The sequence below is a fragment of the Rutidosis leptorrhynchoides genome, chromosome 2, assembly GCF_046630445.1.
Source record: "Rutidosis leptorrhynchoides isolate AG116_Rl617_1_P2 chromosome 2, CSIRO_AGI_Rlap_v1, whole genome shotgun sequence".
NCBI lineage: Eukaryota > Viridiplantae > Streptophyta > Magnoliopsida > Asterales > Asteraceae > Rutidosis > Rutidosis leptorrhynchoides.
This window is the reverse complement of record NC_092334.1, coordinates 694,996,406-695,068,494: the sequence shown is the minus strand read 5'-3', so window position 1 is coordinate 695,068,494 and position 72,089 is coordinate 694,996,406. Positions and strand designations below refer to the sequence as shown.

At 34.4% G+C, this 72,089-nt stretch overlaps 2 protein-coding genes and 1 non-coding gene across 5 annotated transcripts; 1 reads left to right on the top strand and 2 right to left on the bottom strand.

The window, feature by feature from the left end:
• Window positions 1-1,433: 1,433 nt before the first annotated feature.
• LOC139894082 (mediator of RNA polymerase II transcription subunit 25-like) lies at window positions 1,434-5,960 on the bottom strand. Of its 3 annotated transcripts, none has more exons than XM_071877282.1 (14): window positions 5,659-5,960; window positions 5,057-5,184; window positions 4,622-4,649; window positions 4,458-4,527; window positions 4,200-4,336; window positions 3,968-4,090; window positions 3,790-3,855; window positions 3,565-3,681; window positions 3,280-3,333; window positions 3,138-3,166; window positions 2,962-3,030; window positions 2,753-2,837; window positions 1,784-1,892; window positions 1,434-1,681 (listed from the first exon to the last, which is right to left on the bottom strand). In XM_071877282.1, the coding sequence occupies exons 2-14, from the start codon at window positions 5,161-5,163 to the stop codon at window positions 1,653-1,655; spliced, it is 1,023 nt and encodes a 340-aa protein (XP_071733383.1). In that variant the 5' UTR covers window positions 5,164-5,184; window positions 5,659-5,960; the 3' UTR covers window positions 1,434-1,652. The 3 variants fall into 3 exon arrangements, with proteins under 3 accessions (XP_071733383.1, XP_071733382.1, XP_071733381.1); XM_071877281.1 differs by having other exon boundaries at window positions 1,806-1,892; window positions 5,057-5,300; window positions 5,659-5,959; XM_071877280.1 differs by having other exon boundaries at window positions 1,806-1,892; window positions 5,659-5,959.
• Window positions 5,961-20,751: 14,791 nt separating this feature from the next.
• LOC139890396 (uncharacterized) lies at window positions 20,752-26,768 on the top strand. The gene is made up of 2 exons (XM_071873282.1): window positions 20,752-22,842; window positions 25,574-26,768. Exon 1 carries the CDS (start codon window positions 20,752-20,754, stop codon window positions 22,816-22,818), a length of 2,067 nt encoding a protein of 688 aa, XP_071729383.1. The 3' UTR covers window positions 22,819-22,842; window positions 25,574-26,768.
• A 2,009-nt stretch (window positions 26,769-28,777) lies between these two features.
• TRNAS-UGA (transfer RNA serine (anticodon UGA)) lies at window positions 28,778-28,859 on the bottom strand. The gene has a single exon. It is a non-coding gene; the product is annotated as a tRNA-Ser (tRNA).
• Window positions 28,860-72,089: the final 43,230 nt, after the last annotated feature.

Below are 72,089 nucleotides of genomic sequence, written 5' to 3'. Positions count from 1 at the left end.
AACAGATTTCATACTCTCGCGATATTTTTGAAAAGATTTCTGATATTTTTTAGGCATGGTCGGGTTGATGGTTGTGTTGAGAATTCTAAACGCTCGATTCATTTGTTTCATTAATGACGCTTGACTTTTTTTGTTGAGTTAGAACATTTTCTTGTTAGGCTATCATGATTTGAGAACAAACGTCATCAGATGAGCAAAGCGAGGAAGCGGCGTCAGACGAATCGAAATTTTATGATTATTCCTACTAGCTTGTCGACTGGGTGAACGACGGACCGGATAACTCTCGAATAAATCTGCATGGTTCGAGTTCAGATCAACCCTTAAAGGTTCGTCGTCACGTAGAATGATCGATCAGTCAAGAAGTACTTTCCATGTGTTTTCGTGCGTAAAAGCGACACCCTAACATTCTTAATATTGTTGACGCGCTGCTTCCATGATATTCAAGTTATTAGCTCCACTTCAAAAATCTTTCTCGAATTGATTGTAAATAGAAATAAAAAGTTTGATATCGTGTGACATTCTCCCCAATTTTCGAGTTATTTGTTGTTTCTCCTTTTTGCGATCAGTGGCAAGATTATAGTTGGCTACAATCTTATTCCAAAACGAATCGTACGTTTGCGAATTTCCGATTTTGGGATTTTCCGAGCATCGAGCCAACCTTCCGTTAATATTTATTCTTCTTCCCGAGTCCAATTCATAATTTGACGTTTCGGGGTTCACTTGTTTTGCCTACTTTTTCTTCCTTTTTTTTAGTGTTTTGTTGGTCGATTTCGGGTTGTCTTTCGGGTACTCAAGAGTCGATTGTGTTAAAGATTGTGGTATGTATGAAGTTGTTGTGAAAGGAATTGCTACTGGCTAAAAGGGAATTGTTGCTGTGAATAGTATGGGTTGTTGTGACATTGTATTTGTTGTGGATTTGGTAGATGTTGTGGTGGGTAAATAAATTTTTATTGATAGAATGCGTTTTGATTTGGTGTGAATTGTGAAAAAATCTAGTTTGACTTGAAGAAGAAGAATGTTAGCTTGATTTGATGACGTATTATTTGGTAAAGGGATTAGATTGTCGAACATATGGTTGAAAAAAAAAAAATTTGTTTGGTTGAGACATTTTTTTGGATGAAATGGTAGAGAGATTGTATGAAATGATAGTAAAAATGTATGAAATGGTACTGAAATTGTATTAAATGGTCGTATAAAATGGCTTTGTAATGGTTTCTATTTATAATTGGTTAAATATATTGGTTTTAAAAGAAACACATCATTAAATTTGTTACCGTTTCAATTCAAAAGAGAAGGCAAAAAAAAAAAAAAAAAAATCAGATGCGGGTCCCACAAATGTTTCGCTGATCAGACTCGCAACCTGGTGCATATCTTCGTTACCCACTCACAATCGTTAACGGGTCTGGTTGTTTCTTGATATGAAGTGGCTTAAAGGTAATAACAATTTATACATAAAATATTTTTACACATTTTTAATTAATAGAGTAATAATTTAGACATGCCGTTAGAAAAATCATTCAAAATAATTTAATAAATTGTACTTTCTAAGGAGATACTCTGTATATAATATACTAGATGACAAATATGCTAAATACCATTAACCCGATAAACTAATTTTACTCCGTATTTTGTAACCATGTTCCTTCCATTTCTTAAACAGGATCTCTTGCTGCTGGGGAGCCTGGTTCAAAAAATACGAAACGATATATTATACAAAAAATTTGTAAAGACTAAATAAACAGAACAGTAACGATAACATAAAAATAAAAATGTTAAATAATACCTAATAAATAAACACAACTTACTACAGGATAAAAATATCCGAGAAAGCGAGATGGGTTGTCTGTGACGATGAAAAACATGAGTTGTGACGGTAACTTTACGACTCCACACTGCACAAATTAGGGAGAATTTACTACAAGTTGTGAGCCTCATATAAATTAAAGTGCAAGTGCAGAAATATTATACTTGTCCATCTTGGGTACACCTGGCAATTGAGACCCATATCCTCAAATTTGGGTCAATTGGGTTAAACTTTCAGGTCAATTGGTTCTTGAGAAAAATTAGGTCCAACAATGTAAACTAAAACCCAAAAAAAAAAAGTTCCAATGAGTTTCTCTTCAACCTATTGAGTCATATACTAAATATAAAGAAACGGGTCAAATGGGTATCAAATCCTAAAGCTCAATAGTGACATGTCAAATGGGTTTTGTGAATGGGTCAATTGGATCGACCATAACAAGTTTTATTTATAAAAGTATTCATGTTTACATCATTTATTACGTATATTTATATGTTTTTATGTATAAAATATATATAAATAATAAATAATAAATAATACATAATAATAACTAAAATAATATAATAAATGTAAAAAAATCCAATATAAAAGTATATGACCCGTTTTACCCGTTTTACCCATTTGACCCATGACCTGTTTCGACCCATTACCCAAACCAACCCAACCTGACCCAATTTGACCCGTTTAAATTTTTTACCCATTTGACCCATGACCCATTTCAACCCAAACCCGTTTTGACCCGTTACCCAAATCAACCCAACCTGACCCGTTTGCCAGGTATAGCATTACATGCACACCACCCACTAATGGATAAGGATATTATTATTAATTAATTATTTATTATTTATTATTACGGAGTATTAATTAATTAAATTAATTAATAATAATAATAATAAATAATTAATACTAATAATAATTCAAGCAAGTGCGTGGGAAAATGTTTTGTCTTACAAGATTATGCCTCTGCATTTTACTAAGTATTGGATGAGAATCCATCGGATAGAAAACAACAAGATGTGGGTTTCCAACAAGTTTCCTGCAAAATAATAATAATAATAACAAATAAAATAAAATGACAAATGAGATAAGTTGGTATATCTTGTGGAGACAAGACATCAATAAACAAGACAAAGTGCATGTAGAGATCTGATTGATCATACTTTAGCAAGCTTTCGGTGTTGATACGACAAAGATAAGCGATTTCAATTGACGATGGCCAATCTTCAACACTGAAAGAGAGTATTGAAATATACATTAGTAAAAATAAAGACAAGTATTTTATTATTAGTGGTTTCTATTTAGCTGTTATTTTGAAAAGTAAATAAAAAGCACTTACAACTTAGAGGATGCCAGACGCATGTAAGCCTGTCAAGGAGAAAAAATAAATCATTAATATTAATATATGAGTTGAGTGGAGGATGATATATGTGTTGCAAATAATAATTATATATATATATATGAGAAGATGTGAGGCATACATGTACTCTGGTAAGTAAGAAACGGTTGACTGGCGGCACAGCATATAAGTCTCCCTGCATTATCATCCACACTACTTTATTACAGTAATACAATATTTGATATCACTTAATAATCGCGAGATATCATGAAAACAGAAAGAAAGTATGAAATAGCCAGTGTGCGTTTTGCAAGGGAAATTCCCTCATTATCCACACAACCAAACAATTAATCCAATGAATATATTCATATTTTACAGAATATATATAAAAAAAATAATAATAATAAAATGCCATTTCACTAATTACCTCCCATACTTTCACATAACGTGTATCATCTTTTGATTCCCCAGCAGCATTGAGACTCACATGATGCAAACTTTGTGTAACAGTTTCAATGCCAGTATCAGAGGGGTTAACTTCACCCTTTAAGTACGTTGTCATCAAAGCACGATTAATTAACAAACACAGAACAACAAATACGGTTATTGAAGGTGATATTTTCTAATATATTTATATTGATTGCTTAGTTACCACGTTCCAAATTGCTCTTTGTTTTGGAAGCTTTGATTCGTATATTGAGGATAGAGAAACATTCGACTGTTGAAAAGAAAAGGATTAGAAACTTGGTGTTTGGAATATAACCTTTTTAATATAACATTAAACTTACATACAACTAAAACAAATCCTCCATTGTTGATAAATTAAATACCTGTTGAAAAAGCTTGACCACATCAAGAAAATGAGGAGAAGAATCTGGATTACATGTAGCGATAAGGATGCAATGCTTTTGGAGATGGCCATTTGGGCTTCTTTCATTTGAAGAATGAAACATCTGATTTTGTGTCATTCATTATAAAACCAGAAATTGTTAGTTAGTTAGTTAGTCTGAAAGGGGTATAAAAAAACATAGTAGGACAAAGTCACAAGATGACATCACATACCATTAGAGCTTGATAAAGTCCATGAGCAGTTGCAGTATCAGAAAAGACGGCATCAGAATTGAAATTGATAGTGCATAGCCACTTCATTGCACAATTCGCATCGTTTGTCCACTTTGAATTATGTAACGACAAAGTAGCTACAACAAAGAAGACGAGATTGATGAAATAACATATGTTATATTTACAATGAACCCATAATATTAGGATAGGTGGAAATAAAGAAAGAAAAGTGAATGAATAAGTAAGTAAACACACAACCAGAAGATCCACCAGCAGCCTTGAATACGACAACAGCAAAATCAGCATTATTAAGACTCTCTTCATCCTCCTGAGTACACACACACACCGAATTAAAATATAAATATAAATAAATAGTAACAGCAAAACAAAACAAAACAAAATAATGAGTTAAATGCACTTGCAGAAGAAGATCCATTATCACGAAAAATTCTGAAAATAAAGGCAAACAAACATTGCAAGTCAACACACGAGCTCAAGGCCTTGAGTTTACATATGTAAATATATATTATATATTCTGCTTACATCTAATAACATACATACACCCACACCCACAACTATCTCATATAATTTTCTCACATCAACAACATATTTGGTCACAAAATTTAGGTATAAACAATACATCGCTTTTAATTATTCAAACAAAAAATCAAGACCTTCATTTCAACAGATTCAATTGAAAAATCACAAAAATTAGAGTAATAAACCTGATAGAGATTGTGTGCAAAACAGTAATACAGAATCAATCAATCAATCCAGAACTTAATTTCAACGAATTCACATTAAATATCACAAAATAAATAAATAAATAATAGAGAGCGCGAGCGAGCGTAATATACCTGATAATATTGCAAACATAATTGTTGAGAATGCTATGCCAATAACGACCTAAGGCTGCAGTGCCTTCGACCACAAACACCACTTGTTTCTTCTCCCAATCAGCCATACTTAACTGCTTTCCCTTTTGCTTCAAATCCAAAACTAAACGATTACTTTTCTGTATGCAAATTTAATAATCGGTGACAAAAGCCTAACTTTATTTGTTTCCCAATTTAAAATCTAATTACAGAATAAAAATCGCACCTGAAGAGAAATTGAGACAACCAGATTATTTATTATTATGAATTATGATTCCGAACCCTCAATTTGACATGTATTTAAAGTATGTAGGCATAAAGTACGTATACCGTCCCCCCCCCAACCCCACCCACAAATCCCCCATCCCCCGTCCCTCTCTCTCCCCAATTTAATAATTAATTTTGAGATTTATAAATTCTAACTAAATTTATAAATTCCAACTAAATGGTGACAGTACCCCAATTTTATTCATGTAATTTTTATGATTTTGTAAACAACGAAAACCCTAACAATAATACGATATAGGTACCGAAATCAAAACTAACAATAAATTCCTAAATGAAAGTGAAACAAAGAATCTTACTTTATCAATTTCAGAGAAACAGGAGCCGGTTAAAAAAAGAGTGGCGGATGACGGGGAATGGTATCGGTGGTAACATCAGCGGCGACGGTGGAGGAGGAGACAGTAGCAGCGTGTGGCGGATTGAGCAATAATCGTATAAGACAGAGGGCATTAAATGATTTTGTTGGAGATGAATAGGAATCGGAGAGATGCAGAGCCATGAGCGTATAATTTTTGGTTAACCCTAATTTGAAAAAGTAGTATAAGCCCTAATTTCAGAACGTCTGCAGAGTGTTAGGCGATCCTGGATTATGACAGGTGTAATTTTTATGTAATTTGTGTTAATTAATCAACTTTTAATCGCAAATTAGTATGTCATTAGCAGGGGATAATTAGGAGACACGTGGAGAAGGATTCTGATATACTCCGTAGAAGATTTATAGATTGATGACGTCCGTACATGTTAAGAAACCAATTATAAAACGGATTTCATTTACATGAAGAGAGCCTGAGAATTTCGGGCAGGAAGCTGTAAAACTAGCAGGTTAATGTCAATTTTTTTTATAATTGTATAGTGGTGACATGTGACTCCTCAATGTTGCCGCTAAAATATAAATAAAATTGATATTACTTTTTTAAATATAATTAATTTGTTTAGTTGTAATGACGGTGCCGCAAAATGTCGTAGCTTTATGCAATATATATTTACTAGTGTAACCCGCAACCTTGCGGGTTTGGACCAGAAGATACTATTTGAAATCATTATTATGAAAACATATACATTGACAAGTAATTTGCTTATTATGATGTTTTGAATAACCAGTTTCTTTTAACAAATACTTTGGTTTGGTGACGACCTTATCATTGTACTAATAGTTACTAAGAAAAATTTAATGCAACAAAACATTCTAATCTAACAAAAAATAGTCAAACATCAACAAAAGTAATACTATGTTCAACGGGAACATAGAAAAATAATTTTATCTTAAAAAAATCACATGAAGCATTAAATAAAGATACAAAATTTAATACATATAAGCAAGAAATAAACATACGAAAGACATTTAGAATGTGTAAACGGTTAAACCCCTCAAAGTAGATAATGACCAACTTCAATTCCTCCTTCTAGACTCCATACTGTCAGCAAAAACAACATTCAATTCAAGAAAAATCAATCAGGTAACTCGTAAATAGAAATACACAAACATAAAATGATCACATTTCATTTTACATGTAATGCATATATTGCATAAGGTTAAAATGAAGATACAATTGATTCATTAATTCATCAATATGAAAAGGATGCAAACATACAGATGATGCACATCACCTCAACAAACTTCTTGTTAGCAACACTATGATCATCCATTCTTCAAGTATACTAACAATCTTTAAGAAGTTACTAAAAACTTTAAGTGACGTATTAAAATGTGTCATGACCACAAAGTACCAACGTACATTAATGAGCATTATATCACTCTAAATAATAATGAGAAAGTAAAAATACTATCTTTATCATTTTGGCAAACAAAAAATGAGTTTATATTACACCAAGGATGTATCATATTTCTTCTGCTAATCTAGAATTGTTTTGATAAGGTTTCAGCTGTTCTTTTTACAAAAAATGAGTTTACATTAGACATTTAGACACCTCTACACCATCACCTCAATGATAATCCTTCAAGGTTTCAGTTGTTCTTTTATCGCAATATTATAAACTAAACTGTTAGAAAAAAAAAAACTTATAAAATGAAAGTAAACCCTGCAAAATGATAGGAGGTGCTAATTTATTCAGATGATTTTGCATTTTTCAAATTGGTGTTTTAGGTACTTTTTAAAATACCTTATCGAAAACGAAATCTTTACGCTGGTTTCTAAAAGGAGAACTGGTTTTGTAGGCTGCCCGAAATATCATATCGTTCGGGCGGACCATTTATACATATGCTTTCATTACCTGATCATGAACCACGTGGGCTCGAGCATCATCATCATCGTCATCTCTGAGACACCCTATAACCGCAAGGATCAAAGGATCATTGTTAGGATCTGGTAGTTTTGCATAGGGCAGTCTAAACCTAAAACCACAAACAGAATATCCACGCCATATATGCAGCAAATAAAAAAAAAATAGATGTCTACCTTCAGGTTGAAGGCGCGAATAAACCGTTCAGATGACGAACAATGATTTCAATATGTACGAGAACAGTCATATACTTGCTGTCAATGCTAATATACAGGCTGCAAATGATGTTATCTTCTTCAGAAAAATCCTCCATGCTTTATATTGGGTCCTAGATAATTCAACCATCTTTATCTGCAACTTTTTCCGCACCTATTTATGTTAAGTTAAAACTCCAAAAGTGATATTTCTCGGACAAAAAAAACATAAATCATATATCACAGACAATTAACTAAGAAACATGACAATATTAGCTAACGGAACAGGAAATGGGAAAATGCAAAACACAAAATAGCTCGTTGGTAAACATTAACATACCATCTACTAAAGAAGAGGCATAACAGTAAAGGAAGTTTGATTTCATCACGACCTCATTTAAATAAATCTTGAGTTTACACAGTTGAAACTTAATTACAGTTCTAATCCTTTAATCATATATTTGCGACAATCACGATAAGCATATAGTCTGTAAAGGACATAGTTAAGCGAACAAAAACGAATTATTTTACATCACATTGCAGAATTTTATCCAGTTTAGAGATAAAGCTACTGAAACAATGAAACTCAACAAAAAGTATAAGATGAATTACTCTGATCCATTTCCACTGAATTGAAGTTGAAATGTCCAGCAGGCTTCTCCCAGGCTCCTCCTTGCTATCACTTCCTAAAGTACCTGTGTTTTTATGTTCACATAAAATTCAATATACTATGATAAACTCAGCCAGTTCATATCAATACACATGTCGTTCTGATACTGGATTGAGCATCTTCATATCACAGTTTCAATGAAAATGTTGCTAATAAACTTCTACAATGCCAAATTAGCTTATACTCGAAGTAAAACCAATGATAAAGACCTTAACACAAATTTAACTGTAAAAGAAATATGATATTTAAATCTATGAGTTCACAGGTTTTGGATCACGTAATACCAAATTGATACAAAATCCAGTCAACTTGGTCTACAATTGACGATTAGTTTATAAACTCTAAAATAAAGTTCCTAAAAATTCTTATAAACTGTAATCAGATAAAGGGATTCTAATTAATTATGAAACTACGTTCGAGTATTTAAATTTATGTATATAACTTATATATCAAGTAATCTACACGATGATCAGAAACATTTTATACATAATCAGAAACATTTATGTATATAACATTTTATGATGATTTACAGTCTACAATAACAATCTCCCTTTTAAATGGTCGTACTAAACAAAAGATTAGTTGCTACAATTCAGAATTTGTTGATAGATATAAATGGTTTGGACACATGAAACAGTAAAATATATATTTCTTGATTTAATTGGACATACCACTCCACAAGTCCATGTAAATGTAGCATACAAAGTGTTGTTTAAGTGCACTAACACACGAAGTTAAGATTCTAAAGTAAAGAATATAACATGTTACTCATAGACAAAGTAGATTAAGAAAGTTACTTGACACGCAAAAGGTGCTATTGTATTCATTTAAAGGGCATGTAAATGTTGGGTTTTAGTTTGGGTTTCCAATTATGAGGAAGGCCCAATGCCAACAACTAGGCCCATACAAGGTTTCCTTGGCCTTGTATCTTTAGGGCATTATTTATAAGGATTTTGTGCAGCCATTTGACACACAAGAGAGTGGATAGATTAAGAAAAAGAGAGAAACCCCAATTCCCGTTTTTGAAGACTGCAGCTCACAAATCGGACGATCCCCGGAGATCCGACCGTTGAATATTCACCATTTTTGGACAGCGTGTTCCTTACATCTGGGCCAAGGTTTTCAACCGTTGAATTCGTCTCAAGTGGTCTCTAACTCGAGTTACAGCCGGTCAAACAGTAGCAGTTTTTGGTTGACGAATTTCCTCTTTTGTCTTTAGATTTTCATATACTTGTTGATTGTTGTAGTTCAAGAGTATGATGATGTTGTATGCCTCTAGTGATCTAGAGAAGACTTATTGTATTGCTCTCTTGTTGGTGATAGTGGAATTTAAGTGGCCTACGGGTCCCGTGGTTTTTTTACTCTCGTTTTGAGAGGTTTTTCTACGTAAAAAGCTCGTGTCTTTGTGTTTGCTCGATTATTCTTTATATTGTTGTTTTGGGGCTGATTTGAATTGCATTTGGTATAATTTATTTGTTTGCATCCTCACAGTTTCATACGGGTCGGGAAAGTATTTGTCAAACGGATGTTTGTTTCCGCTTTATAGATTGCCCGTTGTGATTTATTTTCCCATCAGTAAAACCTTAGCACATATATCGATATCTTAAGATCATCTACCGACAAAGATAATTCGGGTTCTATAATTGCAACGGTTGTTTCAACGTTATAAATGTAAACTGAAGTTTCAATACGACCAATAGTATTCATGTATAACATAATTATGAATGTTGAATATTTAGAAATAAACAGAAGAAATGACAAACCTTGAAATTTGCCAATCCTTCTTCACCCTTTATAGCTTCTTCCATGAAACTTATGTGATCTAATACATCATTCTCTGTAACATCTACAATCTGAACACTGGAATGAGCCAAAAGATGCTTGTACAGATAAAATTAGTATCAAAATAGTTTTCATCAAACAATTGATGAGCATAATTTTCAACAAAAGCAGGTGACAGTAAGAAAGAAAAGTGATAATAAAACAAGTGTACCAATTAAATAAATACCTATTATAACTGAAATGCATAAACCCTAGCAGTGTCTTCTTTACTTTCATATAGTCCAGCATCTACCAAAAACTTCAATAAAAAGAACGAATTTAATCATAAAAAATATTATTTAAAGATAAAATCATTAAATAATCAAACCTGATTCAGTTTCTTGGTTCTAAGTAAATTAGCAACAGATGGTTCAACTAATGATAAGGGTTTCGTAACCCCATGTTGCTTTGGTGAAATTAAAACCTCCGAACCCACCATTATTTTTTATTAAACATAATCAGAACCTAAATGAACGAAACAAAATAATTCTTTCTTAGTTAAAAATCCGAAATTGACGGAAACCAAGAAACCCAAATTGACAGAGAATAAACTAAATTAGGGTTTGGATTTAGAATTGATTTAGGTATTGGATTTCAAGAAATACAGAATTATTGATTTAACAATTTTTTTTTTTTTTTTTTTTTTTTTTGTTTTGTTCAATTGATAGATGAAGGGTTTTATGTGTAATCGGTTTTTTCGTTTTTGATGGATGGAAAGAACGGTTTTCTTTGATTAGGCAGATGGGTAGTTTTGGAAATACACTTAAATCTAACATCAGACTTAACTCTAACATAAGAGAGAGTATTCTGATATTAGATAAATGGTGGTCATTAGATCAATCAAGAGTATACTCTTTTAAGGGCCGGGATTTGTTTATTTAATGGATTTTATTAAAATATGACATATATATATGACTTTGTTAGAATATATAGAGTAGATAGATCATTAGTCAAATCTATATTGAAGACGTTGTCACCTACTGAAGGCTGCCAATGTATGTATTTTTTATATCTTTTACTTGCAATCGATAATGATCTTTTCACAACTATCGAACACGCAAGGTTATCTAGGGGGAAGAGTGTGTTTTGAAAGTAATTTTTGTCAAAAAAAGTATAAGATGGGTTGTTCATTATCAAACATGAGTTAATCAAACAGAGCGTACCACTCCATTCATCGTTTAAGATCCTTTGTTCAGCCACACACAGTTTTCATTTCTTCTTAAAACCCTTCAATCAACTAACAGCATTAAATTTCACGGCATGCCGATTTGATGCCGGATCCATCTGTCACAAGGTAGATCTATCATTTTTCGTGGAATCTGCTAGTACCCGAATTACGAAGTACATGTTAAGGTTTAATTTATCACAAGGTTCTAGATGAAGATCTTAAGACCGCAACAACTCTCAGGTTAGATCTGAAATTCGAAACCTCTAGATGAAGATCCAAAGTGTGCCTTTGATTAAAAAAAAAAAATCGATCTTGCATTTCTTGATTATTAGAACGGTTTCTCTTATTGAATTCTGATTAATCTTTTCCTCCTTAGTAATCGGCTTGTTTTTAGATTCAGATCCACCATTACTGTGACATGCGTTTCTATTTCTGTTGTTAGATTTTTTTGCTTTCTCTTTGGTTTGTTCAGGAACCTTATTAATAGCACCTTCTCTGTTTATCTTTTGATTTAAACCGAAATACTCTTTTATCATGTCAAACATACCGACATCCCCTTTTACACCAAAAGCATCGAACAACCAATCCCAGTCGAAACAATCTTTCTTTGCTGATAACAAGCATATCCGATATCAGCCTATCAATCAGGGTATTTGGGTTAAAATTGATCATAATAAGCAAAACTCACCTTCAAAAAACCCTAACCCTAATTACAATAACCAGCAGAATCCAACCCACCTTGTCCGATCCAAATCTGGTCTCAATCATCACTCGACAAGGTTAAACTCATCCTACAATCAATTATACAACAACTTCAAAATACGGGAATCAGCCACCAACCTTATCAATCGTTATGGCAAGCCTTTTCCAGATGCGAATAATTCTAAAACAAATCAATTGCCAAAACCGATCGACAAGTCTAGAATTACTTCATACCTCTTCCACAACTTTCCCGAACACTGGTGTTCAACGGACTTATGGGATGTTTTCAAAAAATATGGCAATATCCACGAGGTTTATGTGACAACCCAAACCAACCACCGACTAAACCTCGTTAAATTTTAGCAAAAAAAAAAAAAAAATTTTGCTGGAAGACTGTTTGCGCGCCGCGCGCCCCAGCTTGCGCGCCGCGCAAAAGCTGGCTGTTGCCGGTTGCCTTTAATGCGAAAAAGATGAGCGACTTCCCGACACATTTAGCCAAAACGCTTTTAACCGTACATTAATATATGTAAAACTAGCACATAACTAAGGTTTGAGCGAGTTTTACAAAGTGGGGCCCACACGTGCCCAAAATACCACTAAGTGTAAAATACAAATAAGAGTTTCGACCACAAAAAGTTTAATTGCCAAACGACACAATGAGCATGGTGTTTGGGGTTAAACTACCCAAGCCTCGGTCAAACTCCAAGCCATAAACCAAAAGCGCTTCCTAATCATCAAAGCGGGAAACTCAATCCAAGGTAATGCCCTTACCCTTATCCACACACGAACCTATAAAAAGGTAAACAACGAGAGGGTAAGCAAAGCTTAGTGAGCAAAATAATTATACATATACATATATAATCTACCTACTTGCATCACTTACACAACATCATACTCGGTTTAACATTTCGACAATCATACAACAATATTATGCATATACCATAACCGCAAATCCACGAGTAGCTAATAATACAATAGCATACGATTCATAATTAAATACATTCAATACATAATTCACGCAACCTTGGTTAACCAATTCGAACAAGGGAAACGGTACTTACAAGACCGTTGGAGTTCATAACATCCACTAGTGTTACTTACACACCGCGTAATCACTAATCCCCCGGGTGATGTCTTGAACACCGCGACTAACTCACCCTTACGACAATGTGGCGTCTTAAACACCGCGACGAATCCACACTTCATTCAATACAATGAGTGGTGTCTTAAACACCGCGACAATTCCACTCCCATGACAATGTGGTGTCTTAAACACCGCGACAATACCACATGTCAATTAAACAATGAGTAGTGTCTTAAACACCGCGACAATACCACTCGTCAAACATACTATGAGTAGTGTCTTAAACACCGCGACAATACTACTCGTCAAACATACTATGAGTAGTGTCTTAAACACCGCGACAATACTACTCGTTACCTAGAATGTGGTGTCTTAAACACCGCGACAATTCCACATTCGTACACACAAATAAATACATTATATACGTACACGCATAATTATTCCACTCACCTTAGCGCCAAGATGATGATTATGCACTTCCGATCTTCAAAGCAATCGTACCTAATACATAAGTACACATTCAATTACGCAACTAGTGGAATTAACCACAATACTTACACTTGAGCATTTAATGACCCAATATGCATTAAATAGCTCGACTATACCGAAACCGCCCATAAATGGCCAAGACTCAACTTTAATCACTAAAACTAGCGAATTATAGTCTACTAACTTCAACTAGAATAAACTTAGGGTATTTCATACCCGTTTCATCCCTTTCGGTCAACCTTGACTCATTTGACCCATTTTCAAGTCTTTCATCATTCATAAGAGTGCTAATGACTAGCAACTCAATTCAACACTTACAAAACCTCAAACACATGAATGAACTCTAGGTTAACACCCTTTGGGTCATCTTTCACCAATTTAACCCAACTAGGTCAACATTACTCATCTTGACCCATTTTAACACTTAACCCTAAAATCGGGTCATCTTTCGCCAAAAACCCTAACATTAACCAAGTTAGGTCCTAAAACAACTTTTAACGCTAGGTTTGTGCATTAATCACAAGCATTACTATCCTAGGTCCATTTTGACCCATTTGACCAATTTAAAGACAATACACCCATTTACTTATATAAATGTGTGCTAGTAATTAACTAACCTATTAGGGTTCATAAACATCAATTAGTACTATGAAACCCTAGGTTAGTTACCATTTAGTCTTCATGACACAATTTACCCAAGAACACCCCAAAATCACTAATAAATGGGTTTGATGTTCATCCTTTACTCCAAACCCTAACCCTTAAACAATTTACAACAAGGAATTAGGTTTAGAACTTACCGCCACAATCACCACGTAGCTAGTGACTAGATGAACAACTTTAGAACTCGCAATTCGACCCGAAATCGCCTCCTTCTTCCTTGATTCAAGCTTTCTCTCACTAAGTATCTCTCTCTCTCTAAAGTTTAGGTGGAAGGAGATAAGGTTGGTGGTAATGAAGCTATAACACTCCATAAACTGATCTTATGGCCTTTAGTTCGGATTCCATGTGATTTTACCAAAATGCCCATGCCATAAATTAAATAAAAAAGAGGTGAGCTGTCAGCTCGATTTCGCGCGGCGCGCGAGTGGGTCGCGCGGCGCGTACCCGCCCAGATCAGCTTCTTTCCTCGTTTTAAATTATGTAACGAAACCCCACCATCCGAATCACTTATAATTACATGTTCACAATAAAATACACGGGTCTTACAACTCTCCCCCACTTAGAATCGATCACGTCCTCGTGATCCACGTCACTTAACCACCCGGAACCACACTCTATGGTATTCAACAACGTTACGATCCGATTTCCATCACAATACGTATTAACCCACCGATTGACCCAAAACTAAATACTCATTTGCATGCGTTTCGAAACGTGCAATACACACAACCTCCGAAGTCTATAACGATAATTCAGAATATGCGAGAACGCCACGTACCCTTTCCACTCTTCTATGCAATCCTCCCCTAAGAGTCAACACTAAAATTGATTCGTCACTCGCGATTTATTAAAATCCCTTTCTTCAGGAAAAACTCAACCGACCTCGTACTGAGATACCAATGCCAAAAACAACCGAACTCAACCGTCACGTACCCTTAGCGTACTCTTACCTAGTACAATGCTAAAAACAACCAAAATCTCAACCCAAGGTCAACGACCCAAACGAATGAAGACCGGACAAAAGAAAATCCTTACGGATAACACTTATTACTCAACATTCTTAGTAGCGCGCAACCACGACTAGTTCACAACTATCGTAAAATCGTAAGCAAGCGACCAAAAACCGCTGATGTCGAAAACGACTATTACTCACCACCATGTGCACAAAACGGCTAAGTGCACAATTTACACGGGCAATTAACATCATAAACCTACGAGTAACGGTTCTTTCCGAAAACCGCTCACCACCAACCACAACCAAGAGTGGTTAACGAATAGCTAATCCTCCCGGATATCACTCATCACCTATTACTAGTCAAACGCGGTCAACCTAGAGATAACCCCAAATAAATACTTACATGTAACCATCTCGTAATACACAATAATGGCTATTGTGTAACTATCACTCAAAGTATACGATAATGAGGCATCGTGCCCTTTCTCAAAGTCCCATTATGCCATTTCCAAGGTAACCAAACGGCTAACACAATCGAGCCAAAAACAACCCATATTGCGCATAGGCGCAACAATAATCCCCTAGAAGAGAATCCGGTACGCACATCCCTTAACCGAGGGACCTTACCTTACTCGTCGAATACATCAATTATCTCCCAAGGAGATTTTCCACATTACCACCTTGGTGGTAATTTGAACCCAAAACCATAAGCACAATTTATTCCAAATTGTACTTTTGCCACCGTCGACCAATGTAGGTGTCAACACTAGCTTCGTATCCATACGAACGTCATCCAAAATAACATTACAATAGAGCACCTTCGTGCGAGAGTATAACTCCCCCACTTAGGACTCTGTTCCGTAACCACATCGTGGAATAATAGCATCCCGTGGGAGGTCCACTTATCCACATACACCATCGATGTCCACATTGGTCATAGTTCTCGAATTCTCGCGAATTCATCCTTAACAATAAATCCCGACGATAAACACATATTCGCGTTCGCAGGAAGAGTGACCACTAACCTAACAACTAATTCGCCAAATCGCATTATCGTAATTCCTATAAGAGAGACGAGGTTCACCCGTCTTGCATCTCTTAATACGCACGTCACCAAAACCTTGCTCCAACCCCGAGCATACGAAGGAATTTAACCTAACCTTAAACTCTTTAAACGTAGAGTTTACCACGATATACACAACCTTGCACTTGCAATAATCCCATTGCTATAGCTCATCAATTTTCCACACGAAGACGAACACGCCCTAACATCCAAAACCAAAGCCCGTCTCCATGGCTTAGTAGAAAACATTTCCCAAACATTAAGGAATGCTTGGTTGCACCAAGTCTTACGCCCTGCGGTCGACGATCCCAACTCCAACGTAGGGTAATTCCGTTAGGAATGCTACCCGTAACAATACCACGTATTTACACTAATGCATTCGCCCCTCAAGTCGCATTCACATGAGTCAATGACTCAAACGCTACCCTAGTGCGCTGTCATCTTATCACTAGCCCCGCGCCCTTAAGGGTACGGTTAAAATATACGTTCGCTTAAAACTTATTAGGTTTGGTAATGAGATTTAGGTCTCAATTTCATAACCGAATACATTGGCACACAACATCAATAATAGTAAGGCATATTTGCATCGAGAAGTGAAGGTACCTGAAACAACATCGCTCGGTGCTTCACCACCCATCGAATACTCACGCTCTAACCTCTTAACCCGATCGGCAAACGCTTCCGAACACTCTGACTTTCGATGTCCCTCCTTCTGGCAAGCAAAGCACTTGATCGTGCTCAAAGGTGTACCCGTACAATCCCGTGCCAAATGGCCTCGTCCTCCACACTTAAAACACGTAAGCACCCAACCTCCAAACCTCCTAGTCTGATTACTAGCTAAATCGGGACACTCAGACCTTTGGTGCCCTTCCTTCCAACAATAAAAACATACAGTTTTACCCGACGGACAATCGCGAGACTTATGCCCCCGTTGCCCACAATTGTAACACTTAGACCCACCGGAGCCTGTTACTACCTTCCTCATGCTACTAGACGCCTCATTTACACTTCTACCTTGATCATTGAGCAACTCGGGACACTCCGACCTTCGGTGTCCCTCTGTATGGCAATGGTAGCACATTCTGTTTTCGTTTCTCGGCAACGTGCACTCCCATATCTTGTGGCCCCTAACACCACAATTGAAACATCTAGATGTGTAACTTCCCTTGTTCTTCTTTTTCACATACTCTACGCCTTCAGGCGTACCTCTTTTCCTTTTACCCGAAGTACCATGTGGCTCTAGCCTTGCATGTACATCTTCGTCACCCCTACCTCGAGGTTTAGGAAACCTCTTCTCAAACTCTTCCCTTACGACCTTCGTCACTTGGTCTCGGACCATTTCGATTACCCGTCCTTCGATTGACTCTTTGACTACTTGGCCAACTCCGTTGGCGACACCCGAGACACATTGTTCAATCTCGGCTTCAACCATTACCGCTAATTCGTTCTTCTTTTCATTAGTAGACCCTTCCGTTCCGTATTCATCTTCCATCTTCATTCTTAAGAAACAAAATAGATTAACCAATGAAACGAAAAGATATAACACGTATGTATATATATATATATATATATATATATATATATATATACATATGCCACACTACCCCATCTTGCTTAACAATCGTCGTACATCGCTTGTTTGACACGATTTGCACCCGTAGTAAGGGTAGCTAATCATTACTACGCGAGCACGTCGCGTTAACTCGCTAGTACAACGTCCATTTCGCTTGATGATCGCTACACAACACAAACAAATAACGCATGATTAGTTCATATAATTCTATGTGCTAACCAAGTCCCGGTCCGACCCAAAGTCCTACACGTCCCGCACAATGCACACACAAAAGTCTAAGTCTAGGCGCCTATCTCAAGTCACCTAAATCCCTTAGACCATGCTCTGATACCACTTGTGACAACCCAAACCAACCACCGACTAAACCTCGTTAAATTTTAGCAAAAAAAAAAAAAATTTTGCTGGAAGACTGTTTGCGCGCCGCGCGCCCCAGCTTGCGCGCCGCGCAAAAGCTGGCTGTTGCCGGTTGCCTTTAATGCGAAAAAGATGAGCGACTTCCCGACACATTTAGCCAAAACGCTTTTAACCGTACATTAATATATGTAAAACTAGCACATAACTAAGGTTTGAGCGAGTTTTACAAAGTGGGGCCCACACGTGCCCAAAATACCACTAAGTGTAAAATACAAATAAGAGTTTCGACCACAAAAAGTTTAATTGCCAAACGACACAATGAGCATGGTGTTTGGGGTTAAACTACCCAAGCCTCGGTCAAACTCCAAGCCATAAACCAAAAGCGCTTCCTAATCATCAAAGCGGGAAACTCAATCCAAGGTAATGCCCTTACCCTTATCCACACACGAACCTATAAAAAGGTAAACAACGAGAGGGTAAGCAAAGCTTAGTGAGCAAAATAATTATACATATACATATATAATCTACCTACTTGCATCACTTACACAACATCATACTCGGTTTAACATTTCGACAATCATACAACAATATTATGCATATACCATAACCGCAAATCCACGAGTAGCTAATAATACAATAGCATACGATTCATAATTAAATACATTCAATACATAATTCACGCAACCTTGGTTAACCAATTCGAACAAGGGAAACGGTACTTACAAGACCGTTGGAGTTCATAACATCCACTAGTGTTACTTACACACCGCGTAATCACTAATCCCCCGGGTGATGTCTTGAACACCGCGACTAACTCACCCTTACGACAATGTGGCGTCTTAAACACCGCGACGAATCCACACTTCATTCAATACAATGAGTGGTGTCTTAAACACCGCGACAATTCCACTCCCATGACAATGTGGTGTCTTAAACACCGCGACAATACCACATGTCAATTAAACAATGAGTAGTGTCTTAAACACCGCGACAATACCACTCGTCAAACATACTATGAGTAGTGTCTTAAACACCGCGACAATACTACTCGTCAAACATACTATGAGTAGTGTCTTAAACACCGCGACAATACTACTCGTTACCTAGAATGTGGTGTCTTAAACACCGCGACAATTCCACATTCGTACACACAAATAAATACATTATATACGTACACGCATAATTATTCCACTCACCTTAGCGCCAAGATGATGATTATGCACTTCCGATCTTCAAAGCAATCGTACCTAATACATAAGTACACATTCAATTACGCAACTAGTGGAATTAACCACAATACTTACACTTGAGCATTTAATGACCCAATATGCATTAAATAGCTCGACTATACCGAAACCGCCCATAAATGGCCAAGACTCAACTTTAATCACTAAAACTAGCGAATTATAGTCTACTAACTTCAACTAGAATAAACTTAGGGTATTTCATACCCGTTTCATCCCTTTCGGTCAACCTTGACTCATTTGACCCATTTTCAAGTCTTTCATCATTCATAAGAGTGCTAATGACTAGCAACTCAATTCAACACTTACAAAACCTCAAACACATGAATGAACTCTAGGTTAACACCCTTTGGGTCATCTTTCACCAATTTAACCCAACTAGGTCAACATTACTCATCTTGACCCATTTTAACACTTAACCCTAAAATCGGGTCATCTTTCGCCAAAAACCCTAACATTAACCAAGTTAGGTCCTAAAACAACTTTTAACGCTAGGTTTGTGCATTAATCACAAGCATTACTATCCTAGGTCCATTTTGACCCATTTGACCAATTTAAAGACAATACACCCATTTACTTATATAAATGTGTGCTAGTAATTAACTAACCTATTAGGGTTCATAAACATCAATTAGTACTATGAAACCCTAGGTTAGTTACCATTTAGTCTTCATGACACAATTTACCCAAGAACACCCCAAAATCACTAATAAATGGGTTTGATGTTCATCCTTTACTCCAAACCCTAACCCTTAAACAATTTACAACAAGGAATTAGGTTTAGAACTTACCGCCACAATCACCACGTAGCTAGTGACTAGATGAACAACTTTAGAACTCGCAATTCGACCCGAAATCGCCTCCTTCTTCCTTGATTCAAGCTTTCTCTCACTAAGTATCTCTCTCTCTCTAAAGTTTAGGTGGAAGGAGATAAGGTTGGTGGTAATGAAGCTATAACACTCCACAAACTGATCTTATGGCCTTTAGTTCGGATTCCATGTGATTTTACCAAAATGCCCATGCCATAAATTAAATAAAAAAGAGGTGAGCTGTCAGCTCGATTTCGCGCGGCGCGCGAGTGGGTCGCGCGGCGCGTACCCGCCCAGATCAGCTTCTTTCCTCGTTTTAAATTATGTAACGAAACCCCACCATCCGAATCACTTATAATTACATGTTCACAATAAAATACACGGGTCTTACAGTTTACATCCCCAGGAAGACCTTAAAAAACGGAAGGAAGTTTGGTTTTGTTAGATTCTTAGACGTTCCAGATTACCACAAAGATTCTCTTGCGAGGAGACTAAGTCTCATTGTTGCGGGTGACAATTTACTCAAAGTATACAAGGCCCGTGATCCCGAAGGAAAGAAACAAGCTCCACAGCCTAACAATGCAAAATCGGGTTCTAGGAACAATGTTAAGGTTGCATTTAACTCACCTGTAGACGAAAGGAATTTCAAAGAAGTGGTCCTAAACAAGCAGGCTACAAACTACGGCATCCCCTCGATTAAGGTAAATTCTAATGATGATCTTATCCAAATACTTGGTCAAGCGGTTATTGCCAAAGTTAAAGATCTTGAATTCCTTGAATATTTTAATGAAATATGTGAAAGTGAAAACCTTGGTGGGTTTACTATCAAATACCTGGGCGGGCATGATCTAATGCTTATATTTGAGGAACCCAACCCGGCCCTAGACTTGATTAACAATTCGGAACACCCATTATGGAAATGGCTTGAAGATATAAACCCATGGGATCCCGAAATTTACAAAACCTCTGGTAGACTTGTTTATGTTAACATATTCGGGGTACCTATTACTTGTTGGTTAGAATCCACATTCATTGACATAGCAAAAAATTGGGGCGAGGTAATTGAAACGTTTAATTGCTCTATAACCAATAAGAACAACCAAGATTTATCGCATGGCTCGGTAATTATCAAAACAAACAATTTCTCACCGATAAACGGCCAAGTTATTATCAACCCCGGTGACGTCAATCAATCTAAGGCTTACATCATTGAAGTTCAAAACTTTTCTATGTTTAACACTTATGGTGATATCGATAATTCATCGAATTGGGATGATGAAATTCTTTCGGACGATCACATTTCTGACGAAGAGTCCCACTTGGATTGTGAAAATCGAGTTGAAGGAAACGCTGAAAAGACCACCCGTAACAACAACCACGATCCCACGCCTCCTCACCAAACCTCCTCTAATTCCTCTAAACGAATGGATACTCGTCCCTTTAATAATAATGCCGATAACCAATCTCTCCAATCTCCTAGCATATCGAAACCCATCAACCACTTTGACACCACAAACCCTCACACCCATAATCCTTCCAATCCCGAAACTGTTTTAAATAATACTAGCTCTACAAAAGAAACTAGCCCATCGAATGAAACTGATCCAATTGAACCACCTCCTATTCCTGATTTTAATACAGCAAGGCCATATAATACCACCTCATATCAACCAAAACCAAAAACCATCCCTTTGGAGTCCACTGTAATCACGCAGCCCATTACCACCAATACCCCCCCAAACCCACCAAGAGAGGATACCCTTGCAATCCCGCAGCCCAACACTGTTATTAACGGCCCATCGAATCATGTAAATGATACCCCTGTTACACCTAGCCACATCTCGGGTAAATCTAATATGGACAGCTCACCTCAACACATTCTAACAAATGATTTATGCTCACCAATAATGACACAAGAACATGCAGATTCTGTTCCCGAAACCCTCCCTCACCATACCACAAACGACACCCCCTGTACTACCCCTTTAAACCCTCAATCCAACTCTCCATTAAATTTTATGCCTGCCCCTAACGCTACACAACAAACAAATTCCGATCCTTTCAACCTCGAACCTTTACTCTATACGGGTAAAGAAATTTCTAAAAAGAGAAAAATTTCTAGCACCATCGCCAAACCTATCATTAAGTCAAAAAACACCTCTCAAAACCCAGATTTTAAAAGACCTAGATCCAATATGCTTTACATCAAACATCTAGCTAGAAGTGGCCAAAAGCTTAGAATCTCTCAACTGGCTAAACGTTGTAAGTCCTCGTCTAACGGTGGTGGTAGCACATCCTACTTCTCGAAGGGATCTCATATGGACATGGTACATAAAAAAAAGACTAAAAAGACAGGTTCTACCTCTAGCAAAAGCTTGGATACGTTCGAATTCGGGAAAAGCATCGGGATTCGTCGCAACAACCCATGAATCCACCTCCGTCACATCGATTCTGTAAGTTTTTTCTCATGTGTACGATTTCTCTTAATATTCGGGGTATTGGACAAACGGGTAAAATAAGCTGGCTTAAACGTATTTGCTATAAAGAAAAACCATCAATTCTAGGCCTCCAGGAAACCAAATGCGGCCAAACACGTGACAACACCATTGAATCTTTCTGGGGTAATTCTGATTTTAAATTCGTCCAAAAGGATTCGGATGGTGCTTCCGGAGGTATCCTAACTATTTGGGATACTAATATCTTTTCGTTCAACTATGCTATTGAGGGTGAATTCTTTCTTGCAATTTGTGGCACGTGGGCGGGTCATGACTCTGAAATTGCCTTCATTAATGTTTATGGCCCCCATTCCCATTCAAAAAAACTTAGACTTTGGAGCGAACTCTCATCCCTTACTAACTCCCTTAATATCCCACACATTGTTTTTGGTGACTTCAACGAAGTAAGAAACAAAACAGAACGCATGAACACAGAGTATAATCAAAATTGGGCAGATAATTTTAATAACTTTATAAATAACTCTGGATTAATTGATCTTCCTTTAGGCGGTAAAAGGTTCACAAGGATTTGTGAAAAAACAATGAAGTTTAGTAAACTTGACCGATTCCTCATTTCCGATGGCATCTTCACTATCTGGCCCAACACATCCTCCAAAACTCTTGATCGGGACCTTTCTGACCACTGTCCCATTATCCTAAGAAATAACCTCCTCGATTCTGGCCCTAAGCCAATACGTGTCTTTGACACATGGCTAGATTTAAAAGATGCCGACACCATCATAGAAAAGGCTTGGTTGATCCCAATTAGTGGGAATAGGCCTGACTGCATTTTCCGTAACAAACTAAAAAACGTTAAATTAGAACTTAAAAAACATAGTAATCAACTTGATAACTTAGACTCCCAAATACGTGATCATCTTACTGAATGTAATAATTGGGAACAAACCGCCGAAACTAGACCTTTATCCGAAACTGAAAAACAAAAATGGATCGATGAAAAAATGCATCACATCGTCAAAGAAAAAAAGAAAACAAACATGCTTAAACAAAAATCTAGAATCAAATGGGCGCTTGAGGGTGATGAAAATTCGAAATACTTTCATAACTATATCAAAAGAAGAACAAGTAAAAACAACATCCACGGGCTTTCAATTAATGGTACATGGACTGAAGATCCTAATCTAATAAAACAAGAAGCATATTCCTATTTTAACAACATCTTCCGATCCAAACACTTACGTGACGAATGCCCTTTCGATCATGTTTCACATCTTGAATACATTTCTTCCTTGGACAATCAACTCCTAGAAGCTAAATTTAACGAAAAAGAAATATGGGAAGCCATATGTAATTGCGATAGCTCTAAAGCTCCTGGGCCGGACGGTTTCAACATGAGATTCTTTAAAAAACATTGGGAACTGATTAAAACCGACCTCATTAAATCTCTAGATTGGTTCTGGGAAAACTCAGAAATCTCTAAAGGATGTAATGCATCTTTTTTCACATTAGTCCCGAAAAAACCCAACCCAATCGGATTAAATGAATATCGCCCAATCTGTCTAATAGGTAGCTACTATAAAATTCTCACCAAAATACTCTCCAATCGCCTTGCCATGGTCATTCATAAAATCATTGGTAGTGAACAATCAGCTTTCCTCAAAGGTCGAAATATCCTAGATAGTGTCCTAATTGCAAACGAAATAATTGATGAATTAAAACGTAAAAAACAAAAAGGTTTAATCTTTAAAGTTGACTTCGAAAAGGCATTTGACTGCATTGAGTGGGACTTTCTATTTAAAACCATGCACTTCATGGGTTTTGGTCCAAAATGGATTGGTTTCATTCGGGCATGCCTTTGGTCATCATCTATTTCTGTACTAATCAATGGCTCTCCCACCAAAGAATTTTCCCCTGAAAGGGGAATTCGACAAGGTGACCCCATTTCGCCATTCCTGTTCATCATTGTTGCTGAAGGTCTTAACATACTTGTCAAAAGAGCATTAGCCAATGGTCATTTGCAAGGATTAAAGATCGGACATGACAATCTCAATATTACACACCTCCAATATGCTGATGATACAATCTTCTTCGGCGAATGGAATAAAAGAAACGCCAAATATATCTCCAAACTACTAAAATGTTTTGAAAATATTTCAGGCCTCAAAGTTAACTTCCGTAAAAGCAAACTTTACGGTATAGGTACATCTACGACCGAAACCGAACAAATGGCTTGCTACATGAACTGCTCTGCGGGTCATACCCCGTTCTCCTATCTTGGACTTCCTATTGGTGTACCCACATCTCACGCCTCCTCGTGGCAGCCGATCGTTGAGAAATTCGACAAAAGGCTTTCAGATTGGGCTGCTAAATCTATTTCTTTCGGAGGTCGACTTACGACCATCAAATCAATTCTTAGTAGTATCCCATTATACTACTTCTCCTTATTTCATGCACCATCCGCTATCCTTAAGGTACTTGAATCTAAAAGACGGAAATTCTTTTGGGGAGGATCTTCAAACGATAATAAAATTAATTGGATCAAATGGGACCAAATAATTTTGCCATACGATTGTGGGGGTTTAAACGTGGGGTCCCTCTTTGCTAAAAACATATCATTACTTTGTAAATGGTGGTGGCGTTTTAAAAACGAAGATAATGCATTATGGGTAAAAATAATCAAAAGCATTTATGGGCCGGGGGGAGGGTTGGATACTAACTTTTTATGCAGGAACATTTCAGGTCGCACCATTTGGAAAGAGATTATTAAAGCTGGAAAAGTTGCTGACAATATAGGCACAACCTTCACATCCTCGATTTCAAAGCGCATAGGAAATGGCACATCAATAAGCTTCTGGCATGATATATGGATCGGATCTGAGTGCTTAAAAGATACATTTCATAGACTATTCATGTTGGAATCCCGCAAAGAAGCAACTGTTGCTGATAGAATAATCAACGTTAACTCTACCTCGATCGGTAATTGGGATTGGTCCCGCCCTCCTAGTGGTCGTGCAAAGGATTATCTCACGGAGCTCAACAACCTAATAACATCTGTTATTATTTCAGATCGCCCCGACTCATGGAAATGTTCCCTTGACACATCCGGCATCTACACTTCAGCAGCACTGTCAAATCTGATCAATAAGCTTAAATACGGCACAAACTCTAGAAACCTTTCACTACCTCAAAACAAATTCGTTCCACAAAAGATATTCATTTTCTCATGGAGGGCCGTTCAACAAAAAATCCCGGTTAGAAGCGAACTCGATAAAAAAGGAATTGACCTTCACACCATCTTATGTCCCTTATGTGAGCACCAAATTGAAACCATTGATCACGCGTTGTTAAATTGTCAAAAAGTATCTTCAATATGGATACAATTTCTCGATTGGTGGAATCAAAACAACATAAGTATCTCTAACATCAATGATGCCATCATCTCGGATCAAGGCATATCACATAATTCCATTGGTTCTTCAATATGGCAAGCTGCTAAATGGATTGCGTGCTACATTATTTGGAAACATAGGAACTTAAAGATTTTTTCCGGAAAAATATGGAACCCCGCTGTGATAATCTCCGAGATCCAATCTCAAAGCTTTAGCTGGATCTCAAATCGTTCACGGAAGAAAACACCTATCGATTGGCATCAATGGCTACTCAACCCGCCATTTTACGTGTCACCTCCTTCAAACCGCATAGGCGTCGGTTAACATAACTTAATTCAAATCGGGATGGTTTCGTTATTCTATATAGCCTATGTGGGTTAGATTAAATGGGTTGGTTGTGTGTCAACTTTGTAGTCGCTTGATCGGCACGGTTGTCCCCTCCTTCCCCGCTTGTTGTTCTTTTACGCAAGTTCGTCCCTCGTAGTGTTATCTAGTCTACGTCTCCCCCGATCATAAGTCCAGATAATTATTCCATATTTTCTCAGCTGATCCGTTTCGTTTATAGCATTGTATAAAAGCATATAGGGACTTGTATTGTAATATTCCATATAATAATAATAATATTTTTGCTTTTCAAAAAAAAAAAAAAATAAATAGCAAAAAAGGAAATGTGCAAAAAGTCTTCCAAGCTGTATTCGAATAAGTGAGGATTAGGAAAAAGAATTTTGACCGAAAAGTATTTTGGGTCAACCGAAAAGTATTTTGGGTCAACCCAACTATAATAAAGTTGCCCTTTTCATCCAAATCGATTTTGACCTGTTTTTCGTGTTACTAAATCTACTGCCCATTTTATTACCTCTAATGAAAGGGGATCATCGGACTAAAGATATCTTCTGAATGATGATAAGATGCAGGGTTTAAAATTACATCTACATTATTTTGGAACACCTGGACGTCGAATAGGCTTATCTACAGACATAACAAGTTTGGATTTCGTTCAATGAGATGCATGGACCACCGCATACAGTTCACTTGCAGCCGGAGCCGCTTTAATAGGTGGTTTAGGCTTGATAGCTTTCTTAAGAAGAGCTAGCAACCGAAACTTATTTTAAGTAAAAGTCATAAAGAGAACTGTTTCAAAGCCATATTAGTTGTGTAAAAGTCTATAGTGTTTAATAAATCTCTATAATAATGATGTCATAAAATAATTAAGGATTATTCATGTTTAGAAAATTTTTAAAAGTAAAAAGAAAAATTTTAAGCCTCTCATGATGATGTCACCAAAATAATTCATTGTATTTAATAAGAATATTAACATGTTAATTGTAAAAAAAAAAAATTATATAGTATATGAAACATTATGTACAAACTTATGATAAAATATCTCCACGATAATATGTACAATGTTTGAAGCATTATGTACAACTTTATGACACCCCAATGATTATATGTACAATATTTGAATCATTATGTAAAACATTATGATAAAACACTTCATGACCATATGTACAATCTTGTAATAAACACCACATGAACACATGTACAAGCTTTAAAGTATATTGTACTATCTTCATACAAAAATTGCATTTTAATTTTTAAAAAAATTCAAGAGGCATTTGTTATTACTAATAATTATTATTCAAAATATAATACTCAATTTTTAAGCAAATTTTATCATTATTATAATTATAATTATTATTATTTAAGTATGAGTTTTTTTAGATGATTAATTACGTTACATATATGCGTAATACATGTCTCAATAAAAAGGTTGTAGTGTATGCTATTATGAAAATGAAAATAGTAATTGTGATGAAAATTGTAATAGGTTGTTGGAAGAATAAATGTAGTTCATCTATTCTAACCAAGTTAATTACATCAATATGTTTGTAAAATCCGTGGTTCAAGGATCATTAAATTAAATGGCTTTAGTATATACTAGTGAAATGACCCGTGAAAACACGGGTTTATTTAAACGAAACAGTTTAATGATATGTTTTAGGTATTAAGTGAATGTAATTGTTAAAGTCAATTAGTTTATTGCCCCATGGAACAAGGATTCCGACTAAGAAACTTGTCGTTGATTTTACAGACATAAATGTTAAAGTCCTTTAGTTTATTGCCCCGTGGAATCACGGATATCGATTAAGAAACTTGTCGTTGATTTTACAAACATAAATTCGCTCAAAGTTGACTATTTATATTTATATTTTTAGTAATAATAATAAATGACTTTTAATTTTTTTTAGAAAAATAAAATTACAATTTAGAAGAGATAATATTTTCTTTTATAAAAAAATTTTGTATTATTTTTTTAATTAAATTAATATATAATTATGACATCATTATTATGAAAAGAAAATGGTAAATTAACTTAATGATGATGTCATCATTTTAGAGGTTTATTAGACTATATAGATTTACATTAATTTAATACTTAAAACATATCGTTGTGTTTTTTCGTTTAAACAAACTCGCTCCACCAGTGATTTCACTAGCTTTAGTGATACAAGAATTTAATATTTAGAAATTAAAAAATAAATCGTCAACAGCAGGGTTCGAACCTGCGCGGGCGAAGCCCAACAGATTTCAAGTCTGTCTCCTTAACCACTCGGACATATTGACAGTTGCTTTGTAATTTACATAATATATATTTATATACGATATTTATATATGAGCTTAGGTTATTATTATTGTAAACATACAACTCACAAATGGGGTCAAAATGAAGCAATAACGGTAACCATAAATTTCAATTGAACACAATAACCATAACCACAACAATCAAACAATTAACCCCATTTAAAATTTCACAGTTATCACCTTTAATTTTCACAAGTCCCTAATATAAAAACCTCACATTGTTTTATCAGATCATTTGTTTTGATTAGCCATTGTCATCATTACATTTACTTCACCACAACCCTCACTTTGCAATCCCTTCAATCAATAACCTAATTCCACCTCCCAATTTCCCACCGCAACCAGCCCATTTTCACATATTCAAAAACTTAATCACTGGATTGGATAATGGATATTGTTGATTTTATTAATTTTACATTTTAGTGTTAGAAAAAGGTTAATTTATTGATTGAGCTTTGCAGGAAGATTAGACCTTGTCCACCAAACAATCCTGGGTGCATTTCAGGTAATCCACAATCATCATCTTTTGCCGTTCTGTGGTGGATTTCGGAGAAGGCATTAAATAATGCAGTCCAGGTGTTTGATATAATGTCAATTATTATTATTATTTTTTTAATATTTTTTTTTTGGTTTAGTGAAGTAATGAGTCTGTATGTGAAACTAATGAAACTGTGAATGGTTAGTTATTGCAGCAAATCAGCAATTGCAGGAAGCAATATTAGAAACACAGATCAATCTCAAGAGTCAAGATTGAAATAGTGGAGAACACTCCTGATGGTAACTTGTTAGTCTCATCTCATTCTTAAATATAATGCAATCACTTACAGATATCCACTATCTTAAAAGAGAAAATATTTTACATGTTTTGAAATTAGTAGTTCCTTTTTAATTCATGAGGAAAAGATGCATTGTGTTTATGTGGATGTTTTCACCTAGCGATATCGGAGTAATCTGTCACCTAAAATGTCGTGGTTTAATTTTTATATCTAATTTGAGACTGTGTACTCGATATATGGGTTGTACGTAAGAGGTGGGTTAGTATGTGTTTGTTGTTCTAAAAATAGTGACGTTGGATGCTACGGTATAGAAATAATAGGTACCAGTAAACTTTCGAAACCTATTAGTTCGTTTGAAAAGTATTTTCAAGGTTATTCTTGTTTTGGTATGTCTATCTTCGTCTTTATGTTCAAACAAAGAAATCAAAATTGTGAGTTTGACAAGTGTTGGTGGTTTCTACATAGGTTTGCCCACTCACTATTTCAATGTAACAATGATTTACTTATCTTTGCCAATATTTGCAAGCAACGGTTGATGGAGGGTTTGGGCGTGACCTTCTTGACCCTTTGAATCCACTAAAGCTGTGGTGGGATGCCCCTAGTTTTAGTGCCATGAATTAGTATCACTTTGATTGTATATACAGAATATTATGTTCGTTGTTTCAAGATAATAATGTTAGTTTGCAAGAAATAAAGATTGTATTGATCGGTTTTATTGATTATAAGCTTGAATTGATACAAAATGAATTAGAAAATAAAAACAGCTGGTTTGTGTTTTATACATGAAAACCTATAACAGCTACTTTTACTCAAGGGAAGGCTACAATAAACTTTTGTAACCCCCTTTTGCAAATTAAGAAGTGCAGGCTGCCATTGACCCGTTATCTTGGCTGTTTGTTATGATCTTGTGACTAGTCTCAAATGGGAAATGATGAGATAACTTTCTGATCCCAAAAGTCAAATTACCAAATATGGTAATTTGACTTATTGTTGTTGTTGTACTCTAACACTCCCCCTAAGTTGAATAGTGGGGTTTCCAATGTTCAACTTGCCGAGGACTTCGCTGAAAAGTCTACCGTTGACTGATTTGGTGAGGATGTCTGCTAACTGGTCTTCTGTTCTGATTGATGGGAGTGAGATGATTTCGCCATCTAACTTTTCTCTGATAAAATATCTGTCAATTTCAACATGCTTTGTTCGGTCATGTTAAACAGGGTTCTCTGATATGGCAATGGCTCCTTCGTTGTCGCACAAGATCTGAATAGCTTCCTTTGGTGGGAAACCAATCTCTGTCAGCAACTTTTTGATCCATAGAGCTTCGACTACTCCTTTGGCTATTCCTCTAAATTCTGATTCGGCACTTGAAAGTGAGACAGCTTTTTGTTTCTTACTTTTCCATGCCACAAGATTGCCCCCGACTAATGAGAAGAATCCAGATGTAGATTTTCTATCTCCTTTCTCACCAGCCCAACTTGCATCTGTGTATATTTGAGTTCTTAGATGTCTATTTCTTTTGAAAACAACTCCATGATCCGCTGTTTTCTTCAAATATCTGATGATTCTCATTACAGCTTTCATATGATGAACCTGTGGTTGATGCATGAATTGACTCACAACTCCAACTGCATGTGCTATATCAGGTCGAGTATGAGCAAGATAGATGAGTTTTCCCACCATCCTTTGGTATTGCCCTTTATCAGCAAGATCAGCTTCATCTTTCATATATAGCTTCTGGTTTGGAATCATTGGAGTATCAGCTGGTTTGCAATCATACCTGTTTCTGCAAGAAAATCAAGAACATACTTCTTTTGACAGATAAATATTCCCTGTTGGGATCGTAATACATCAATCCCCAAAAAATATTTAAGTCTGCCCAAGTCTTTCATTTCAAATTCTTTAAATAAGTTCATTTTTAAGTTAGAAATTTCCTCTTTATCATTTCCTGTTATTATCATATCATCAACATAAATGATTAAACATGTAATTAACTTTCCTTTTCGTTTAAAGAAGAGAGTATGATCCGAGTTACTTTGTTTGAAATCGTATTTTTTCATAAATAACGTAAATCTCCCAAACCAAGCCCGTGGGGATTGTTTTAACCCATATAAAGCCTTTTTAAGTCGACAAACTTCCCTGTTTTTGAAGTTGTCAGTGAATCCCGGTGGTGCTTCCATATAGACTTCTTCCTTTAATTCGCCATGTAGAAAAGCATTCTTCACATCAAATTGGTGAAGTGGCCAATCTTCATTTGCAGCGATAGAAAAGAGAACTCTAATGGTATCAATCTTCGCAACTGGTGAGAAGGTTTCAGAGTAATCAATCCCACATGTCTGAGTGTATCCTTTCGCAACCAGTCGAGCTTTATATCTTTCAATAGTTCCATCTGGTTTATATTTTATCGTAAATACCCATCGACATCCCACTGGTTTCTTCCCTTAAGGCATGGCACATTTTTCCCACGTGTTATTTTCATTCAAGGCTTTCATTTCAACTTCCATTGCTTCTTTCCAGATTTTTTTATTTTAGAGCTTGTTCAACAGAAGTTGGAATATGTTTAGAGTAAATTACGGAATTAAACTGATGAGCTTCTTTTGACAGATTTCCCTGTGCTATATTAGCCATAGGATATCTGGATCTTTTTGCTTCTTTTTCAGGTGAGTATCGTTTAGGTGGGATACCTCTATTGACTCTTTGAGGTAAGACATATCGTTGGGTGGTTTCATCGGAATTTGTGTCATTTTGTTCCTCATGGGTTTGATGTTCATTATTCGAGGAGGTTTTAGTGGTCTCATGGTTTGGTGGGATAGTTTCCGTGGGTTCATGGTCTTGTGTTGGTTGTGTTGGCTCGGGGTTTAGTGTTGGAGTTTGTATAGGTTCGGGGTTTTATGTTGGCTCGGGATCTTGTGTTTGAGGTGATTCAGGGTTTTGTGTTTGAGGTATTTGATGTGGAACCCATGTCATCCAACTGAAAGTGTCATTACTTTCATTCTCCCCCTCACTCGTGAGTTGGGTATTATTGTAAAAATATTCAGTTTCAACAAAATCACAGTTTATTATGGTAAAAACATGACGCCTTTTTGGACTATAACACCGATATCATTTTTGGTTTATTCCATAGCCAACCATGACACATTTTTCCACACATGGATCTAGTTTGGTGCGCTCATGTTTTGGAATGTGAACAAAGACTGAGCACCCAAATATTCGAGGTTCGATGCTAAATGAAGTTGGAAGGGTATGAAATTTAGAAATGGTATCTTTAGGGGTTTTTGTGCCCAAAACTTTGGTAGGTAAACGATTGATAAGATAAGTAGCGTAAGCAAGAGCTTCGGGCCAAAAACTCTTCGGAACTTTGGATTCAATTAATAATGCTCTTGTCATTTCTAAAAGTAGTCGATTTTTTCGTTCGGCTACGCCATTTTGCTCGGGGGTATGAGCACACGAGGTTTGATGAATGATCCCATTATTTTCGCAAAAAGATTTCATTGATGAGTTTACAAACTCACCCCCATTATCAGATCTTAACATTTGTATGTTTTTATAAATTGGGTTTGTACCATTTTATAAAAGTGAGAAATTTTTTCAAACACTTCCGATTTGTGAATTAAAAAATAAATCCAGGTCATGCGTGAATGGTCATCAATAAATAGGACAAAATATCGGAAGTTTTTCCCTCCAATGACCGGTGCAGGACCCCAAACATCCGAATGGTTAAAGCAAAAGAAACATCTTTTCTTGTATTACTAGGTTTAAAAGTACTTAGGTGGCTCTTAGCCAAAATACAAGTTTCACAATTGAAAGTAACGTTTGATGGAAAAAGACTCGAAAATAAGGCATGTAAGTATCCGACAGATGGGTGACCCAACCTCCTATGCCATAACCAAGCTTTCCTCGTAGGTGTTCCGTGAGCAAGCATCATGGTACCTTGTTGGGTTACTTCGTTTACATAGTACAACCCGCCCCGTTCGGTACCACGCCCAATAATTACCCCAGTTTTGATATCCTGAAGGATACAAAAAGTGGGGTGTAATAAAACAGAACAATTTAATTATTTTGTAACGTGACTAACGGATAAAAGTTTATGGGACAGAGTAGGAATATATAAACAATTAGATAAGTTCATTGTTGGTGTAATTTCAATGTTTCCACCTCCTTCAACATGTACAACACCTCCGTTAGCCGTTTGAATTTTATTAACCCGGGGTTGTGATTCAGAATAAAAGTCGGATTTTTCAAAAGTCATGGAGTGTGTAACACCGCCATCAAAAATCCATTCGTTATTTTTGGTGTTATTTAAAACAGTATTAGCTTTTCCGGTAATAAAAGAGTTATTTTTGTTTTCAAAAATTGTAGAGTTTTGGACCTTTTCAAAATGTTTTAACTTTTGTGCTTGATTTTGGGAAATAATAGTTTGGACTTTAATAAAACCATTTGAATTAACACATTTGGCCTTTTTAACAAAACATTTAGAATCTTGGGCCTGACCTTCTTGTTTTGGCCCAATATCCTGGTTCAGCCCAATCCTTTCCCTTTTTAGATACCCGTATTTTTGTTTACTCCCAATGTATTTCGGTCAGTATACGCGTGATAGGTTTGGTTCTTCCCAACATGTGATTTGTGAGACTTATCCTCCCAAGACCCTTTCACGTGTTTGTTATCCCCAAAATTATCATCTTTATCTAACTCATCTTTATCATCTAAAGATGAACAGTTCTGGTTTATATCGATTGTCGATTGGAGAGGGAGAAGAAGCTCACCCAACGATTGAAGAGGGAGTTTTAATCCCTCTTCTTCTTTTTTGATCATTTGAAGGCAGTTTAAACGATTTTGATTCCTCCCTCTATTCGATTGATGGTGATTAGGGCTTTCCCTTTTCACTTTAATCAATTGATGTGACTTAGGGTTGGACGATTTTTTTCTTATCACTTTTACCCATCTGGTATGTGATTTTTGTGGATAATTAGGATTTGAGAGTTATTTTCTCACCCATTTGTTGGTTCTGTCCGAATTAGGGTTCGGGCTTGAGGGTTTTTCCCTCACCCAATCATCCCTTTTTAATTGAGGCAAGTATTTAGAATTCGAAGTACCTTTTTTATATTTCTGAGATGATTTGGAGACTCTGCTGCCGGTAACCTCATGGTGGCCACCGGTTGTCTCTATTGTCATCACAACCCTTCTACTTTTCTCCTTGTTCCACCATTTGGGATGAAATGTCCCGTTCATATTGATTATAAACGTTCCATATTAATTTATCATCTCTATTCGAAGTACCTATTTTGATGTCTTTTCCCTTATTATTTTCTTTTGCCTCATTAAATTGGGTCGGGGTAATTTCTATAACATCATCGGAATCCTCATCAGGATCCGATTCATCGAAAAATTGGTAATTTTCCCAATATTTTGCTTCCTTAGCGGAAACACCGTTGACCATTATTAACTTTGGTCCATTGGTTGAGGATTTTCTTTTATTTGAGCGGTTTTCTGTGGTTCCTACTATTCCCCCCTCCGGAACCTCTTCTTCTTCCGGTTTCTCTTCTTCTGTTTCCTCTTCTTCCGGTTCCGTTTCCTCTTCTTCCGGTTCTTCGGGAACTTGTGAATCTTGCCAATATATATTCGACTCTTCGTTATTATTAGGTGAGTCAATGGGATTTGTGCTAGAGGTAGACATCTATCACACAATATCAAACATGTTAAGAGATTAATATATCACATAATATTTACATGTTAATAATATATAGTTTCCAACAAAAATGTTAAGCAATCATTTTTAAAGAAATCACGGTCGAAGTCCAGACTCACTAATGCATCCTAACAAACTCGATAAGACACACTAATGCAAATTTTTCTGGTTCTCTAAGACCAACGCTCGGATACCAACTGAAATGTCCCGTTCATATTGATTATAAACGTTCCATATTAATTGATTTCGTTGCGAGGTTTTGACCTCTATATGAGACGTTTTTCAAAGACTTCATTCATTTTTAAAACAACCATAACCTTTATTTTATCAATAAAGGTTTTAAAAACATTACGTAGATTATCAAATAATGATAATCTAAAATATACTGTTTACACACGACCATTACATAATGGTTTACAATAGAAATATATTACATCGACATATGTTTCTTGAATGCAGTTTTTACACAATATCATACAAACATGGACTCCAAATCTTGTCCTTATTTTAGTATGCAACAGCGAAAGCTCTTAATATTCACCTGAGAATAAACATGCTTTAAACGTCAACAAAAATGTTGGTGAGTTATAGGTTTAACCTATATATATCAAATCGTAACAATAGACCACAAGATTTCATATTTCAATACACATCTCATACATAGAGATAAAAATCATTCATATGGTGAACACCTGGTAACCGACATTAACAAGATGCATATATAAGAATATCCCCATCATTCCGGCACACCCTTCGGATATGATATAAATTTCGAAGTACTAAAGCATCCGGTACTTTGGATGGGGTTTGTTAGGCCCAATAGATCTATCTTTATGATTCGCGTCAATTAGGGTGTATGTTCCCTAATTCTTAGATTACCAGACTTAATAAAAAGGGACATATTCGATTTCGATAATTCAACCATAGAATGTAGTTTCACGTACTTGTGTCTATTTTGTAAATCATTTATAAAACCTGCATGTATTCTCATCCCAAAAATATTAGATTTTAAAAGTGGGACTATAACTCACTTTCACAGATATTTTCTTCCTCGGAAATAAGACTTGGCCACGGATCGATTCACGAACCTATACAAATATGTACATATATATCAAAGTATGATCAAAATATAATTACAACTATTTTTATTATGTTTTAAACATTTGAGTGTATTAAGTCAGCTGTCCTCGTTAGTAACCTACAACTAGTTGTCCACAGTTAGATGTACAGAAATAAATCGATATATATTATCTTGAATCAATCCATTACCCAGTGTATACACGTCTCAGGCTAGATCACAACTCAAAGTATATATATTTTTGGAATCAACCTCAATCCTGTATAGCTAACTCCAACATTACTGCATATAGAGTGGCTATGGTTGTTTCAAATAATATATATACATGGGTCGATATGATATGTCAAAACATTTGCATACGTGTCTATGGTATCCCAAGATTACATAATATATTAGAATACATGTATAATACAATATAAGTTAGCTAGGATATGATTTAACGACCCGTCAAAGTACACTTGACGACCATCGTTATCTTGGTCCCACAGCTTGATCACAACTCTATATGAATTTAATAAATAACCTTGCATTCTTTATTTAAAAATGATTTCCTATAAAGGAAACCTACCAAATATGTAAGTTTAGAAAAACCGTACATTATTACTTAACCAAAAGTTGACCAAAACAAAGTCAACAGCATCCACTATTAAATGTATCAAAATAGAATGCAAGTTAATGTTTAACAAAAGCTGCCATCATAAATATTGATGTGCAGCGGGGTGTATATAAAATAGTTATTAATTTTAGCAGGAAAAACTATTAAATACGATACAATTTTACACAAGATATTTATTTATTTAGAGAATGGATATACTTAAACCTTGCTACAACACTTATAGGCAGTGTACCTAATCGTACAGTAGTGTAGTTTTTAGTAAGTCCGGTTCGTTCCACAGGGAATCTTTTTTAAACAAAGCTCAACGCTATATTAGTTTACTTTTATAAAAATACAAATATATATATAAGTAATATTATTATTATAAAGGGGGGTTTTTACCGTTTAATGACCGGTTTGTCGATTTTAAAACTTTAGTCGCAGTTAAAACCAAATGTAAAATAATAAATAAATACAAGACTTAATTTTAAGCGTAAAGTAAATAACGATAATGAAATTGCGAATAATAAAAGTGCGATAAAATAAACTTGCGATAATTAAAAAGTACGATAATTAAAAGTGCAATTAAATACAATAACAATAAAAATGCGATAATTAGAAGTGCAATTAAATATAAAATAAAGGAAATTAAATATGAAATAAAAGAATTATGCTTATTTAAACTTCCGTAATCATGATGTTTGACGTGTTGATTTTAGTTTTATGCCCATGGGTTAATTGTCCTTTGTCCTGGATTATTTAATATGTCCGTCTGGTTTTTGTCCATAACAGTCCATCAGTCATAAATATAAAGTGCGAGTGTCCTCGTCAAATTATCCTTATACCCGAAGTTAAATATTCCAACTAATTGGGGATTCGAATTGTAAAAGGTTTTAATACTTTGTTTAATGAATACACCAGGTTATCGACTGCGTGTAAACCAAGGTTTTACTACTTTGTTAACAATTACACCAATTACCCTTGAATGTAATTCACCCCTGTTTCAACAAGTTTATTAACTATTAATCCATTTCCGTGTCCGGTTAAATGAACGATTATTCGTACATATAAATACCCCGCCCATCGTGTCTGATTGAGTGTATATGGTAATTTATAGGGACGCCCAATTGTAAATCTTTATATTAACATTAACAAACTATCATTTAGTTAAACAAATATAAAGCCCATTAATAGCCCATAGTCTAATTTCCACAAGTGTCGTTCTTTTGTCCAAACCCCAATTATGGTACAAAGCCCAATTACCCAATTTTAGTAATTAGCCCAACATCATGATTACTTCATTTTAAATAAGCATAATAATAACTTAGCTACGAGACATTAATGTAAAAAGGTTGAACATAACTTACAATGATTAAAAATAGCGTAGCGTTACACGGACAGAATTTCGACTTACACCCTTACAATATTCGCTAACATACCCTTATTATTAGAATTATAATTAAAATTAAAATATAAATTATAAATATATATATATATATTTTACGTATGAGAAGAAGAAGAAAAAGATGGATGAAAATGATCAGATTTCGGTTTGCTTTATAGGGAGTTTCAAAACTGGGGGCTCCGCGACTCGCGGCCATTTTGGCCTTCAAACTCCGCGAGTCGCGGAGTTTGCTTTTACAGCTCAGAGGAGTTTGGCTCTTTGTTTACCGACGGTTTATAATATATATAATATATATATATATATATATATAATTAATATAATTAATTATATATTATATTATATTTATATACATAATTAACTTGTAATTTTTAGTCCGTTGCGTCGAGCGTTGAGAGTTGACTCTGGTCCCGGTTCCGGATTTTCGAACGTCCTTGCGTACAATTTTATATTTTATACTTTGCGTTTTGAATCTTGTACTCTTGTAATTTCGAGACGTTTCTTATCAATAATTGGAACCTCTTTGATTGTCTTTTGTACTTTTGAGCTTTTTGGTCGTTTGCGTCTTCAATTCGTCGAATCTGTCTTTTGTCTTCACCTTTTATTATTTAAACGAATATCACTTGTAAATAGAACAATTGCAACTAAAAGCTTGTCTTTCTTGAGGAATAATGCTATGAAATATATGTTCGTTTTTAGCATTATCAAATATTCCCACACTTGAGCGTTGCTTGTCCTCAAGCAATATCGTCTTGAAATACTAGAATCACTTCTTTATTCTTCACACTTTGTACATCAGTGATTTCTATACGGCGGTATAAACAATGGTAGTAACGATATGGTTTACAGTTCCACATGACTATAAAAATTTAGATCCATTAAGGAAATTGGATCTTTATGAAAACATTTGATCTTTTGAAAATTAAATCTAGTTTTTACCCTAGATAAGTTTTCCGGAATAACCCTTTACCGGTGTTTGCAAAATATTTTTGTGGGTTTGGTGGGTTTCAGATTTGAAAATTTTAGCTCAAAACTTGCGGTTTTGTGTCACCCACTTGCTAACCTTGTATTTGGAAAGCAACACGTCCAGTTTACTTGTCCCGTATATTACCTTTCGGTAAACTACCGTCCGGTTGTAAAGGGAAGCGTTGAACAAGCAACTGTTAAGGCAATGTCCCCTGACATGCTTTTAATTATGGTCTATAACGTGTCGGATGCAATTACTATCCTTGGTAGGAGCAATAGTAAAGCTCACCCTTATAATTTTTCGGCCTGGCACAAGGTCCTGTCTTTGACCATGCTATGCAACCACCGTTCTTACGGTTGACACCCGATTTAGTTCAGGTGACCTAATGAATTCCAGGTGAATTCCTAGGATTTTACGTTCAATGGTAATGAACGCATTGAAAATAGGGTTTTCAGAAAACAAATCGGTTTGTAATTTTGATCAAAATATTTTCTCGTTCAAGCTCGAGTTTAGATATCATTGAATTCCATGAGTTTGTAATTCTCAATCTTTAAGGTCAATCTCTAGGATTGAGTAATATCAGTCTTAAAAGCTGATTTTAATCTTTAAGGAGATTATCCTTTCTGGGGATCTGATTCATTAGTCTTGTCCAGCTAATTTGCATGGTGCCCCCCCATTGTACGAGATAAATCCTTCTCATGGTTAGGATAAATCTGACCACTTGGCGACCCTGTTTAATGCTGAGGTCCGTGGATTTCCTGCTAATTTTAGTGATGACTTTTCTAGATTTTTCGTCAACCTACAGCTGGTCTGGACGACAACTTCATGACCTAAATCAAGAAGCGCGTGTCTTTTTTGGAAGACTTTACTTCCTTTTAATGATGGAATTGATTCATCGTGTTGATCCATCTTTTCTTTTCTTTCAGCAGTTAAAACAGTTTAGTTTAGTCCAAAGCAAAAGTATTTTCAGTTATTTGTTACAGATATATGTGACATATGTTTAAGATAACTTGGTAAATTTTCCCACACTTGGCTTTTATTTTCCTTTTTATCGTCCTCTATTCCATTTTAAATGAATTTTAACATTTTAGTTTGTTTCTCAAATTTATGTCCTTTCCGAGGTAACAATAATTTCGGTGTTAAAACCTAGTTTTATCGTTCATAAATATGTATAAACATGATTTTTAGTTCATTTAATTGAAAATTTTGAAAATTTTTACTAGAATTGAGTAGTCAGTATATAAGACCAGGGCTGTTCTTTATTATCAGAGAGCACTAGATTCTAATACAACTACTGCTTTACTAGTATTTTTAATGGTAACCAAGTGTATAAAGTAAAAAATTTTAAAATCCGAAAGAATTTAACCCTTTCCCACACTTAAGATCTTGCAATGCCCTCATTTGCAAGAAATCAGTAACAATTTAAATTATTGAGGGTGATTTGTGTGAAAATGATTAAATTTTACCAAAGTTTCCAAATATATTGGCGTTTGTTTGCTGAATGATAAATGGTGCACATCATTTGTTCATTCCATCTTGTTGTTATTTCACATATATTTTGCATCTTGTCGTCAAAATTAGTTGCTTTTGCTGAACTTAATGCCAGTCTTTGAAAATGCGTTGTTTTACCCTGTTGTGTACATAAGATAAACTGCAAACATATATACATATTTTTGAAGTTTGGTATATTACCCCACATTCAAAAATTATTAAAATCTAAGAATAAAAGTTAGATAATTATAAAAATGATTACAATATTAACAAAAGTATTAAACGTATCAATAATTACAAATTACAAAATAAATAAAACTAAGTATACTAGGGATGATACTGGTACCAATAGGGGTTCCAGGCATAACCATAGGTGCTATAGAATGCTTCGGCAGGGTTATACGTAGGATATGGTGGCTGCATCTCTATAGACCAGGGAGGGAAGATGGGTTTCGGTGTAGGAATATAGTTTCTACCTATATGTTGGCAATGAGCTATGATTTGGTTCTGATGAACTTGCCAATCTTCAAATGCTCTCTGTCTAGCATTTTCGTATTCCTGAGAAGCTATAAACCTTTGCATTTCTTGCATCTCATTCCCCCCTCCTACATTACCTTGCTGTTGGTTTCTCTCCACCTGTGGATGTCTACTATGGTATTGTACTGCGGCGTTATTTCGCCTCTTCAAAACTTTCGCACCATGGTATACATTTAAACCTATAGTATCGCGGGGTTCCGGTTCTTCTACTAATAATCCCCCCCGACTTATATCCACACCGAGATATTCACCAATCAAAGTAATAAAAATACCACCTCCTATTATGCTATGCGGTCGCATCCCCCGAACCATAGCTGATAAATAATAACCCACACAATACGGTATACTTACAGCGCTTTGTGGGTCTCGAATACACATATGGTAAAACAAATCCTGTTCATTTACTTTTTCCTTGTTCTTACCCCTTTGTGTAATCGAATTAGCTAAAAACCTATGTATCACTCTTAATTCGGCTCTATCTATATCCAAATAAGAGTAATTTCCCCCTTTGAAACGGTGATGGCTTGTCATTTGACTCCACACACCGTGTGTATCAAAATTTTCATCTATCTTTCTACCGTTTAGTATCAACCCTCTACAATCGGCAGATGCTAACTCCTCAGGCGTATATATACGTAAAGCCTGAGCCATGTCTAGTAAAGACATGTGGCGCATCGAACCGCCTAACAAAAATCTAATAAAAGAACGATCGGTTAAACTAGCTACCCGATCATTCAACTCTATACTACATAACAATTCTTCACACCATACTTTATATACAGGTCTACGCATGGTGAATAAACGTACCCAGTCATTAAAAGAAGAATTACCATACCTCTGTACAAGTAATTCCCTAATTGGCCCGGCTAATTCTACAGCTTCTAAGGGTCCCCATTCTATGACCCTTGGTACCTCAACAACCTTAGAATGAAGAGTATGCAAACCCCTTTGATATTTTGGATAATCTATCCAAAGTCTGTCAAATCTCAGGTTCGGGTGCAATTCTTCCAAGTGCATATCAGAAAAGGTCATGACTGGATGAGGTATATCCTGCTTGTAGTAGTTATCCACCTCCTGTTGTTCCACATTCTCAGCAGGAGCATTGCGGGCTTGGGATGAAGATTCACCCCTTTCAGTCTGCAAAACACATCAAACACAATTTTTTTGTGCATCCAAATATGCATTAGTGTCAGCAAAATCATCAATCAAAATAATTACAATTACATGATCAATTTATATCAAACTTAAGCTTATTTTCATATTTTCATCAAATCTACACTTTTTCAAATAAGCATATACTAGAAAATGTTCGCCAAGTTCATAAGCATTCAACTCAAATAACATTTCAAAATAATCATTACTAGCAATTAAACAAGTTTCAAATGGCATTATCTTTCAAAAATCAAGTTCATGAATTTTAGACTTGAAAAAGTCCACTTTAATTCTCAAAATCATGTTTAGGCTCAAAGTTTGGATCATTTAACTACCTAAACATGTTACACTACTTAATTTAGCAACAATTCATGACAAAAATCGGCCATAACCTGTTTATATCAAAAAGCCCCAAATTGCTCAAGAACACAAACCCTAGATTTCTCAAAATTTGAAGTTTAAGGCTTCTAATCATGTTAAACAGCATCAATCTAGGTTATACAAGCATAATACATAAACAATTTAAGCCTAATTACACTAAAAAGCATCAAAATCAAATTGGAAAAAAAATGACTCAAGAACACCAAATTTCGGATTAAATGGTGTTTAGGTGTAGAAATTTACCGTTTTTCTTGAGTAATTCCTAGATAGCATCCTTCTCAACATGATTTTAGTAAAAAATTTGGTGATTAACGGTTAAAAATTGTGATTTTGGGGTGTATTTCGCAGGGTTTTTCGGCAGTTTTTCGCTGTGTTTTTGAGTTGTGGAGTGTACTGATCTGTGTTTTTACGTTTTATTTTTTTCTGGGTTTTGGTCCCTCCGCGACTCGCGGCATTTAACCCTTCAAACTCCGCGAGTCGCGGAGTTTGGTAATTTTTTTTTTTTTTTTATAAACTTTAACTTATAAAACAATTAAGTACTTAATTTTAAAATTTCGTTTCCTTTGTTATTTAGGACGAGGTGGTTTCGGATCGATGTCCTAGTCCGTCCTTCTACAAAATTTTAAAATTTGTCTTTTTGTTGCGATTGTTTTAAAAGCTAAGATTTTTGGGTTTTTTAATGTTTTTGGCATACTTTAATTCAATGAGATTAAAAATAATGATAATAAAAGTTCTCGTCCCTCTCTCGGGTAAAGCAATTTCGGTTCAAAGACCTAGTCTTCAACTTACGACGAATTTTAAAAATCATATTTTTAACTTAATGAGATAAAGTAAATTTTTGTTTTTAAATTCACACAACTTAAATATAAAATTCAAAATTAATATTAAAAATTCACACCAAACTTAAAATTTGAAATGCATAAAATTAAAAATTTATATTTTAAAAATTCATATTATAAATTCACACCAAACTTATATTATGGTTCAAATATTTACAATTTTAAATATATTGTTTTTATAAAGTTTACAATATTTATAAAGGGTTCAAATATTAATTTTAAAAACATGGTAAAAATAAAATTAAAAATCTTTTTGGCTTTTTATCCCACTTTAATCAATCAAATATTATCAAAAATATGCGCCCCTCTTTTCGGTAAAGTAATTTCGGTTCCAAGACCTAATTTAACTCATGACGAATTTTTGAAATATTTTGGGTTGATTGATTAAAGATATTTATACCTTAAGAATAAACGTTAAATTTCGCAGTGATGTAATAAATTTTTGAATGATATCAATAATTTCGGTCGCCAAACCTAATTTTATTCAATACCAATTTAATACTTTTTAGCGAACAAATTAGCGTTTATTATCAAAAGGTTAAAAATAAAAAATAAAAATAAAAACTGTACAAACATACTTGTGAAATAGATTTCTTAGTTATATGATCTATCCCATTCATAAGATAGTCGGTTTAATTGGTTTTCCATGGCTACATAGGCGTAACCTCGAGCATTCAGTGTCTTTTCTTCTAAACATATGAACGGTCCGTCTCTGCATAAAGTAACAAATTCGGTATTTGAATAGGTTTGATTATTTGAACATTTACCTCCATGTGACCATTTTCCGCATTTGTGACATCTTTCTAGGTGTCGTGCTCTTCTTTTCGCTGCGGATTTTGATTTTCCTTTACCAAATTGTAATTTATTATCTTCGCATCTGGATTCTTTTCTAACTCCGTCCATTCTTTCTCTGATTACTGATACTATTTCACTTGGTAGTATGTCATTATTTCTTTTAGTGATCAAAGCGTGTAGCATTAGACCATGGTTTAGTTCACAGGCAGTCTTCATTTTGTAAAAACCTAAAAAAAATAAAAATTCAGAATGGGGGGAGAAGACTAGTTCTTTAGGGTCTGCTAGGGAAAGACCATTCGGGTTCCATTTTCGAGAACTACACGAAAACAGACAATCTAACTCTAACAGAAATACATATTATCCTTTAAAGACTTGATTCTCCCCACACTTAGTTAGCTGTGGTGTCGAAATTGTGATTAACTTCGTTGTCGACTTCCATCGGACCATGTATGTAATGTTTAACTCTGTGACCATTAACTTTAAATTCAATCCCATTTGAATTTATTAATTCTATCGTTCCGTATGGGAAAACTCTTTTGACTATGAATGGTCCAGACCATCTTGATTTCAATTTTCCAGGAAATAGCTTGAATCGTGAATTGAAAAGAAGAACTCTGTCTCCTTCTTTAAATTCTTTTGAACTTCTGATTCTTTTATCATGCCATTTCTTCGTTCTTTCTTTATAGATTAACGAATTTTCGTATGCTTCATGTCTTAATTCTTCTAATTCGTTTAGTTGACTTAATCGTAGACGTCCGGCTTCATGTAAATCAAGATTACATGTCTTCAAAGCCCAAAATGCTTTGTGTTCAATTTCTACTGGAAGATGACATGCTTTTCCATAAACAAGTCTAAAAGGTGTGGTTCCAATTGGAGTTTTGTAGGCTGTTCTAAAAGCCCAGAGTGCATCCTCCAATTTAATAGACCATTCCTTCGGATTTGATCCTACGGTTTTCTCTAGAATACGTTTTAAAGCTCGGTTGGTATTTTCAACTTGTCCACTTGTTTGTGGATGATATGCGGTGGAGATTTTATGAGTTACTCCATATCTTTTAAGAACTTTCTCAAGTTGATTATTACAGAAATGAGTACCCCGATCACTTATTAAAGCTTTCGGTGTTCCAAACCTTGCAAAAAGACGTTTTAAAAAGTTGACTACAACTCGTGCATCGTTAGTTGGGAGAGCTTGTGCTTCCGCCCATTTAGATACATAATCAATGGCTACGAGTATATATAGATTATTATGAGATTTTGGAAATGGACCCATAAAGTCAATACCCCAAATGTCAAATACTTCACATACTTGGATGACATTTTGTGGCATTTCATCACGTTGACTTATTTTTCCGGCCCTTTGACATGCATCACAGGATTTGCAAAGAAGGTGTGCGTCTTTGTAAATTGTAGGCCAATAGAATCCAGCTTCATAAACTTTTCTTGCTGTTAGTTGAGGCCCATAATGCCCTCCTGTTGGTCCTGTGTGACAATGGTTTAATATTTTACTAGCTTCATTTCCAAATACACATCGGCGTATTATTCCATCGGGACAACTTTTAAACAAATGTGGATCTTCCCAGAAATAGTGTTTTATATCACTGAAGAATTTCTTTCGTCTTTGGTACGATAATCCTTTTTCAAGGAATCCACAAACTAAGTAGTTTGTATAGTCTGCAAACCATGGGATTTCATTATAATCTATCTTCAATAGATATTCATCAGGAAAGTTGTCTTGTATGGCCGATTCATTTAGAACTTCTAACTCAGGATTTTCAAGACGAGAAAGATGATCAGCGGCGAGATTTTCTGCTCCTCTTTTATCTCGGATTTCAATATCAAACTCTTGTAAGAGTAAGATCCAACGGATTAATCTTGGTTTAGCATCTTGTTTTGAAAATACGTATCTAAGAGCAGAATGGTCGGTATAGACCACCGTTTTTGCTAGAACGAGATATGATCGAAATTTGTCAAAAGCAAAGACAATAGCAAGGAGTTCTTTTTCAGTAGTTGTATAGTTTGTTTGTGCTCCTTGTAATGTTTTACTAGCATAATATATAGGTTGAAATCGTTTTTCAATCCTTTGTCCTAAAACGGCTCCCATTGCAAAATCACTTGCATCGCACATTAGTTCAAATGGTAGATTCCAATTTGGTGTTATCATGATCGGCGCATTATTGAGTTTCTCTTTAAGAATATTAAAAGATTTGATACACTCATCTGAAAAGATGAATGGCGCATCCTTTTCTAGGAGTTTATTCATAGGAGTGGCAATTTTAGAAAAATCTTTTATGAAACGTCGGTAAAAACCGGCATGCCCTAGAAAACTCCTAACTCCTCTAACATTGGTGGGATGTGGAAGTTTAGCAATTACATCTACTTTAGCTCTATCCACTTCAATTCCTTCTTTTGAAATTTTATGTCCAAGAACGATGCCTTCTTTAACCATGAAATGGCATTTCTCCCAATTAAGAACTAGATTTGATTGTTCACATCTAATTAGCATTCGTTCCAGATTAACTAGACATGATTTAAATGTATCACCGAAGACTGAAAAGTCATCCATGAAAACTTCCATGCATTCTTCTATCATGTCGTGAAAAATCGCCATCATACACCTTTGAAAGGTTGCAGGGGCGTTACAAAGTCCAAATGGCATGCGTTTGTAAGCAAAAGTACCATAAGGGCACGTGAATGTGGTTTTCTCTTGGTCCTCGGGTGCTATTGGAATTTGAAAATATCCGGAAAATCCATCTAGAAAACAATAGTAACTATTTCCGGCTAATGTTTCCAACATTTGATCTATGAAAGGTAAGGGAAAATGATCTTTTCTGGTGGCGTCATTTAATTTTCTATAATCAATACATACACGCTGTCATAACCCGTCCTTAACCATAAGAACGTGTTAGATAACGTATGATTTCATTGCGAGGTATTGACCTCTATATGCGACATTTTTAAAAGAAAAACTGCATATATTATACATTACAAACCATGATTCTTATTTTTGATACAAGCTTTGGACAATAAAAAGATGATTATCGTTTAGCGATAATCTTCGACTTACAAACTTTACAAATAATGATAACAACACGATTTCGAGCATATTTTACAACACAAGTCCTTGGATATGCAGTTTTATTTTTGACACATGTATGCGTACGCAAGATCCTGCTCAAATTCAACATAATGCAGCGGAAGCTTCTAATTATCACCTGAGAATAAACATGTTTAAAACGTCAACATAAAGTTGGTGAGATATAGGTTTAGTGCCGGCAGCAATATATATATATAGACCACAAGATTTCGTATATAAACAGTTTAATAAAAATATTCTCAGTGGTTGAGCACTTGGTAACCATACTTAACAATTAATCACGTCGCATATTCCCTTTAATATGAAATCTTACTACACTGTACCAAGTGTAGTCACGAAACGAAGTACTGTGCAACCGTTGAATACTGGTCGTCCAGTCCGGTTGGGGTTGTCAGGCCCGATAGATCTATCAACAGGATTCGCGTTTACAATACCGCTGTAAATATTAGTTACCAAGCTACAGGGAAGTATGCCAGTGGTACAACTCAACGTAGAATATATTTTTCAGTTACTTGTGTCCATATCGTAAAACATAAAATACATGTATTCTCATCCCGAAATATTTAGAGTTTAAAAGTGGGACTATATACTCACTGTTGTCTCGAAGATATATATATTTTTGACTTGGTCTTCCGGTTGATATCACGAACCTATCCATATATAATATATCAATACCTTTTCTTTTTAAACAAACGTCACGTATATATACTTGTTATACTTTTAATACTTTTTGTAATTCCTTAGTCCGTAGTTAGCAGTTCATTGTTAGTAATTCAATTTTAATGGTTCATATTTAGATGTTTAATATACCCGCAATGAAATAAATAAAACCCCCAACTAAATAAATAAAACCCCATCGTATATGTATTGGTCGAGATTAATCTTGACCCACGGTACCGGTGTTGTCAAATGACGTGTTGCGTACATAAAGTACCGGTGTTGTCAAATGACGTGTTGCGTACAATCATGGGATCTTATGATTAATCTTCTCGTGTTGTTTTACGGGTGATCCTGAACCATATAAAATTTAATTATGAGTACATATGTATAAAATATCATGTTATCTTAGAAAGATGTGATTTATTTAATTTTTCCCAATTAATCCCGAAGTTAAACAAGTCTTGGATAACCAATTTTGTTTCGGTCATAGTTTCTTCGTTACAAATCCGTTTTCGTTGATTCAACTTGCCATCTCCTTGGATCGAGTTCCTCTTTAAGACTATGAACTGTAAATACCTTAGTTTGTATTCAAAATCATACGGCATAGGTGAAACTTTAGTGAAACTTATGAAGTTAAACATTTTTGTTACAAAAATATCATTTAATGACCATTTTTCTAAAAATACTTATACTTTGAATTAAATCATGAAATTTTTATGTGTTATCATATTCATAGTAAAAATCATTTTTCCAGAACATAAACCTTCAATTCAAAGTTTAAGATGGTTTTTAATTATCCAACCCAAAACAGTCCCCGGTTGCACTCCGTCGTCGTAAAAACAGTTTTTAAGGTATTCTTTGAAAAACCAAGTTATACCTTGTTAAATTAGCATATACATAAGTTATATTACAGGTCTTGAAGTATTTTAAAAGTTAAGTTAGAAGGATCTATTTAGTTTGCAAACAAGTTTGAAAACTTTCAAACTATGTTCTTGTTGTTAAATTTTTATACCACAAAATAAGATAGCTATATATATATGAATCGAATAAGGTTATGAACAAAGTTACTACCTCAAGTATGATGAAGAAAGTTACTGAATAAACAAGATATGAACTTGTTCTTGATGAGTTGGAAGATTAAAAAGTGATTCATGAAAAGAAACAAAGGTTGTAAGTAAGTTTATATATAAATTAACTTACATGAATTGAATCAAAGTTTAAACATAGTTTTACCTTGATTATGGAGCTAGAAACTTATGAAGATCTTAAGGAATACTTGAAGATTGAAGATGAAAGAGTTTAGGAGTTAATCTAGCTTGAAAGAAAGTTGATATGGAAGTATGTGTGTGTGTAAAAAAACGTGTGGATATGTATGTATATATAGACTTTTTGTTTTGATTTTTAGCTCATAAGTCTTGATTAATGACAAAGGATTGGCTCCCACAAGTTGCTATCATGTCCCTTAATCATTCATGGCTGATCATTGGTATTTCCTATTGGTATATACCAATAGTAAATACATCTAGAAGGTGGGTATGATACGGGTACATATACCGTAGATATACGTATAGAAATCTTGTGAAAAATGGAATGAGGATTCAAATATAGCTATCTTTTGTGAATACACTTATATGGTTTTATGTAATTAAGTTCTTAAAAGTGATTAAATACATTACTTATACGATATATGTATAAACATTATAGGTTATAAGTATTTATGTCAAATAACGTTACGTATGGTTATCGTTTTGAAAACTTAAGTTAGTAGTTTCAAAATATACTTATAACTTATTGTTATTAATACAAAATGAGATATTAAAACATCCTTAAATCATGTTAAATATGTATATATACATATATATACACAAACGTATAATTATCATATATTGTATAGTTCGTGATATCATCGGTCAAACTAGACGGTCAAACGTTGTGTAAAACTCATTTCAAAAACATAAGTCTCAACAATTTGGATTGCTTATCATGTTGGTAAGGTTTAATTTATGTAAATATTAATCTTATAAGTATAGAATGATCGAAAAAGTGCGGGTCGTTACATTACCTCCCCGTTAAATAAATTTCGTCCCGAAATTTTAAAATTGTACCTATTTTGCGTCATCGAGAAACAAGTGTGGATACTTTTGTTTCATCTGATCCTCTCGTTCCCAAGTAAACTCGGGACCTCTTCTAGCATTCCAACGAACCTTAACAATCGGTATGTTGCTCTGTTTGAGCTGTTTAACTTCACGGTCCATGATTTCGATTGGTTCTTCGACGAATTGTAGTTTCTCGTCGATATGGATTTCTTCAAGAGGAATAGTGAGGTCTTCCTTTGCAAGACACTTCTTAAGGTTTGAGACGTGAAAGGTATTATGTACCCCGGCGAGTTGTTGCGGTAACTCAAGTCGATAAGCTACCGGTCCAATGCGTTCAATAATCTTGAACGGGCCTACATATCTTGGGTTCAGCTTACCCCTTTTGCCGAAACGTATTACACCTTTCCAAGGTGACACCTTTAACATAACCATGTCCCCGACCTGAAACTCTAATGGTTTCCTTCGGACATCGGCGTAGCTCTTTTGGCGACTACGGGCTGTTTTCAATCTCTCCTTGATTTGTACTATCTTCTCAGTCGTTTCGTGTATGATCTCGGGACCAGTTAATTGTCGATCTCCTACTTCATTCCAACAGATAGGAGATCTACACTTCCTTCCATACAATGCTTCGAATGGCGCAGCTCCAATGCTCGCATGATAACTATTATTATACGAGAATTCTGCTAACGGTAAATACTTATCCCATTCGTTTCCAAAATCGATCACACATGCCCTGAGCATATCTTCAAGAGTCTGAATTGTTCTTTCACTCTGCCCGTCCGTTTGCGGATGATATGCGGTACTCATATCTAAACGAGTTCCTAGTGCCTCCTGTAGTGCTTGCCAGAACTTTGAGGTAAATCTACTATCACGATCAGATATAATGGAAATAGGTATTCCATGCCTTGAAACAACTTCCTTTATATACAATCGTAATAGTTTCTCCATTCTATCCGTTTCCTTTATAGGCAAGAAATGTGCAGACTTGGTGAGACGATCAACAATCACCCAAATGGTGTCGTAACCCCAGGCAGTCTTTGGTAACTTCGTGATGAAATCCATGGTAATACCATCCCATTTCCATTCTGGAATTTCTGGTTGTTGAAGTAACCCTGATGGCTTTTGGTGTTCTGCTTTGACCTTGGAACAAGTTAAACACTCCCCAACATATGTTGCTACGTCTGTCTTTAAATTAGGCCACCAATAACGTGTCTTAAGATCTTGATACATCTTTCCAACTCCAGGATGTATCGAGTATCTTGTCTTATGTGCCTCATTCAATATCAACTTCCTTAATCCACCCAACTTCGGTACCCAAATACGATTTGCAAAATATCGAATTCCGTCTTCCCGTATAACGAGTTGCTTCTCATACTTCTTCATTATTTCATTTCTTATGTTTTCTTTATTGAGTGCTTCTTGTTGAACTTCTTTGATTTGTGAGTTGAGATTCATGCGAATTTTTATGTTCATTGCTCGAACTCGGATTGGTTCTCGTTCCTTTCTGCTTAGAGCATCGGCCACTACGTTCGCTTTCCCGGGATGATAACGAATTTCACAATCATAGTCATTTATTAACTCGACCCACCTACATTGCCTCATGTTCAACTGTTTCTGATCAAAAATATGTTGAAGGCTTTTATGATCAGTAAACACAGTGCATTTAACCCCATACAAGTAGTGTCTCCATATCTTCAATGCAAACACGACTGCTCCTAGTTCTAGATCATGCGTCGTATAATTCCGCTCGTGAATCTTTAATTGTCGGGATGCGTATGCAATAACTTTCTTCCGTTGCATAAGAACGCAACCAAAACCTTGTCGCGAAGCGTCACAATATATTTCAAAATCATCGTTCCCTTCTGGTAACGATAAAATAGGCGCCGTAGTTAACTTCTTCTTTAGTAATTGAAATGCACTCTCCTGCTCAGAAGTCCATTCATATTTCTTCCCTTTTTGTGTTAACGCTGTCAACGGCTTAGCTATTCGGGAAAAATCTTGAATAAACCTTCTATAATAACCGGCTAAACCCAAAAATTGGCGTATCTGCATTGCTGTCTTAGGAGTCTCCCATTTTTCAATGGCTTCAATTTTTGCTGGATCAACCTGAATTCCTTTGCTACTAACAACGTGGCCAAGAAATTGCACTTCTTTCAACCAGAAAGCACATTTAGAAAATTTAGCATATAGCTGTTCTTTTCTTAACAACTCTAATATTAAACTTAAATGCTGCTCATGCTCTTGCTCACTCTTGGAATAGATAAGAATGTCATCAATGAAAACAATAACAAACTTATCTAAATATGGACTACAAACTCGATTCATGAGGTCCATGAATACAGCTGGCGCATTCGTCAATCCAAACGGCATGACCAAAAATTCGTAATGACCGTAACGTGTCCGAAAAGCAGTTTTCGGTATATCTTCTTCTTTGACACGTAATTGATGATAACCCGATCTTAGGTCGATTTTCGAATAAACACATGATCCTTGGAGTTGATCAAATAAGTCGTCAATTCTCGGTAGTGGATACCGATTCTTGATAGTTAACTTATTTAATTCACGATAATCTATACACATTCGGAAAGATCCGTCTTTCTTCTTGACGAATAAAATTGGAGCTCCCCACGGTGAAGTACTTGGTCGTATGAATCCACGATCCAGTAATTCTTTTAACTGACTCTGAAGTTCTTTTAACTCGGACGGTGCAAGTCTATATGGAGCACGGGCAACCGGTGCAGCTCCTGGTACAAGATCTATTTGAAATTCTACAGATCTAAATGGAGGTAATCCCGGCAACTCTTCCGAAAATACTTCAGGAAAATCTCTTGCCACAGGCATGTCATTGATGCACTTCTCTTTTTCTTTCTTTTCGACTTTATTAACATGTGCTAAGATAGCATAGCACCCTTTCTTCAAGTACTTTTGAGCTTTCAAATAACTAATGAGTTTTAGCTTTGAGTTACCCTTCTCTCCATAAATCATTACTGGCGTTTTATCCTTACGAGGAATGCGAATTGCCTTCTTGGCGCACACAACTTCAGCTCCTATTTTGGACATCCAGTCCATGCCAATTATTACATCAAAACTTCCTAATTCTACGGGTATCAAATCAATCTTAAATGTTTCTCCGGCTAAATTTATTTTACAATCACGGCAAATTTTATCGGCTTTAATTAGTTTACCATTAGCTAACTCAATCATGTACTTAGCATCTAGAGGTAATGATGAACAATTCAATTTAGCATGAAAGTCTCTACACACGTAACTTCTATCAGCACCAGTATCAAATATAATAGATGCGGATAAGTTATTAATGGTAAACGTACCCGTAACAAGCTCCGGATCTTCGCGTGCCTCTCTAGCATTAATAACAAATGCTCTCCCACGTGCAGGTCTGACATTCTTCTCTGAATTCGGGCACTGACTCTTATAGTGACCTTGTTTTCCACACCCAAAACAAGTAACGGTAGCCAAAGCAGTTCTATTTGCATTGGTGGCAGGAGTCTTGGTACCATTTGTATTTGTAACGAGAGCCCTACAATCTTCAGCAAGATGACCCTGTCGATTACACTTGGTGCATAACACACTACAGTAACCAAAGTGATGTTTGTGACAACGGTTGCATAAAGGATTTTGTCCTTTGTAACCAAAGCTTGAACCACTACCTGCACCTTGCGTGGTTTCTTGTTTCTTAAAAGATTGTTGTTGGTTACCTCGATCATAATTTCCATTCCACTTTCTTTTGTTACCTGATACCTTCACATCAGTATTGGATGCTTTCTTATCCATGATGACTTGATCCATTAGCTCGTTTGCCATGGTTATAGCTTCATGAATTGTCTTAGGTTTTGATGCTGTAACATTTGCCTTGACCTTTTTGGGCAAACCATCTTTGTACATTTCAATCTTCCGTTCTTCGGTTGGAACCAATTCAGGACATAGCAAAACTAATTCCATGAATCGCTGATTGTAGTTGGTGATTTCAGTACCAACAACCTTCAGGCTTCGTAATTCATCTTCCAACTTTCTAACCTCGTTCCTTGGACAATACTCGTTGATTAACATTATTTTGAATTCTTCCCATGGAGTATCATAAGCTACATCTCCTCCTACAGCCTTCACATAATTTTTCCACCACGTGAGTGCACTATCTTGTAAAGTGCACGATGCATACTTGGTCATGTCCTTTTCAACACAACCACTGATTTTAAACACAGTCTCCATCTTTTCTATCCACCGGGTTAAACCGATCGGTCCTTCTGTTCCACTGAATGATGAGGGCTTGCAAGCTTGAAAAGTTTTGTAAGTGCACCCCACACGAGGATTTGGGTTAACTGCAGCACCTCTTGCAGCCTCGACCCATAACATTCTGTCGTTCACTCGCTGATTGATGAGTTCCTGGATTTCTTGTTCCGTCATTCGGTTCAATCGCGCCATATTCTTCTATAAGAATGAAAAGAAAATAATTATTCACATGGAATATTATAGATGTAGTGTATATTTACAGTACATTATAGCTTATTAATAATATGAACCAGGTATTATTATAAAAGCCTTTTCTTCTTATTAGCGTTTTATAATTATATCTAGGGTAGTACCTACCCGTTAATGTCCATACTTAATAGCTTAGTACAGAATCAATTACTACCATCTAAATAATACTTAACCATGGAAAATTATTGCATTTCACACTTCACTATTTTACATATGCTTATCTTACATCGAACATTAAGCAAACCACACTAATAATATTATACAAAACATTATATGATCCCATGGTTTAATACGGCAGCGCATCGTTTGGTCTATTTTCTAGGACGTTTAGGTTCAAAGAATCGCTTAACGCTTATCCTGGCTGTCTGCCTATATTTTGGCTGTGGGACTGAAGAACTGGATGCCGGGATAGAACGAATAGGAATAGCGGGAATAGGGGTGGTAGTGTCTAGTAGAGTTGGTGCCACATCATCCTTATTAAACTCAGGATTTGAATTTTCTAATTCATTAGCCTTTCGTTTCTTTCCTAGTTCGAACTCTTCTTTTGTAATTTCCTGTATTTCTTCCTCGGGTTCACTTTCCTCCTCGGGTTCACTTTCCTCCTCGGGTTCACTTTCCTCCTCGGGTTCACTTTCCTCCTCGGGTTCACTTTCCGGGTTCTCTATAGTCGGTTCATCCGGAATTTGTGAGTCTTCCCCAAAGATATTATTTTCGTCATCGGATAGGTTAATGACTGGAACACCATCTGAAGATTCTGGTTCGGAGTCGCTGAATGTGATAACAAGTTTTGAGCCCGACATCTATCACACAACAACTAACCCATTAGTACTACATAATATTTACATATAAATTTTAACCAACAATGATAAGCAATGGTTTTTAAATCAGACCCGGTCAAAGTCCAGACTTACTAATGTATCCTAACGACTTATCAGTTAGACACACTAATGCAAACCTGGTTCGATAAGACCACCGCTCTGATACCACATGTCATAACCCGTCCTTAACCATAAGAACGTGTTAGATAACGTATGATTTCATTGCGAGGTATTGACCTCTATATGCGACATTTTTAAAAGAAAAACTGCATATATTATACATTACAAACCATGATTCTTATTTTTGATACAAGCTTTGGACAATAAAAAGATGATTATCGTTTAGCGATAATCTTCGACTTACAAACTTTACAAATAATGATAACAACACGATTTCGAGCATATTTTACAACACAAGTCCTTGGATATGCAGTTTTATTTTTGACACATGTATGCGTACGCAAGATCCTGCTCAAATTCAACATAATGCAGCGGAAGCTTCTAATTATCACCTGAGAATAAACATGTTTAAAACGTCAACATAAAGTTGGTGAGATATAGGTTTAGTGCCGGCAGCAATATATATATATAGACCACAAGATTTCGTATATAAACAGTTTAATAAAAATATTCTCAGTGGTTGAGCACTTGGTAACCATACTTAACAATTAATCACGTCGCATATTCCCTTTAATATGAAATCTTACTACACTGTACCAAGTGTAGTCACGAAACGAAGTACTGTGCAACCGTTGAATACTGGTCGTCCAGTCCGGTTGGGGTTGTCAGGCCCGATAGATCTATCAACAGGATTCGCGTTTACAATACCGCTGTAAATATTAGTTACCAAGCTACAGGGAAGTATGCCAGTGGTACAACTCAACGTAGAATATATTTTTCAGTTACTTGTGTCCATATCGTAAAACATAAAATACATGTATTCTCATCCCGAAATATTTAGAGTTTAAAAGTGGGACTATATACTCACTGTTGTCTCGAAGATATATATATTTTTGACTTGGTCTTCCGGTTGATATCACGAACCTATCCATATATAATATATCAATACCTTTTCTTTTTAAACAAACGTCACGTATATATACTTGTTATACTTTTAATACTTTTTGTAATTCCTTAGTCCGTAGTTAGCAGTTCATTGTTAGTAATTCAATTTTAATGGTTCATATTTAGATGTTTAATATACCCGCAATGAAATAAATAAAACCCCCAACTAAATAAATAAAACCCCATCGTATATGTATTGGTCGAGATTAATCTTGACCCACGGTACCGGTGTTGTCAAATGACGTGTTGCGTACATAAAGTACCGGTGTTGTCAAATGACGTGTTGCGTACAATCATGGGATCTTATGATTAATCTTCTCGTGTTGTTTTACGGGTGATCCTGAACCATATAAAATTTAATTATGAGTACATATGTATAAAATATCATGTTATCTTAGAAATATGTGATTTATTTAATTTTTCCCAATTAATCCCGAAGTTAAACAAGTCTTGGATAACCAATTTTGTTTCGGTCATAGTTTCTTCGTTACAAATCCGTTTTCGTTGATTCAACTTGCCATCTCCTTGGATCGAGTTCCTCTTTAAGACTATGAACTGTAAATACCTTAGTTTGTATTCAAAATCATACGGCATAGGTGAAACTTTAGTGAAACTTATGAAGTTAAACATTTTTGTTACAAAAATATCATTTAATGACCATTTTTCTAAAAATACTTATACTTTGAATTAAATCATGAAATTTTTATGTGTTATCATATTCATAGTAAAAATCATTTTTCCAGAACATAAACCTTCAATTCAAAGTTTAAGATGGTTTTTAATTATCCAACCCAAAACAGTCCCCGGTTGCACTCCGTCGTCGTAAAAACAGTTTTTAAGGTATTCTTTGAAAAACCAAGTTATACCTTGTTAAATTAGCATATACATAAGTTATATTACAGGTCTTGAAGTATTTTAAAAGTTAAGTTAGAAGGATCTATTTAGTTTGCAAACAAGTTTGAAAACTTTCAAACTATGTTCTTGTTGTTAAATTTTTATACCACAAAATAAGATAGCTATATATATATGAATCGAATAAGGTTATGAACAAAGTTACTACCTCAAGTATGATGAAGAAAGTTACTGAATAAACAAGATATGAACTTGTTCTTGATGAGTTGGAAGATTAAAAAGTGATTCATGAAAAGAAACAAAGGTTGTAAGTAAGTTTATATATAAATTAACTTACATGAATTGAATCAAAGTTTAAACATAGTTTTACCTTGATTATGGAGCTAGAAACTTATGAAGATCTTAAGGAATACTTGAAGATTGAAGATGAAAGAGTTTAGGAGTTAATCTAGCTTGAAAGAAAGTTGATATGGAAGTATGTGTGTGTGTAAAAAAACGTGTGGATATGTATGTATATATAGACTTTTTGTTTTGATTTTTAGCTCATAAGTCTTGATTAATGACAAAGGATTGGCTCCCACAAGTTGCTATCATGTCCCTTAATCATTCATGGCTGATCATTGGTATTTCCTATTGGTATATACCAATAGTAAATACATCTAGAAGGTGGGTATGATACGGGTACATATACCGTAGATATACGTATAGAAATCTTGTGAAAAATGGAATGAGGATTCAAATATAGCTATCTTTTGTGAATACACTTATATGGTTTTATGTAATTAAGTTCTTAAAAGTGATTAAATACATTACTTATACGATATATGTATAAACATTATAGGTTATAAGTATTTATGTCAAATAACGTTACGTATGGTTATCGTTTTGAAAACTTAAGTTAGTAGTTTCAAAATATACTTATAACTTATTGTTATTAATACAAAATGAGATATTAAAACATCCTTAAATCATGTTAAATATGTATATATACATATATATACACAAACGTATAATTATCATATATTGTATAGTTCGTGATATCATCGGTCAAACTAGACGGTCAAACGTTGTGTAAAACTCATTTCAAAAACATAAGTCTCAACAATTTGGATTGCTTATCATGTTGGTAAGGTTTAATTTATGTAAATATTAATCTTATAAGTATAGAATGATCGAAAAAGTGCGGGTCGTTACACACGCCATCCTGTTATAGTCCTAGTAGAAATAAGCTCATTTTTCTCATTTGTAATAACAGTCATGCCACCCTTCTTAGGCACGCATTGAACTGAGCTTACCCATGGACTATCAGAGATTGGATAAATTAAACCTGCATCTAGCAGTTTAATAATCTCTTTCTTAACTACATCTTGCATATTAGGATTTAGTCTTCGTTGGCGTTGCACATACGTTTTATGACCTTCTTCCATAAGGATTTTATGTGTGCAATACGAAGGACTTATTCCTTTAATATCATGAATCTTCCATGCAATGGCTGGTTTATGAGCTTTCAACACAGAAATGAGTTGTGATTTCTCATTTTCAGTAAGAGAAGACGATATTATTACAGGTAATTCAGATTCACCATGTAAATAAGCGTATTCCAAATGGTTTGGAAGTGGCTTTAACTCTAATTTCGGAGGTTCTTCTATCGATGATTTATATCGATATCTGTCTTCTTCTTTTAGCATTTGAATTTCTTCTGTTGTTGGTTCATATCCATTAGCTATAAGTGTAGCTAACATTTCAGCTTCATCAATTGGTTCATTACCTTCTCCTAAAGAACATTCTCCTGTTCCTTGTAATTCTGGAAATTCTTCTAATAATTCTGCATGTGCATCTATAGTTTGAATATAATAACATGTATCATCTGCAGATTGTAGTTGTTGCATTGCTCTATCAACTGAAAAGGTAACACTCTCATCCTCTATACTTAGGGTCAATTTCTTACCGAACACGTCTATCATTGCTTTAGCCGTGTTTAAGAATGGTCTTCCTAATATGAGAGGAACTTGAGAATCTTCTTCCATGTCCAGAACAACAAAATCTACTGGAAATACTAAAGTACCAACTTTAACTAGCATGTTCTCCATTATCCCTCTAGGATATTTTATTGATCTATCGGCTAGTTGTATGCTTATTCTGGTTGGTTTCAATTCTCCAAGGTCTAGTTTAGTGTATAGTGAATACGGCATTAGATTTATACTAGCACCTAAGTCTGCCAATACTTCTATTGAATTAAGACTACCCAGAAAACATGGAATTGTGAAACTTCCTGGATCAGATAGTTTTTCTGGTATCTTATTCAACAGCACTGCTGAACAATTAGCATTCATAGTAACAGCCGAGAGTTCTTCCATTTTCTTTCTATTTGAGATTAGATCTTTCAAGAATTTAGCATATCTAGGCATTCCTGAAATCACATCAATAAAAGGGAGATTTACATTTATCTGTTTAAACATATCCAAGAATTTGGATTGCTCGGCTTCAAGTTTTTCTTTCTTCATTTTACTCGGATAAGGAAGTGGTGGTTGATATGGTTTAACATAAGGTTTAGCCTTAACTGTGTTATCTTCATTAACCTTTTCAACTACCGGTTCTTTTTCCTTATCTTGATCAGGTTGTGGTTCTTGTGGAGTAGGAATAGCTTCATCAGAAGTTACAGGTATTTCCGGTGGTTTAAGCGTTGTACCACTTCTTGTGGTAATGGCTTTAGCTGTTTCACTCCGGGGGTTAGCATTTGTATCACTAGGTAGACTTTCCGGTTTTCTTTCACCTATTAACCTTGCTAGGTTACTCACTTCTTGTTCCAGATTTTGAATAGAAGCTTGTTGATTTCTAAATGCTTGAGCATTTTGTTCATTGGTTTGTTTCTGAGATGTGAAAAACTGTGTTTGAGTTTCAACTAGCTTTATCATCATATCTTCTAAATTCGGCTTTTTATCATCGGTTTGTTGTGGTGGTTTGTTTTGAAAATTCGGTCTTTGCTGATTGTAAGTATTATTGGATACTTGTTGATTGCTAGGACCTTATTGGTTGTTGTATGGAATATTTCGGTTATAATTCTGGTTTTGATTGTAAATCGGTCTTGGCGGTTGATAATTATTCTGATAATTATTTCCAGGCCTTTGGTTTATGTATGAAATATTCTCTCTTTGTTCCATTGTTAATTCAATACTGAGACAATCTTTTGTCAAATGTGATCCTCCACACTGCTCACAACTAATTCGTATTGAGTGAATATCTTTAGTCATCTTTTCCATTCGTCTCTCCACAGCATCTATCTTTGCGGAAATGGAATCTAAGTCATGGCTAGAATCGGCTCTAGCTGCTTTAGATGATCTAACGATGTCTTTTTCTTGGTGCCACTCATGTGAGTGGGAAGCAGTATTATCAATAATTTTGTAAGCATCAGTTTCGGTTTTCTTCATAATAGAACCACCAGCTGCTATATCTATGTCTTTTCTTGTAGTGATGTCGCATCCTTGGTAGAATATTTGTACTATTTGACAGGTGTCTAAACCATGTTGCGGACATCCTCTTAACAACTTTCCATATCTAGTCCACGCCTCATATAGAGTTTCATTTGGTTTCTGTGTGAACGTAACAATTTCTGCTTGAAGTCTTACGGCTTTAGATGCAGGAAAGAATTGTCTAAGAAATTTGTCAACTAAAACATCCCATGTATCAATCGCCCCTTCAGGTAACGATTCCAACCAATCTTTGGCTTCTCCCTTTAAAGTCCAGAGAAATAACATGAGATATATCTGTTCATCCTCCACTTCTCGGATTTTAAATAGTGTGCAGATCCTATTAAAGGTACGTAGATGTTCATTTGGATCTTCCTTCGGCGCACCACTAAATTGGCATTGATTAGTCACCATGTGTAGAATTTGTCCTTTGATTTCATAATCTGGCGCATTAATGTCTGGATGAGTAATTGCGTGACCTTGGCCAGTGCGTTTAGCTCTCATTCGGTCTTCCATACTTAAAGGTTCCAGATTCTCCATAATTGAATTTGTTGAATCGGTATCACTAGATGATTCTGATTTAATGGTACGTTCCTCAACAATCTCTGTTTGAATAATTGGTGGCTCCGGAGGAAAGTTTAATGGTTCAGGATCTACGAACCGTTCCTGAATATTTTCCGGATTCTCAATTGTGAGGTCGGGTTCAAAAAATGGATTATCGGAAATTTGAACTGAAGTACTTGGTCTACTGGATGACGATTCTAAAGAAAAATCAACGGCGGTAATATTTGCTAAATGTCTTGATCTAGTTACAGGTGGTGAACGTACAAAAGGTGGTGAACGTCTTGCTCGGTGCATTCACTGAATATCATATTAGTTTTTTAAAAAGGAAAGAAAAATTATAATAAGTTATCCAATTAATAGACTTTTCTGATTTTGCCCACGTTTTGAATAGCCAAAAGATGCAGCAGAGGGGCAGGATTCGTTTGGTCTCAATATAATTGAGGACTGTTTGGCTCCAATAACCCGGTCCACGTACAAATCCAACTATTACTACGAACCAGAAAATTTTGATGTCTATTAATTTAACCACTTAAAATAAATTTTCGTAATTTTAAGAAATTTAGATAAGAAGTAGAATAAAAATCTATGTCCTAAAACTAGAATAGCGAGAAATAAGAAAGAAAAAGAGTTCGTCGGAAAAAGGTTGAAAAAGAAAAATGGTTGAAAAAATAAAAGGTGACGGAAAAATAAAAGAAACTTATAAAACTTAAAAATACTTGACTAACCTAACCTTATTACTACAACTAACTTAAAATTATAATCGCAAATTGAAATTACTAATTGGAATGATAATTGATACATAGATAAAAGTCGTCTAAAAATATTAAAGCTTACAGGAAAAACTAAATCCCAAATGGAAATAACTTAAAAAGAAACTAAAACTTAAAAAGGCGTCGCAAAATTCTAAAGTACCTAAATCTTAATCTAAAAAAAAAACTTAAGGAATTCTACGGCAAAGCCTAAAAATCTAGGAGTAAAAATGACTATGGCAAAAACTAAGTTTAAAATTAAATATGAGCGAAAAATACAAATATTACGCTACAACGATTAAAAAGGGACAAAATATAAAAATATACAAAAAGTTGTAAAAATTACAATTTTTATAAAAATATTATTTTTATATTATTTATTTAATAAAACTACTAATTTTACAATTTAATTAAACTAATTTAACTAAAATATAAATTAAATAAAACTTAATTAAAAATAAACTTAATTATAATAATAATAATAATTAGGGTTAATAATAATAATAATTAATAATAATCCGTAATAAATGCAGGATTAGGGCTTCCTGTTCGTGTGTCAGGTCCCCTCCGAGAGTTGCGGTATTTAATGCATCAAACCCCGCGACTCGCGGGGTTCAGAATTTCAGATGACAAGTTTAATATTCGACGCGTTTTTCTTTATTTATTTATTTATTTTTTTTTTCTGTTTTTATATAAATAAAAGATATTTAAATAAAACTTATGTTTTTATAAACTAAAATAAAAATAAAGAAACTTATAAAACTTAAATATTTAACAAAATCTTAAAAATACTTATATTTTTGTTTTTCTTTTTATATTTTCGAATATTTAAAACGTTTTTTTTTTACAAAAGCGACTTTTAATAGAAGTAAACTAAAAATCTCTTTTTTTTTATATTAGCGTTGCGCTTCCGGCTTTTAAGAGAGTTCCCCGGCAGCGGCGCCAAAAATACTTGATGTGCAGCGGGGTGTATATAAAATAGTTATTAATTTTAGCAGGAAAAACTATTAAATACGATACAATTTTACACAAGATATTTATTTATTTAGAGAATGAATATACTTAAACCTTGCTACAACACTTATAGGCAGTGTACCTAATCGTACAGTAGTGTAGTTTTTAGTAAGTCCGGTTCGTTCCACAGGGAATCTTTTTTAAACAAAGCTCAACGCTATATTAGTTTACTTTTATAAAAATACAAATATATATATAAGTAATATTATTATTATAAAGGGGGGTTTTTACCGTTTAATGACCGGTTTGTCGATTTTAAAACTTTAGTCGCAGTTAAAACCAAATGTAAAATAATAAATAAATACAAGACTTAATTTTAAGCGTAAAGTAAATAACGATAATGAAATTGCGAATAATAAAAGTGCGATAAAATAAACTTGCGATAATTAAAAAGTACGATAATTAAAAGTGCAATTAAATACAATAACAATAAAAATGCGATAATTAGAAGTGCAATTAAATATAAAATAAAGGAAATTAAATATGAAATAAAAGAATTATGCTTATTTAAACTTCCGTAATCATGATGTTTGACGTGTTGATTTTAGTTTTATGCCCATGGGTTAATTGTCCTTTGTCCTGGATTATTTAATATGTCCGTCTGGTTTTTGTCCATAACAGTCCATCAGTCATAAATATAAAGTGCGAGTGTCCTCGTCAAATTATCCTTATACCCGAAGTTAAATATTCCAACTAATTGGGGATTCGAATTGTAACATGGTTTTAATACTTTGTTTAATGAATACACCAGGTTATCGACTGCGTGTAAACCAAGGTTTTACTACTTTGTTAACAATTACACCAATTACCCTTGAATGTAATTCACCCCTGTTTCAACAAGTTTATTAACTATTAATCCATTTCCGTGTCCGGTTAAATGAACGATTATTCGTACATATAAATACCCCGCCCATCGTGTCCGATTGAGTGTATATGGTAATTTATAGGGACGCCCAATTGTAAATCTTTATATTAACATTAACAAACTATCATTTAGTTAAACAAATATAAAGCCCATTAATAGCCCATAGTCTAATTTCCACAAGTGTCGTTCTTTTGTCCAAACCCCAATTATGGTACAAAGCCCAATTACCCAATTTTAGTAATTAGCCCAACATCATGATTACTTCGTTTTAAATAAGCATAATAATAACTTAGCTACGAGACATTAATGTAAAAAGGTTGAACATAACTTACAATGATTAAAAATAGCGTAGCGTTACACGGACAGAATTTCGACTTACACCCTTACAATATTCGCTAACATACCCTTATTATTAGAATTATAATTAAAATTAAAATATAAATTATAAATATATATATATATATATTTTACGTATGAGAAGAAGAAGAAAAAGATGGATGAAAATGATCAGATTTCGGTTTGCTTTATAGGGAGTTTCAAAACTGGGGGCTCCGCGACTCGCGGCCATTTTGGCCTTCAAACTCCGCGAGTCGCGGAGTTTGCTTTTACAGCTCAGAGGAGTTTGGCTCTTTGTTTACTGACGGTTTATAATATATATATAATATATATATAATTAATATAATTAATTATATATTATATTATATTTATATACATAATTAACTTGTAATTTTTAGTCCGTTGCGTCGAGCGTTGAGAGTTGACTCTGGTCCCGGTTCCGGATTTTCGAACGTCCTTGCGTACAATTTTATATTTTATACTTTGCGTTTTGAATCTTGTACTCTTGTAATTTCGAGACGTTTCTTATCAATAATTGGAACCTCTTTGATTGTCTTTTGTACTTTTGAGCTTTTTGGTCGTTTGCGTCTTCAATTCGTCGAATCTGTCTTTTGTCTTCACCTTTTATTATTTAAACGAATATCACTTGTAAATAGAACAATTGCAACTAAAAGCTTGTCTTTCTTGAGGAATAATGCTATGAAATATATGTTCGTTTTTAGCATTATCAAATATGCAGACTCTCTAAGCACAGCGGAAGCAATCTATCATGAACCTGAGAATAAAACATGCGAGTAACTGTCAACAAAAATGTTGAGTGAATTATAGGTTTAATATTGCAAACAATATTTAATTTAAACCATAAAAATTTATGTTTGAAAACATAAAAACTCCTTTTTGGACCACAAAATTATATGCTAGAAAATATATAAAAACATTATTCCATTTTCCGTGAGCCACCTGATAACCACTTAACCCTTTATTTACCCTTGCCAAACATAATAAATAATATACACTGAACAAGTGTATCTTCAACTAAATACGAAGTACTAAACATTTCGATTATAAATTGCTAGCGCGACTAGCTTGAAATGGGGTTGTCAAACCCGATAGATCTATCCGTAGGATTCGCGTTCACCAGTAGAAACCAGTGATTACAGTTACCAGACTAGAGAATATTTTTGTTCAACTCACAATGAATAATTTAAATCAACTTCCACTTGTGTCCAAAATATAAAATAAATTGCATGTATTCTCATCCCAAAAGATTTAAAATAGAAAAATGGGACTATAACTCACCTTAATGAAAATGAAGTAATATCACAGAACGTGAACCGCAGAAAGTAAAGTGATCAAGAATGATCACAACGTCGACCTATAAATAAAGCAGGTCGATATAAATAACTAACTTAGGTCAAGTCTTAGTATGTTAACCATAGTACTTGTTGTAGTAAAGTAAAGAACAGCAATCGGTATGATTCGGTATGATCAGGACAACGTATAACGCGTACTTTCTATTTTTAGTAAGTTTCCATTTTTGGAAAGTTTCTATTTTTGGTAAGTTTCTATTTTTGGAAAGTTTCTATTTTTGGAAAGTCAACAAAAGTCAACTGAAAGTTAAACTCAAAGTCAACCGAAGGTCAAAGTTAACTCAATAGTCAACTCAAGTCAAGCTTGGTCAAACTTAGTCAATCTTGAAGTTCAAAGTGTAAATCATATTATTTAAAATAATATTTGTATAAACTAGTCATATCATAAGTTTAATTAAATTGAATTAAATCGGATTATAAAGTTAATATAAGTTTAAATGATATAATAGATATAACATAAGTATTTAATTAATTAATTAAAAACATTAGTCATATCATATGTATTATGAATTAATAATGAATTATTAATCATAATATAAGTATCTTAATTTAATTATGAAATGTTACTTGTATTATAAGTATTGTATTATAATTATTAAACCATAAGTAATTATTAAATGATAAGTTTTATTTATTAATAATGTTAATTATGTTTTAAAATTAATAATAATTTTTAAAATCATAAACCTAATTTAATGATAAGATTTATCCATTTAATGTATTTATTTGATTCCTAATGTTGAAATGTTGAAAATCTTTTAATTAAGGATTAAATCATGCCATTAATTTCTAACCATTTAATTAATTCATATAAAATCAACAATAATATTTAAAATTAATTGAAAATCAGATTTCAATATTTTATAATTCTAATTTTTTATAATTAATATATAAAATTCGGATTTATTTGTTAATTATAATCAAAACTTGATTAATTCATAACTTTCAATCCGTTCATCGGATTTTTACAAACTTTATGTATTTTTGATTCAAAAACATCATCCCAACATAATGAAACATGTTAAAATATCCAGAAATGTTATAAAAATCGAGACCAAACCTGGTGCTCATATGTATATATAATCAAAATTCATCAAATCTTGTTTTACGTATAGATTTTGATCCGTTAATCCAATTAAGATGAGTCCTATATGAAAAATTAAGTACTCAATGAGAGGAACACATTGAGACAATTTATTTAATCAGAAACATTGGTCTTATATGTCGAAAATATCAATAAACCTGCTGTCCGTTTTAAGATCAACCGAAAACATACAAATTCAATCATTTCTAAGCAATTAAACATCACCACAATCATATACAAGTACTAATACATTAACATACATATATAATCAGTAAATAAAGATGAAAATTGAGAAGTTAGGGTTTATGATTTTACCCAAATCAAAAATCAAGAAGAAGGATGATGTAGAACGCGAAACGGTGAATCCGATTATGTAGATGATCTTGAGAAATGATGAACAATTGATTGTGTCAAGTTGTTGGCTGATTTAGTTGATGATGATGGTAAGAAGTCGTTCAAAATGAGTGAGGGAGGAAGAGAGGGTGTTTGCTAGGGTTAGGTTTAGAAAAGAAATGAGGAATAAAATGGAATGAAAAATTGAAAAAAATAAAAATGGGGTATAGGGGGTTTTGGCCGAAATTTTTAGAGGGGTGGGCCCCACATGGCCCACTTGATCAATGGAAGGAAGTCTTGTGGCCCAAATGCCCGAACGAAGCCCGAAACGCGAAAACACGACTACGCGATTAATTATTCGGAGAGATATTAAATACGCGACGAAAAATATATATAAACACTATATATAAATATATGACATTAAAATATCATATTTAAAATAATTAGGATTTAAAAATCCCGAAAGCTTGACCGTTGATTTGAAAATCGAAAAGATTCGTCGGATAGAAATCCACGACTCGTATAAACGTACAATTTAACAATTTAAAAATATGAATACAAATATTCATTTAACACATAATAATTATAATAATTATTACTAAGATAATAATATAGATCATAGAAATGACGTGGCACGAATAACAGTTAACGGTCGTTAAATAATAAACGGTAAAAGATAACGGAAAAAGTAGGGTCGTTACATATGATTTGTATAGATTTGTTAATCATTTTCCGTAGCTAAAAAGATCAAAAATATCCAATCTTGTTTTAAACATAACTTCTTCATTTTAAATCCGTTTTGAGTGAATCAAATTGCTATGGTTTCATATTGAACTATAATTTAAGAATCCAAACAGAAAAAGTATAGATTTATAGTCGGAAATTTAAGTTACATGTCAATTACTAAAGAGGTAGTCATTTCCGTCGAAAGAACGACATCTTGATGACCATTTTGAAAAACATACTTTCACTTTGAGTTTAACCAAGATTTTTGGATATAGTTTCATGTTCATATGAAAAATCATTTTCCCAGAAGAACAATTTTTAAATCAAAGTTTATCATAGTTTTTAATTATCCAAACTAAAACATCCCCCGGTTTCACTACGACGGCGTATATCCGATTTTATAGTGTTCATCGTGTTTCCAGGTTTTAAATCATTAAGTTAGTATATCATATAGATATAGAACATGTGTTTAGTTGATTTTAAAATTCAAGTTAGAAGGATTAACTTTTGTTTGCGAACAAGTTTAGAATTAACTAAACTATGTTCTAGTGATTACAAGTTTAAACCTTCGAATAAGATAGCTTTATATGTATGAATCGAATGATGTTATGAACATCATTACTACCTCAAGTTTTCTGGATAAAACTACTGGAAATGAGAAAAATGGATCTAGCTTCAAAGGATCCTTGGATGGCTTGAAAGTTCTTGAAGCAGAAATATGACACGAAAACAGTTCAAGTAAGATTTTCACTCGAAATAAGATTGTTATAGTTGTAGAAATTGAATCAAAGTTTGAATATGAATATTACCTTGAATTAAAAAGATAACCTACTATAAATAACAAAGGTTCCTTGATCTTAGATGATTACTTGGAATGGATTAGAAAGCTTGGAAGTAAACTTGCAAACTTGGTAGTATTCTTGATTTTTATGAAACTATACTTATGGAATTTATGAAGAACACTTAGAACTTGAAGATGGAACTTGAGAGAGATCAATTAGATGAAGAAAATTGAAGAATGAAAGTGTTTGTAGGTGTTTTTGGTCGTTGGTATATGGATTAGATATAAAGGATATGTAATTTTATTTTCATGTAAATAAGTCATGAATGATTACTAATATTTTTGTAATTTTATGAGATATTTCATGCTAGTTGCCAAATGATGGTTCCCACATGTGTTAGGTGACTCACATGGGCTGCTAAGAGCTGATCATTGGAGTGTATATACCAATAGTACATACATCTAAAAGCTGTGTATTGTACGAGTACGAATACGGGTGCATACGAGTAGAATTGTTGATGAAACTAAACGAGGATGTAATTGTAAGCATTTTTGTTAAGTAGAAGTACTTTGAAATGTGTCTTGAAGTCTTTCAAAAGTGTAAGAATACATATCAAAACACAACATGTATATACATTCTAATGGAGTCTTTAAGTCTTCGTTAGTCGTTACATGTAAGTGTTGTTTTGAAACCTTTAAGTTAACGATCTCAATTAATGTTGTTAACCCAATGTTTATTATATCAAATGAGATGTTAAATTATTATATTATCATGATATTATGATGTATGAATATCTTTTAATATGATATATACATTAAAATATCGTTACAACGATAATCGTTACATATAAGTCTCGTTTCGTAATTCTTGAGTTAGTAGTCTTGTTTTTACATATGTAGTTCATTGTTAACACAGTTAATGATATATTTAAATATCATTTTATCATGTTAAATATAGTGTATCAATATCTTAATATGATACATATGTATTTAGTAGACGTTATCATAACGATAATCGTTATATATATCATTTCGAGTTTCTTAACTTAGTAATCTCATTTCTTATGTATATCACACCTTGTTAATATATTTAGTGAGATACTTACTCATCATAATCTTATGTCAACCGTATATATATGTCTATATATACCACAACATGTAGTTTTTACAATTTTGTAACGTTCGTGAATCGCCGGTCAACTTGGGTGATCAATTGTCTATATGAAACTTATTTCATTTAATCAAGTCTTAACAAGTTTGATTGCTTAACACGTTGGAAACATTTAGTCATGTAAATATCAATATCAATTAATATATATAAACATGGAAAAGTTCGGGTCACTACATGGGATAACCAATTAGTTTGAAGCATTGAATTACCGTGTGATGTAACATACCACAGTACACACAGTTTAACGGTTGTGGTAGTTCATGGTGGTTAATGCCGATGGTTTCTGTTCTGGCAATGGTTAACGGTTGGCAGAGAACTTCTCAGTACGTTCTTTCATCTTGTTTTGAGCTGCCGTCCAATCTCGACATGGTAGCTTGGTTTGAGCTACCGTCACTTTTGGACATGGTAGCTTCAATTTTGGTAAGTGATTGAGCCATTAATACGTATCTTGATCAATAGATCGATACCTTCAGCTCTGATAGCATGTTAGTTTGCAAGAAATAAAGATTGTATTGATCGATTTTATTGATTATAAGCTTGAATTGATACAAAATGAATTAGAAAATAAAAACAACTGGTTTGTGTTTTATACATGAAAATTGAAAACCTATAACAGCTACTTCTACTTAAGGGAATGGTACAATAAACTTTTGTAACCCCCTTTTGAAAATTAGGAAGTGCAGGCTGCTATTGACCCGTTATCTTGGCTGTTTGTTATGATCTTCTGACTAGTCTCAAATAGGAAATGATGAGATAACTTTCTAATCTCAAAAGTCGAATTACCAAATATGGTAATTTGACTTATTGTTGTTGCTGTACTCTAACAAATAATGTCTGTAGTCTATACGATTTCAACATGATATAGTTACAGTAATATTCAATATTGTTTAGTTTGAGATTGTTTGACATAACATTAGTGTATCAATATCATCATGTTACCAGAAATGGTTCTCTACAATTGTATTGTATTTTTTTAAAACGTTGTTAACTGATAGTGTTATCAATTTATTTTTAATGCTCATATGAAATAACTAAAGAATTATAGATGAAAGAACATTTCATTTTGTCTTTTACAATGATTGCAAATTGCAAGTAAGAAAGTTAGGCATGATATATCAAAGTCAAGTGAACCTATAGTCATTAAATGAAACTCGTGTCCTTTTCCATTACCATATAAACATTTAAACAAGCCAAGTGTTTCAATCTTATTAATTAGAGCTATTGACACCATCTTTTATTTATAAAATTTGATTTGATTAGACTGTACCCCACGCAAAATAACGATGCACACGTTGTCTCTGGCGAGAAAGAACGGCTACAACGTCCCCTACACGTCGTTGTAGGGTGGCCCATTGTGGATCGTTGGAGGGGCGATCCACGGAACATTTCAACGGTAAATTGACATGTGGCGTTTCATGATTGGCTAGACGAATTTGACTAGATATAACTTTTTAGTTATATCCGCTGAGTGTTTCTTTCTTTAAAAAAATTAACTTAATATTTTTCATTTTAAACAAACAATCTTTACATTTTTTATACACAATTTCACCAACATTTTCCAATTTTTCTCTCTATTTTTATAAAAAAAAATATGTTTTCTTCGAATAATCCTAATTAATTCCTAAACAATTCACAACTACACAATACAACATTTATCATAGGGACTCCTCTTCCCCACAAAGCCACAACACTGCCACGTCAACGTCATTCCTACTCTACAACTCTACAACATGACAACTAGCATAGGGAATAGTCTTATTAGTATAAAACAAGTATCCATTATTCAATTATCAAACTTTATATGTGATTTTAGTCACTTCAAAATATGTATGTATATCCTTATCTATTCAATTATTCCTCAAAATCATATGTTTTTTGGATTTTATTTTTTTGTAAGAGAAGAAAATGTATGGTTTTTTCATTGTTTTGAACCCACAAGCAAAATGATTCCTGCTCCAACATTATCCACCATATATATAT

What these genes read in the sequence shown, in the direction of transcription:
- LOC139894082 (XM_071877281.1), bottom strand. Translation starts at nt 5,163, where the DNA reads ATGGCTGATTGGGAGAAGAAACAAGTGGTGTTTGTGGTCGAAGGCACT. An exon ending in TATGTTTGCAATATTATCAG is followed by an intron (nt 4,650 to 5,056) that starts GTATATTACGCT and finishes CTTTATTTTCAG; the next exon opens with AATTTTTCGTGATAATGGAT. An exon ending in GTTATGTGAAAGTATGGGAG is followed by an intron (nt 3,334 to 3,564) that starts GTAATTAGTGAA and finishes ATGATAATGCAG; the next exon opens with GGAGACTTATATGCTGTGCC.
- LOC139890396 (XM_071873282.1), top strand. Translation starts at nt 20,752, where the DNA reads ATGTTCACAATAAAATACACGGGTCTTACAGTTTACATCCCCAGGAAG.